This window comes from Phyllobates terribilis, unplaced genomic scaffold (genome assembly GCF_046119375.1).
Source record: "Phyllobates terribilis strain yellow unplaced genomic scaffold, ASM4611937v1 Scaffold_11__3_contigs__length_659146591, whole genome shotgun sequence".
In the NCBI taxonomy this organism is placed as follows: Eukaryota; Metazoa; Chordata; class Amphibia; order Anura; family Dendrobatidae; genus Phyllobates; species Phyllobates terribilis.
In genome coordinates this window covers 622,839,088-622,911,176 of record NW_027362771.1, presented here as the reverse complement: position 1 = coordinate 622,911,176, position 72,089 = coordinate 622,839,088, and the positions used below count along the sequence as shown (strand labels likewise).

General features: G+C 43.7%; 1 protein-coding gene across 1 annotated transcript; it reads left to right on the top strand.

Annotated features, from left to right (window-relative positions):
- Nucleotides 1-18,269: 18,269 nt before the first annotated feature.
- On the top strand, nt 18,270-47,834 carry LOC141167420 (extracellular calcium-sensing receptor-like). The gene is made up of 5 exons (XM_073654825.1): nt 18,270-18,548; nt 18,679-19,515; nt 43,824-44,051; nt 44,137-44,260; nt 46,918-47,834. The coding sequence occupies exons 1-5, from the start codon at nt 18,270-18,272 to the stop codon at nt 47,832-47,834; spliced, it is 2,385 nt and encodes a 794-aa protein (XP_073510926.1).
- The last annotated feature ends 24,255 nt before the right edge of the window (nt 47,835-72,089 follow it).

Genomic DNA, 72,089 nt, shown 5'->3' with positions numbered 1-72,089 from the left:
ATATGGAGAAGACTATGATGAGACATTTGCTCCAGTTGTCAAACACACTACAATAAGAACTTTACTTACAGTTGCAGCAATAAAACAGATGGAACTGAGACATCTGGATGTAAAGACAGCTTTTTTGAATGGAGATTTAACAGAAGACATTTACATGGAACAACCTCCAGGATTCAAAGATGAAAGAAATCCAAACAAAGTTTGCAAACTACAGAAAAGCATATATGGTTTAAAGCAAGCAGCTAAAGAGTGGAATGACAAAATCACGGAAGTATTTAAAAATGAAAAATTTCAAAGACGCAAAGCTGATCCATGCTTGTACACAAAAAGGCTGAATAATAGATGGATTTATGTACTCATATATTTAGACGACATTTTGATTTGTTTTAAACAAGAAAGGGATAAAGAAAACATTCTAAAAATCCTGAAGCAACATTTCGAAATCATAGACTTAGGAAATGTGAAACAGTACCTAGGAATACAGGTAGAAAGAGAAGAAGACGGAAGTTTCCTACTGAATCAAATCACATGATTCAAGACATAACAGAAAAAATTGGATTAAAGGATGCAAAAACAGTAAAGTCTCCAATGGAAACTAATTATCTCAAAGAGATGAACAGTGAAAAAACTATTCTACCAAATAATGAAGAATACAGACCAGCAATAGGAAAACTACTGTATCTAGAGACCGTTACAAGACCATACATCGCAGCAGCAGTAGGAATCCTGAGTAGAAAGGTATCAAAACCAAATAAAGCTGATTGGAATGCTGTGAAGAGAGTAATGCGTTATTTGAAAGGAACTAGCAATGTTAAGCTGAAATTACCCACAAGTGATAATTGCATTTTAACTGGATATGTTGATGCAGATTGGGCTGGAGATCCAACGGACAGAAGATCTACCAGTGGACATTTTTTTTTTCTCTCAGGTGGACCAATAAGTTGGACAAGTAAGAAGCAGTCAATTGTGACACTGTCTTCAACAGAAGCAGAATATGTTGCCGCAGCACATGCGAGTCAAGAAATACTGTGGTTAAGACAATTGTTGACAGAATTAGGATAACCACAGTTGGAACCAACAAAACTGAAAGAGGACAATCAGCGATGTCTTGTTCTTGCTCAGATGGTAAGAGTCAATCCAAGAACCAAGCATATTGATGTGAAATATCATTTCTTGAGAGATCATCAGGAACAAGGAGTCTTGAAGTTAGAGTATTGTCCTACTGAATAAATGACAGCAGATATATTCACGAAGGCGTTGAATGCTGATAAACACCAGAGACTAATAAAAAAGTTGGGCTTGATTGAATAAGTCCTTACTGTTGAGAAAGGGTGTTGGCATATGCAACAGATCAGGACTTATTATAAGTGAAAGGAGGATTTTATACTAACCAGACAGCAGATGGCAATAGTATGTAACGTTATATGCTTGCTGTAATGGGGGAGGAAAGCTCTCATTTGTTGGTTGTTTTTACTTCCTGTGTGTTTTCTTTCTTTCCTGAATGTGTTATGTCAGCAGCACATGGACTGTGTGACACTGAATTGTATCTCATGTTTAACCAGCATGAAGTAAATACTGTTTACTCAAGATATCTTGCTGATTGAAGCTCTCGTAAGTACAGTGGTGACTATAAGAAGATGCACTCTGTGACAAAGGCAGCCAGAATGTGCCAGACAGTGTTTCTTATGACGGTTTCCAGCTACTGTTCACGGGATGCCAGCCAGCGTGAGAGTTGCCGCTTGATGCACATCAGCAACTCATCCAGTCTATGGCTTTTTCTCCCATGCTTTCAAGCTGTAAATCTACTCTTCAGCACTTTACCTTGCATAAATTAAAATAATGAGGTCGGTGCGTGGAATGAATACTCTGTCCTGTGGCTTTTGGGGATAAGGTCTTATCTGTCAAGACAAATCCAGAGGAGGTGTAGAAGGAGAAAGAAAATCACCACCTGGTGGTGAAAACAGAGATAGTTCCCAGTCGTGGAGACTTCACCACCTGTCCGGGTTGTGGTGGTGCATTGCTGCTGCTCAAAAAATTCACACAATTAGTCATGAAACTCGTGTATTGTTCCAGCTCATAGTTACTGCTCCAGGTGTCTATGGTGTAGTGTGTGGCACCCCAGGGGTCTGGTTTTCCACAGTAATGTAATGTTATGTCTGAGAGCAGGTGGGAGGTCCTTTGGTCAGGGATCCTGTGCATGCCACACCTCCTGCCCAGTCTTGGGAGGGGAAGGACTTCCCCTGTATAAACCCTGGGCTGAGGCAGGGTTAGTCAGTCAAGGAGAGTAGAGACAAGAAACAGCAGAAGCAATACTACTACGAGTCAGGGGCTGGCAGCTGCAGAGCTCGCCCTGACTGAGAAGCTTTCTTACCGGACCCGGCGTCCGAGGCTGTGGGGACTAACTCTTACCCAGCAGCAGAAGCCGACCGGCAGGGGATTTCAGGTCCTCAGGCCCAGAAACCCGAAGGCACGGTCACACGCGTGGGACCAGCACCGCCATCGTGGAGCGGAAGCCATTAGAAGGCCCCGAGTCACCGGCCATACGGGTGAGCACCACAAGGTACACTCAGGGACGTGGGCTACTTATATCCGCTTCTAGCAAGGTAGCCAGAAGAGTACAGTCAGTTTGGGAGGCCTACAACTCCGCCTGGCCAGGGGAGATCCCATCTGCTCAAGGACTGACCAGGCCCCGTTCACTAGCAAGTACTCCGGGAGGGTCTATCGTTGTTACCAGTAAAGACCCTGAATTACACCGCACCGTCTCTGAGTGGTTCCTGCTACCCCCATCATCCACATCTGCTGCCCTGAGGCCATACCCCTCCCGTTGGGGGTTATACCATCTATGCTGCACCATCCATCCACCGGCCTCAGCGGACTGTCCTGCAGCGGCAGCTCCATAGCTGCATTCAACGGGTGGCGTAGTCGTCCTACATCTACCGCTGTTACATCGCCGCTCAGTTTGACTCCCTGGGCACGGACCGGGTCACCGCCACGAGACTACAACCCTCAAGAGATCCGGCTCCGGGTAAGCTCCCGCGTGCGCAACGCAGCGCGACACAGGCCCAGGGGCGCGTCAAGTGTACTTTGTAGCTCAAAGAAAAGTTGAGTGAACGGCCTACGTGCCCCTGCATGTGAGAGAAATAATGGTGGCTGGATATTTTTGAGCTGAGCACATGCCATCAGTTCTCAAAAGGCTGCTGACTCCACAGGGTGGTATACAGGGACTGCACCATCATAAATTTGACTGTGAGAATTTAGTTGGCTAACCATATGATAACTGGGAGCCTATACCTGTTTCCTCAATACACTATTAGAGATAGATATTTGCCTTTGCCAGTGCATTGAGAAGGAAAAGAAAGGGTACTTGGAGCACGACAAGAAGTTGTGATGGATTATGATGATGGTGATGATGACAACAACCAGGTTCCACTTGAGGGTGCAGCCTGACTGACAGAAGGATAAGCGTGATGAAATTGGAGACAAATTGACAAAAGGGGGATGAGGATAACATGAGTCTTGCTCGGATTGCTAGCTGGCTTGATTTTCCAAAATGAGCTGGTGATGTTGTTTTATGTGTTGATGGAGAGCTGTAGTTCCTAGTCTATACAAGACGTCCATGTCTTATTTTCCTATTGCGGAGTCTGCGGACTGCCAAAGATTCATCTGGTTGTAACATGCAAAATAACTCTTACACATGAGATGCCCACACTTCGTTACCAGCACTGCAACCAGACTTTTCAGACAATGTTGAAACTCCTCCATCAACATAATGTGCGGCATCACATGCTTTAGAGCTGACCGTACAACAAGCAGATTTTGTCTCAGAGGATTTCTTTGCCACATGTTATCTACACTGGGTAAGGCTTAGGACAACACCCCCCTCCTTCATCACCTCTTCAGCACCCATGTCTGGGTCCCAGGTTTTTTCCACAACATTATCATCATCATAAACATCATGGTCATCTCTGTCTCGGCTGACAGTTGCCGCCATGGCCGGCATTACCAATGTGCAACCAGTGTGGTTGCACGGAGCGCCAGCCGGCAGACATCAGATAGATATAATATATCACACCCTATACATAATAAACAGACCTATTATCTACTCTATCTATCTATTATGTAAGAAAAGCAGGCAGCACTCCAAAAAATAGATGAAAAAAGAGGACTTTATTAGCCCATATGGCGTGGTAACTTTTCGGCTGTGAACAGCCCTTTTCACAGCCAAAATGTTGCCGCATGACATGGGATAATAAAGTCCTCTTTTATCATCTATTTTTTGGAGTGCTGCCTGCTTTTCTTACGCAATATATATATGACAACGGGATAGTTGTTTGGGAGGTCTTGCACCCATTTTTGCAGTTTGGTGCTGTTCCGATATCCATCCATCCATCCATCCCAAAGCCTCCCCGGTATAAACCAACTTTCAATATAAGGCCAGGGTCCCACTAGCGTATGACATCCGATTCAATATGATAATGACACTCGGCTCCAGCTCTGCTGCAAGCAGGAGCCGAATATCAGTGCTCCGTGCTCTGATCCTCTCGCATAGAGAGAATCGTAGCATAGCTGCGGAGGAGACCAGAGAAAGTAATTTTTCCATCTCCTCTGTTGCTGTCATCGGTGGGAATCGCACTGCCCTCGGGTGATATCTGAGTGCAGTGTGATGTTTCACATGCACCCATCGGCTTATATGGGTGCGTGTGATCCGAATCCAGCATGCAATCGCAGCATGCTGCGCTTTTTTTCCAGCCCAATCGTAATCCGATCAGAGCTGCAAGAAAAAAATGCCACTGAGCACAACATCATATTATTAAATTGGTCCGAATGCAATCCGATCTAAAATTGTGGTTGGGAAAAGACGCCTTCACATATGAAAGACCTGGAGCAGTTTGCAAAAGAAGAGTGGTCCGAAATTACAGATAAGTGGTGTTAGAAGCTTGTTGATGGTTATAAGCAGTGATTGATTCAAGTTTTTTATTCCAAAGGGTGTGCAACTAAATATTAAGTTTAGGGTACCAAAAATTTTGCCCAGCCAATTTTTGGGGTTTTCGTGTGAAATTATGAAATTATATCCAAGTTGCCTTTTTTCCTCTGTTTTTTTTTCTGCTGTTCCAATACACGCAAAGGAAATAAACATGTGCATAACAAAACATGTGTAATTGCAATAATCTTCTGGGAGAAATACTTCATTGTCTGAAACAATTTCAAGGGTACAAACACTTCTGGCCATGACAGTCTTTTGTGGAACTGTGAGGGATATACATATACAGTATATCCCACCTTCAGCCTGTTTGCTGCCTCATCTTTTACATGTTTTTACATTTCTTACATATGTTTCAATGAAGATTATTTGTTGTTGTCTACTTGGTGTTTGGTCAATTTTATTGGTGTCATGTTCGAAACGTGACCAGGCCTCAATTATATTGATGGTGGTTTTAGATGTGTTTTTATTATAGTAAAGATTAGTGTTGAGCCACCCCCGTAGTGTTTGAGTTCGGTTCGGTTCGTCGAACACCCGTGTGTTCGCCGAACTGTTCGTCGAACTGTTCGTCGAACACCTTCGAACACCGTTAAAACCAATGGCAGGCAAACAAAAACACATAGAAACACATAGAAAACACCTTCAAAGGTGTCCAAAAGCTGACAAACTGCTCAGAAGACACAACTAACACATGGAAAAGTGACAAGTACATATAGTCATGCGAAAATAAAAGAGGTGGAGGAGTAAAAGGAGGGGGAGACACAGATATAGGCATGTCATGCCCTTCTAAAATCCAAAAAGTGAGAAGCTGAGACGGCCAGTCCGCTCCTGCCCGTGCCACCTCCGTGTCGCCGGGTTTGTGCCAGAGCCGCGGTGAACCCTGACGGCCAGCCCCCCTCTCCCAATACTGGTGCCTGTCCGCTGGTGGGTCGAGAGAGCCCCCCTGTGGTGAAGGCAGCTCTAAGCTTTTTAATTTAAATTGTCCCTCTAATTTGAATGAATACACTTTAAATCCATTTACAAGGATCTATTGGAGGGCAAGTCTCATGCCAGCAGCCGCATAATTCCAGCTCCAGTAGCGTCCACTAAAGCTGCTGCAGTTAAAAAGCTTTTATAAGGATCGAGCTCGGCTGTCCACCGCAAGGCATCCTAGTGCCAGTCCCAGCCCCTATGCCTTGGGGTGCCTCCTGATGCTCTTCACTAAGTATCCCGTGGTCCCGAAGCATTTCCTTTGAAAAAATTAAGTGTCCAAACTACAGGTGGTGTAGCTTGCTTAACAGCCGGGATAATCCGCTGACTAGCAGACACTGCTACTAGGCACAAAGTATTTCCTGGGCTAGATGCAGTTAAAAATTTGTAAGTAGATACTCTCATTGGATGCTGAGAAAGCATTCCATAGAGTCTCCTGGCACGCCATATATGATTCTCTTAAAAAGCTTGGGGTAGGGGTCTAGGGGACCCTTTTATAGCCAAAATCACGGCCCTGTATCACAATACGTCACCTAGGCTGAAGATAAATGGAACTGTAGCACCGAGGGCTCGGTTGCTACAGACGTATTGCACCTCACCCAGAGGTGTGATATCTCACTCTCAGATAAGGATGGAGTGTGGATCAGGACTCGACACCTGCATGCATTACACCACATTGCCGTGGGGCAGGGTGACCAATATGCCCCTGAGATGGGCACGACAGTCCCTGTCCCTGGCTGGAGTGGGGGGAGGGAACACTGAGGAAGGGGAACCCTGCAGTGCAGGAGCAGGGAGGAAGCAGTTCCTGGGTGCATTGAGAAGGGAGTATAAAAGGTGGGCACCATCTTAGTTCAGTGCAGAGAAGTCTGAGCAGAAGTGGCAGGGAGCAGGGGCTCTGCATGAGCTCTGCTCCGGAGGCGGGCCTAGTAACAGAGGCCCAGGCCTGCAAGAGGGAGAAGGAAGGAAGAGGAGCGGAGAAGGCTCCAGGAACGAGGAATGAAGGGATCCCAGGGGTGCGGACGGGCGAGTCGCCACCGCACGCCCGAATCGACCTGCGTGGAGGGGTCAGGCCAAAGGGGGAGACAGGTCCCCGAACTAGTGGAGGCAGGAAACGACCCTCAGCTAGAAACCGGAGGCTCTGACATTTTATGTGGCGCAGCCCCTTGCTCCACCCGCTAGGAAGGCACCACATAGGGTCAGGGAAACTGGTGCCAAGTTTACCAAGAGGAGGCCCGAGGCAGCCGGACAGAAGTGTTGGTAAGAAAGGCCAGACAAAGGACACACAAAGGGGGTCCTGTGAAGCGCTCCAAAGTTATCTGGGAGTTGTCTGAGCCCCTCACCTGGTGAGCACAGTACGACGTGGGCAGCCGTTACCTGCAGACGTGGTCTGGATAATAAGAACTGTGAGTAAAGGCCCTGAACTGCATCACTGACTCCGTGTCGTTACTGCTGCTGCCCTGCACCATCACCCCCATCCTCCGCATACACTGCACTGAGGCTATACTCCTCCCGTGGGGAGTTATGCTACGCTCTGCTGCACCCACAACACCAGCCTTAGCGGTCTGCCCTGTAGCGGCGGTTCACTCTGACCGCAATCCACGGGTGGCGTAGTCGGACATTTAAACATCAAAACCACATAAATAGTTCCGCCACTGGTTTGACCGCCCTGAGCCACGGAACCGGATCGCCGCCACGAAGACTACAACCACCAGCATCCACCAAAAAGGGTCCGGCTCCGGGTGTCCCAAGGCCCAGGGGGTGCGTCAGAACATTTTCATCACCTTTCACAATCACCAATGGGACAAGGCAGGGATGTCCTCTGTCCCCTCTCTTATACATCCTAGTGACGGAGCACCTGCTCTCATCAATTCGCCATAACCCCAATATTAGGTGGATTGAGGTGGGAGGCACCGAGTACAAGTGCTCTCTATTTGCTGATGATGTCCTAGTATATATCACTCAATCACATATATCCATCCCTACTGTTATGGCTGAAATAGATCACTTTGTTACATGGTAAAATTTTAAAATCAATGCAGCGAAGTCTGAGGCCCTCGATGTCTCCCTCCCTAAATCCATATAGGATTCCATCCAGTCCAACTTTCCCTTTGCCTGGCCCTCACAGGGTATCAAATACTTAGGAATTCCTATTCATAGAGACCTCTCCCATCTATGTTATCTTAATTTTGGGCCCTTTATTGAACAATTCCATACAGACCACGGTTGGCAAGTTGGAACTGTGAGATTCACTACGTGCACCACTGGTATTTTGTGGAAAAGCACATGTAAGATTCTGCAACAGTCTCTGCTGATACTCCTGCATGCGTGCATCCCTTTCTATGGCAGGAATAATTTCTGCAAATTTACTTTTGTACCGGGGATCTAACAGTGTGGCAACCCAGTAGTCAGGATTATTTCTAATTCTCACAATTCGAGGGTCATGTTGCAGGTAGTGCAGCAAGAAGGCACTCATGTGTGTTGCGCATCCAGGAGCACCAAGTCCCTGTTGTGTTGGTGGCGAGGTAACAATCATGCTTCCTTCCTCTGTCCTCTCCCCCCAACCTCGCACAACAGAAATGTGATCAAGGTCTCCCTCATCTGATGAGTCTTCCATCAGTTCGTCCTCCACTTCTTCCTGGGCTCCTGTACCTTCCTCACTAGTTTGGCTGCTACCATGCGCCCTGGTAAAATCATCTCCCCCACCCTCACATGCCTGCCGCCCTGGTGCTGCCGACCGTCTGGACCTTGCAGATGTTAGCCCTTCCGCATACAACTCCTCCTCCTCTACTTCCTCCACCTCCTCTTGTGCCACCACCTGACTCCAAATTATGTTTAACATGTGCTCCAGCATGTAAATCACCGGAATAGTCATGCTGATAATGGCATCGTCAGCACTAAACATCTTCGTCGCCATTTCAAAACTGTGCAGAAGGGTGCATAGGTCCCTGATCTGAGACCACTCCTCCAGCGTGATTTGCCCCACCTCTGAATCTCGTTGGCCCAGGCTATACGTCAGAACGTATTGCACCAGGGCTTGTCGGTGCTGCCACAGTCGCTGCAACATGTGCAGAGTTGAATTCCACCGGGTAGGCACATCGCATTTTAGCCGGTGAAGTGGCAGGCCCAACGACTTCTGTAGAGATGTAAGTCGCTGAGCTGCGGGATGCGAATGGCGGAAGTGAGCACACAGCGACCGTGCCCTCTGCAGAAGGCCATCTAGTCTGGGATAGTGGGCTAAAAATTGCTGGACAACCAGGTTCAACACGTGAGCCATACAAGGCACGTGTGTGACATTGCCCCGGCGAAGGGCCGCACCCAGGTTTGCAGCATTGTCGCTCACGGCCTTCCCTGGTTTCAGGTCCAGTGGAGACAACCATTCATGAAATTGGTTCTCCAGAGCTGACCACAACTCCTCAGCTGTGTGACTCACATTTCCCAGACATTTCAATGTAAAAACCGCCTGATGACGTTGAGCCCTACTGCCAGCATAGTAAGGAGGTGTGCAGGATCCCTTCTGCGCAGTTAGAAAGCTTGTGGCATGACCAGACAGGCTTTGGGTGCAGGTGGAAGACCGAGAGGAGGTTGAGGAGGCAGAAGCAGTGGAGGAAAAATGACATAAAGAGGATTGACGCACAACTCGTGGGGACGGCAAGACTTGGACAGCAGCCCCTTGTCCTGCTGTCACCATAGTTACCCAGTGCCCAGTCAGCGACATGTAACGCCCCTGTCCATGCCTACTCGTCCAAGTGTCTGTGGTGAAATGCACCCTGTCACACACAGAGTTTCTCAAAGAAGCGGTGATGTTGTGTGCGACATGCTGGTGGAGCGCAGGCACACCTTTCTTTGAGAAGTAGTGCCGACTGGGCATCTGGTACTGGGGCACTGCGACGGACATAAGGTCTTGAAAATCCTCTGTGTCCACCAGGGGGAAAGGCAGCATTTCTGTAGCCAAGAGTACTACGTCTCTGTCCAGGAAGGCGCAACCTGACCTCGTCGTCACTAGCATCTTCCTCCACCTCCTCTGCTGACCTCATCTCTTGGCTGACTGTGGGTTGACAGTAAGTGGGATCTCCGACCTCATCATCATCACCCTGTGCGTTATCACACCCGTCGTACTCAGAGCCAACCTGTTCCTGCCCTGACAAAAAACTAAAGTTGTCGCTCCAATCAGGTATTTGAGTCTTATCATCGTCTTCCTCATTGTCTCCACCAACAGGAGTTACAGTTTGGGAATGAGGGTCTACATTATGGTCAGAACCTTCTGCGTCTGGTCCTGGATCCGACTCATAAAGATTCTGGGCATCAGTGCAGATCATTTCCTTGTCTGGATTCACAGAAGCGCTGGAGTCGACCTCTGATTCCCAGGCTATAGTATGAGTAAACAGCTCTGCAGACTCAACCATCTGTTCTACCTCATACTCAGACGGGCAGCTGGAGATTTGGGAGCTGTGAGGAAGCAAGTGCGATTTGGGTGACACCTTTGAGGACTGGAGTATTTGTGATGTTGAAGTTGATGTGGAGGAGAGCCCACTTAAAGGAGCACTTGATATCCGTTGGAGCACCTGCTGTTTTTGTGCCTCATCTGGAATTTGTAGCGATTGGCGTGGCCGTAAGAAAGGGATCTTATCACATTGTCCGCTAAAAGAAGTAGACATTTTAGTTTGGCTGGAAGATGGTCTTTCTTCTGCACCTACCCCACGGACACAACCTTTTTTCCCCTTCCCAACACGCCTATTCCCCTTTCCACCAGCAGCAGGCCTTTTTCCACTCATTTTGGTGGTTAACTAATTCACAACTCTGGAGTTGTTTGCACAAAAAAACAATGGATGGTAACCGAGCAGAGCTGAGTAGCCAAACTGTGTTATTAGGCCAAAACTATTGGCTGGGTTAGATGCAGAAAAAAATTATTTTTAATTTGCAACCTGATGGAGGTCAGTATAGATGGACTAATAGACCAAGTCCCACACACCGCTAGAAGCCCAAATATTTTTTCAGAGCTAGATGCAGAAAAAAATTATTTTTAATTTGCAACCTGATGGAGGTCAGTATAGATGGACTAATAGACCAAGTCCCACACACCGCTAGAAGCCCAAATATTTTTTCAGAGCTAGATGCAGAAAAAAATTATATTCAATTTGCAACCTGCTGGAGGTCAGTATAGAAGGACTAATAGAACAAGTCCCACACACTGCTAGAAGCCCAAATTTTTTTTCAGAGCTAAATGAAGAAAAAAATTATTTTTAATTTGCAACCTGATGGAGGTCAGTATAGATGGACTAATAGACCAAGTCCCACACACTGCTAGAAGCCCAAATATTTTTTCAGAGCTAGATGCAGAAAAAAATTATTTTTAATTTGCAACCTGATGGAGGTCAGTATAGATGGACTAATAGACCAAGTCCCACACACTGCTAGAAGCCCAAATATTTTTTCAGAGCTAGATGCAGAAAAAAATTATTTTTAATTTGCAACCTGATGGAGGTCAGTATAGATGGACTAATAGACCAAGTCCCACACACCGCTAGAAGCCCAAATATTTTTTCAGAGCTAGATGCAGAACATTTTTTTATTCAATTTGCAATCTGATGGAGGTCAGTATAGATGGACTAATAGACCAAGTCCCACACACTGCTAGAAGCCCAAATATTTTTTCAGAGCTAGATGCAGAAAAAAATTATTTTTAATTTGCAACCTGATGGAGGTCAGTATAGATGGACTAATAGACCAAGTCCCACACACTGCTAGAAGCCCAAATATTTTTTCAGAGCTAGATGCAGAAAAAAATTATTTTTAATTTGCAACCTGATGGAGGTCAGTATAGATGGACTAATAGAACAATTCCCACACGCTGCTAGAAGCCCAAATATTTTTTCAGAGATAAATGAAGAAAAAAATTATTTTTAATTTGCAACCTGATGGAGGTCAGTATAGATGGACTAATAGACCAAGTCCCACACACTGCTAGAAGCCCAAATATTTTTTCAGAGCTAGATGCAGAAAAAAATTATTTTTAATTTGCAACCTGATGGAGGTCAGTATAGATGGACTAATAGACCAAGTCCCACACACCGCTAGAAGCCCAAATATTTTTTCAGAGCTAGATGCAGAAAAAAATTATATTCAATTTGCAACCTGCTGGAGGTCAGTATAGAAGGACTAATAGAACAAGTCCCACACACTGCTAGAAGCCCAAATATTTTTTCAGAGCTAAATGAAGAAAAAAATTATTTTTAATTTGCAACCTGATGGAGGTCAGTATAGATGGACTAATAGACCAAGTCCCACACACTGCTAGAAGCCCAAATATTTTTTCAGAGCTAGATGCAGAAAAAAATAATATTCAGTTTGCAACCTGATGGAGGTCAGTATAGATGGACTAATAGAATGATGCTATGCCCAAAAGATTTTACTTCACTAGGTGCAGTAAAAAAATTGGTATTCTATACACAGGTGGTATATCTTGCAACACAGATAGGCTACTCCACTGACTAACACACTCTGCAATCGGCCAAAAAGGATTAGCTTTGCTAGATTCAGCCAAATGCTGTGAAAAAAACTTGCACAGCACTGGCACAGACCTGCCTGGCAAAAACTGATAGGAACTGATGTAACCTAGTCCTGAAAAGGACTCCAATTACAATTAGTCTTTACTCCCACAATCTATCTATTTAAGAGCACAGACCTGCCTGATAAAAGTCGTAGGAAATGCTGTAACCTAGTCCTTAAAAGGACTGCAATCACAACTATTCCCTACTCCCAAGCTATCTGTATATTTGTGCGAAAATTGGCTTGAAATTAACAAGGTATAGCGCACACAGCAACAGCGGTGCCGTCTAACACGCAGCTGCAGCAGTGAGAAAATGGTGGCAACGGGGAAAATGGCTTGGTCTTATAGGGCAAGGACATGTGACATACACTGCCAATCACACATGCCCTTGCTTGTGTGAAAAAAAGCACTTCGCTCCGTGTGTGCGCTGCTGATAGGCTGACAGATTGCACCTCCCCACTGCAAATGCGGGAAAGAGAAAAAAAAATGGAGATCTTCATTGTTCCTGCAGAGATCCATCCCCTGCCCCTCCCCCCGCCCCGCTGTACACTCAAACTGCGTATTAACATTAATTTTCATCATTACTGAGAAAAAATCCAGTTATGATTTTGGTGCACGAACAGTTATCGAACATAACCTCGAACAGCCGAATTTTTCTCAAATTGTTCGTGTTCGCCGACCGGCTCGAACACCGCCCAAAACAGCTCGAATTTGAGATTGGCGAACAGTTCGAGTAGAACAACGCTCATCTCTAGTAAAGATGCACTTCTGCCGCAAAATATACTCTTATCAATAATGCTACGTGTTTTTGGAAAAAAATGGTGACTGGAAATAAAAAAGAACTGATAAGACAGATGTTTATTCCCTCTAAGTGTTGCTAGTGTCACCTATTATCCAGATAATTACGCTTCCAGCTGTCATTTCCCAATGGGAAGATAAACCTTGGAATAATTAGAGAATTGGAACCTCTGATGCCATCCTCTCATTGATATATAAAATAAAGGGCTTACTGAAAGGCAGAGCAACAGATCTGCATGGAAAATGAGTCAACATGAGGTAAATCTAGTTAGAGAGTGTGCTATAGGGCAGTGGGCTGCGTAGAATGGGTAGGGTCATGATTTATGAGCCCCATTACATTAGGGGAAAACATATAGTGGGTGCAGACATAGTAGTTGCAACTGTTCTTTGGTATCTAAGGCTGGCCTAAAGACCACCTTGTTACATAAGTATTATTAATGGTACCAAAATGGTCAGTGGAAACGTTACATGAGTGTGACCCAGGAGCTTCTAGTATACTGTAAGGCTGTGTGCCCACAATGCGTTTTTTAAGAGTTTCCGCAGCGCGACAGAAATGCTTAAAAAACACTTGGTAGAAGGTCTGCAATGTTCCCCAATGATAATCCGCATGTGCTGTGCACACGCTGCGAAATATCTGCAGCGGATTATCATTGCGAAAAAATCCGCAGCACTACCAATTATTTTGCGGAATCACTGCGTTTTTGCCGCTATTGACTTGCATTGAATCGCTTAATATCCGCATGACTACATGTGCACATGCGGATATTAAGCGATTCAATGTGCGGATGGTACCCGGGTCTGGAGACGAGGAGACTCTCATCCAGACCCGGGTACCATAGTACCTGTAAAAAAAAAGAATTTAAAATAAAAAAAACATTATACTTACCTTCTGATGGCCCCCGGTCTTCTATCTCGTACGTCTTGGCTCCCCGGCGGCTCACGATGGAGTAAAAGGACCCTCCATGACATCATTCAGTCATGTGACAAGTCACGCGACTTTTTTTAACTAACTTGTCACACTATATAAAATCCATGCCAGTTGCATGGATTTATATAGTGTGACCAACTTGTCAAGCACTTTCCAAGTGTTGCTAAAATCGCTTGGAAAGCGCTTGACAACACGCATGTGAAATCGCATGTGCAAAACGCGTGATAAACGGTTGTCCATGGCTGAAAAAACGCACGTTCAATCCGCATGCGTTTTTTCTGCCAGGGAGATGCAGAAACACTCAGGAAAAATCCAGAGCATTTCTGCATCGTGGGCACATAGCCTAATTCTAGATTTATAGTACTGGTCAACCGGAATGATTTTCCTATGCTTGTAACCACCATTATATCAATGGACCCACTTTCTCCTTCTCTCAGGCTGATCATCCACATCTACTGGTGCCTTTGGCATCTCCTATTATCTTACCTCATTCCAGTCTCCTATGGAAGTGATATAGGATGTAGACTGAGCATTTCAAACCTCTCCGGAGTCTTCGGTGATGGAAATATTATGATTGGGGTCCTTCTACCTTTCCATATAGATAAAGTAGTGAAGAAATTTAAATTTACCGAGACCCCTGTAGAAGATGCATGCTCTATGTAAGACCTTATTGTTAAGCATAATGTTGTTAAGTTGATTGGTTACAGTGAAGTCTATTTGATCACCCTTATTCTTCCCATTTTGCACAAGATCCCATCTTTAGGGAGTTTTTGTTATATGTGGTTATGCTAAAAATTACAACCTTGGGGTTTGGGTCATCAGATGACTTCATATTGTGTCCATATCTTCTGTGGTTGTGGAACATGTTTGTGGTCGTACTTTTGGAGACATGAGGGTCAGCGGATGCTCTCGTCTGTTGGCCTAGCTGTCTTTAGAAACACCGCATGGGCCAGGTCTCATCCCACTGAATGCCCGTACTCCTTCTCCGTGGGTAAAACACTACCCAAACAACACAGGATGAGAGTACCACACTCCAGTAATACTTTATTTCATCCTAACAGTTATAGTACGTTCCCAGCAGGGACACAAGATTGTGCAAGTCTCACCCTACCACCGGCACACCAGGGATTAGAACCTCCACAAGTTCGGGGCATCCAGGGCCAACTACTGCAACCAGCAGCACTCCGCTTTTGGTGGGCACCCACTGAGAGGAGGTAGCAAGCTTAGGAAGCTGACCGAGCATGCAGGGTATGTGGCCAGGTGCCCGGACTGTCCCAACTTGGTTCATCCAAATGAATTTGTGTTACGCAGTGCAGCAGTTTTGAAATCCACCAGATGGAACCAAGGTCCCTAACCTGAAGTCCTGTAGAATCACACCAGTGACAGTAGCAGGCCCCTTTTTACAGTGGCACGCAAAATTTTGGCACTCCTGATCAAAACTATTGTTATTGTAAACAGTTAAGCAAGTTGAAGATGACACATTTCCTTTGAATTTTAGGCAAAAAAAAACCCAAGTTGTCATTTTTTACATTATTAAAATTACACAAAGGAAAATGGGCCGATGCAAACGTTTGGGCACCATTGGAGATTTGTGTGTGTGCTCAGATAACTTTATCCAAGGTTTCAGACCGTAATTCGCCTGTTAGGTTTATGGCCTGTTCACAATCATCGTTAGGAAAGGCCAGGTGATGCAAATTTCCCAGCTTTAGAAAAACCCATCCTCCTCTAACATTGTGACAAAAAACAATAGCCATGGGTTCTTCTAAGCAGCTGCCCAGTACTCTGTAAATGAAAATCGTGGAGACCTATAAAGCAGGAGAAGACTATAAGAAGAGAGGAAAGCGTTTTCAAGTTGCTCTTTCCTCAGTTTGAAATGTAATTAAGAAATGACACTACTAGGTATTAACCATGCAGGGTGTCCAAACATTTTCATCTGCCCATTTTCCTTTGTAATTTTTAAAATATAAAAGATGAAAACATACAGTGGTGGGAAAAAGTGTTTGCCCCCTTCCTGATATCTTATTTCTTTGCATGTTTGCCACACTTAAATGTTTTAGATCACAAAACAAATTTAAATATTAGACAAAGATGACACAAGTAATCACAAAATGCAGTTTGGAAATTAAGGTCTGTATTATTAAGGCAAAAAGAAATCCGAACCTAAAGAAATCCAAGCCTAAACGGTCCTGTGTCTAAAAGTGATTGCCCTCTAAACCTAATAACTGGTTGGGCCACTCTTAGCAGCAACAACTGCAATCAAGCATTTTCGATAGCTGGCAATGAGTCTTTTACAACGCTCTGGAAGAAATTTGGCCCACTCATCTTTGCAAAATTCTTTGTATTTTAGACACATTGGAGGGTTTTCTGAGCATGAACCGCCTTTTTAAGCTCATGCCACAGCACAGATAGCCGGACATTCTCCTTCAGGATTTTTTGGTAGATGGCAGAATTCATGGTTCCATTTACCGCAACAAGTCTTCCAGGTCCTGAAGCAGCAAAACAGCCCCAGATCATCACGCTACCAACACCATATTTTACTGTTGGTATGATGTTCTTTTCTGAAATGCTGTGTTACTTCTATGCCACATGTAATGGGACATATGGGACTGACGAGGCAAGAATTAAACTTTTGCCTCGTCAGTCCACAGAGTATTCTCCCAAAAGTCTTGGCGATCATCAAGATGTTTTCTGGCAAAATTAAGACGAGACTTTATGTACTTTTTGCTCAGCAGTGGTTTTCGTCTTGGAACTCTGCCATGCATGTCATTTTTGCCCAGTCTCTTTCTTATAGTGAAATAATGAACAATGACCTTAACTGAGGCAAGTGAGGCCTGCTGTTCTTTGGATGTTATTGTAGGTTCTTTTGTGACTGCTGGATCAGTAATCGCTGCGCTCTTGGTGTAATTTTGGTTGGCCGCCCACTCCTGGGAAGGTTCATCACTGTTAAATGTTTTTGCCATTTGTGGCTAATGGCTCTCACTGTGGTTCGCTGGAGTCCCAAAGCTTTAGAAATGGCTTTATAACCTGTTCCAGACTGATAGATCTCAGTTACTTTGTTTCTCATTTGTTCCTGAATTTTTTTGCATCGCAGCATGATGTCTAGCTTTTGAGGGGGGGAGCAATCACTTTTTCACACAGGGCCCTGTAGGTGTGGATTTCTTTTTCCCTTAATAATATAGACCTTAATTTAAAAACTGAATTTTGTGTTTACTTGTGCTATCTTTGTCAAATATTTAAATTTGTTTTGTGATCAGAAACATTTAAGTGTGACAAACATGCAAAATAATAAGAAATCAGGAAGGGGGAAAACTATTTTTCACAACACTGTATATATTTTTTGCCTAAAATACAAAGAAAATGTGTCATCTTTAACTTTAGGCCTTTTAGAGATCATTTAATCATCAACTTGCTTAACTGTTCACAATAACAGTAATTTTAATCTGGGGTGCCCCAACTATTACATGCCACATATATCCCTCAGATCCCATTTCAGGGCATTGTGCCCCAAAGGATTGGGGGAGGCGAATAATAATGGCTATTCCCTCATTCTTTGCTAGATCAAATAGACTGCATAATTGCCCTCCAAATTATGCAGACTACGCAGGTGGCTGATTCAATTGGCAATCAGCAGGCATTCCCCAAATTAGCATACCAAAAGGGGCACTGGACAGTCTCACATAAAATAATGGCTCATGTCCCTTGACTTACTGAACAAAGGAATAGTATGTCAGTCATAATTAAGAATAGTTCACCCCAGCACAGGGGGCCAGATATTCTTCATTGACCCTGAATCCTCACAGTACATTTCTATTTTCTTCAGCTATTGTAAATAGCTTCTACTGATATATCATGATGAAAAATCCTATACGCTTTAGAGGATAAGTTCAATAATTGGAGGAGATTTGAATATTACTAGCCAACATCTTATAAAGAACAGTTTATTTCAACTTGTAATAAGTTTTGGATTACAGATATGACTCATGTTTCCAATTTTTTGCCATCTTAACCAATGGTAGGATTTTTTTCTATCCAGTTTTTTACTAGAAATGTACCAGCAGTTCCAGGCCATGCGATTTTCCTTACAGGAGATCAATGATCGTTCAGATTTTCTTCCTAACATCACTTTGGATTTTGTTGCCTTTGACTCTTGTGCTGTTCTACGAAAAGAACTTGTGGGAACCTTATGGATGTTATCAGGTCAGATCCAGTCACTTCCAAACTTTTGCTGTCGTGAAAAACCACCACTGGCAGCAGTTCTTGGTCATGCCATGTCAACATCTTCTATTCTCATGGCGCACATATTGGGATTGTACAGATATCCACAGGTAGGGTGCTGTATTTGGGAATTACAGACAAGTCTATGGCAGATTCAATTTTCTGTGACATGTCAACAAATATAAATTAATGTCAAGTTAGGTACAAACATTTTGCAATATTGTTGTGCTTTTTTTCCAGATAAGTCATTTTTCTACTAGTTCTCTGCTGAGTGACCGGATGCAGTTTCCTTCTTTTTTTCGAACAGTTCCAAGTGATACATTTCAATCAAAGGGGTTGGCTCACTTGATATTGCACTTTGAATGGAAATGGGTTGGTGTTATTGCGTTGAGAAGTGATTATGGATATCAAGGAGCCAAACTATTTAAGGAGGAGATTGTCAAAGCTGGAGCTTGTGTGGCCTTTACTGAGTTTATTGATAGCAATATTGTGGATAGAAACATCCCTCATATGACAAGGGTCATTAAGGCGTCAACAGCAAAAGCTGTACTAGTTTTTGCCAATGACCTCTTTGTTGCCGAACTGATGGATGAGATGATCAAGCAGAGAGTTGCTGGGAAGACTTTTGTGGCCAGTGAGGCCTGGTCGACCACATCAATTTTAGAAGCAGAAAAATACTCCACGTTGCTCGTGGGATCTATTGGTTTTGCCTTCCACAGCTCGACCATTCCAGGATTTAAAGAATATTTGTACAAAATCCATCCTAATTTTTCAAAAAATTCTGAAAAAATTTGGAATAAAATATTTTGGGAAAAAACTTTTGCATGCAGATTCCTAAATGTGATAGAAGATTCTCAATCTTTGATTAATTCTACCAAGATCTGTACAGGATTTGAAGATCTTCGTAAAGTTGATAACGCTTACACTGATGTGTCCAGTTTAAGAGGCTCCTTAAGTATCTATACCTCTGTTCAGGTCATAGCAAAGTCTCTTCATAATATAATAACTTGTGTGGAAGGTAAAGGTCCTTTTCGCAATGGGAGCTGTGCAAACATATACCACATAAAACCTTGGCAGGTAAGAAAAAAAATATATTCATTCCACTAATATTCAAGATTTTATCCCTGCAAGCCAAAATGTATTACCTTGGATGGAACAATTTGCCACAAAGTCCATAATGACTTTCAACTTACTTTCAGACTTATAGTAGAAGCTACATTCTATTATAATACCAGTTACCCTGAATATGTGTCTATTAAGGAAGATATCCAATTTTTTCTTACATCTATTAAAACTTTCCGTTATTATGGCACAACTTGTTGGAGAAAGTTTCTTGAACCTTACAGCTCAGATTAAATTAATTTTGAAAATGTTTAATTCTGAAATGAAATTGCACTTTCCTCGAATACAAGCAGGGACTGGTGTTTTTTGTGAGGTCCACACACAAAAAACCCATAATATTTTCTCATCGCCGAGTATGATCATCATGGGCAGAAAGCCCTGCACTTCCAGCCTCGGCTGCTATCAGTGAGGCTATTAATGGTCATCTGATGAAGGTTCTGTCACTGAATGCACTTGGGCAAATCATCAACATCCACCTCTGGCAGCTCCTGTGTAATCACCGTGATGTGCTCAATGGGAGACAAGTACAGAGGCACTGCAGCCATGGGAGCAGGTTTAGGCCTCACAGGATGCTCACAATATCACAAATAACATTTGGTCTCGAGTTGTATTGAAAAATGGCTCCTGGGAAATATTGTAGAAATGCCAAACCACTGGTTCCCCGATCAAATCAGTGTAACACTGAGCTGTTATTGTATCTGGAATGATGACAGGAGGGGTCTGGCTACAATATATTATGCCCCACACCATAATCCGAGGAGAATGCAGCATTTGTACAACATTGGATTATGAGCCAGATGTCTACAAGTGTTAAATTGACCTCAAGCCATGAGTATCATAGTGCTGAGCAAAGCGGTAATGGAGGCTGGATTGGAGGTCTCTCCTCTTCATCTATGGGTCTCACAGTGTCTTAAATGCAAAGATTGGTCTGGAGACTATGAGGGCAAAACCATGAAGAGGCCTTCATGTGGGAACATCACGTTGATTTATGATGAGGAGTCGCATAATGTACAGTAGTCAGAGCCCTCTAGTGTAGGTGCACTAACTGGTCAGTGTTACATTGCTTTGGTTGTGGAACCAGCGATACGGAAATTTCTCCAAAGTGTCCCAGGAGTCAATTTCTATCATGACAATGCTATTCTGAAATTTGCTCCTGCTTCTATGAGTAGCTTGGGACATAATTGGTCGATGATTACACAGGAGCTGCCAGCAGTGGATCTTGATGATTTGCCCAAGTGCATTCAGCGGCAGAGCCATCCTCAGGCATCCATTAACATTCTCAATGATAGTTTCCATGCCATGTAAATTCATGTATTTCTTTTTGTGGCAATCAAAGTCAGTAAATCGAGATGTTCTGAAAATTTTGTTTCAATTTTGTCATCATTTACAGATCAGTAAGATGTCCATCCATTGATTTTGATCACTCCATGACTTTTTCCATCTTAGTGCTGCAATTTCAATGTTGAGGAGTGTATATTTTTCAATATATTGATAGCCTCTTTTTTTTTACTTTTGCTCTCTGAAATCTAAAAACGTATGCTCAAAATAGGATTGCATCTTCAGGATGTGGCCACACCAGTGTCTATAACCCCATAATAACCTAAGAAGTACATTTTCGTCACAGGTCACTGAAGGCAGTATGAGATATGTTACATAGCTGGTGTCAGCCTGTAATAGAAATGACTGGAGTTAGCTCTGATTGCTGCTGTTAACCATTTAGTTACTGCTGTCAATCACTGATAGTGGTAATTTAATTGCTTGCTTACAAACCAGTTACCCTGTGGCTGTTATCAGTCAGAGCTCAGAGTGAAGGAAGTACATAGTACAAGTAAACAATTTCTAACTGGTCTAAAAAAAATATTTATATAAAAATAAAAATATATATAAAAGTTTTATTCTCTCCCCTAATCCTTATTCCATATGAAGAAATTAAAAAATAAAACAAATAAGATCATTTGGGGTCTGTAAAAGTCCAATCTATTAAAATATAAAATATTTAAACAGTATGTTAAACTCTGAAAATAGAGAAAATCGAAATGCCAGAATTGCTGTTTTTAGGTCAACACAGTTTGCTAAAAAAAATTCGAATAAGAAGCTATGAAAGCATTGTATGGTGCCAATAAAATAAACAGCTCTGCAAGCAAAAAAAACAAGCAAGGAAACATCTCCATGGTTGGAAAAATAAAAAAGTTATGCATCTCAGAAAATGTTAACACAGACAACATTTTTTATACAATTCCTAAGTTTTTAACCACTAAAATATAAAAAAGTGTATACATTTGACATCACTGTATTCATATAGATCACTGTACTCTTATAGATCTGAGAAATCATATTGCCAGATGAAAATGTAAAAACAAATCCCCAAAAAACATTGATGGAATTGCATTTTCTTTCATCATCTTTCACCTCACTTGGAATTTTTTCCCCATCTTTCAGAACATTATATAGTAAAATAAATGATACAATTCAAAACTACAACTCGCAGAAAACAATCCCTCATATGGTGATGTCGACAGAAAAATTTAATCGACAGAAAAATTACTCTTCAAAGAAAGGGTGTAATTTTTTTTAAAACATTTCTGGGTCTTTAAATGGGTTAACAAGGACTTTTATTAGTGTTTAGCCCCATACATAAAAATAACAGGCAGATAGTTGCTAACTATCTGCCTGTCCTGCACTGTGGCAATCTCTGCCGATTTAGCTGGCAATTCCCATACTTCATTAAACCTCTCATCAGCAGAGCAGCACTTCCTCTTCTGGTCTTCCCTGTTGATGGGGCATCACTGCAGATAACGTGCTGATTAACAACTGGCTCCCCGCATGTAGGCAGCGGGGAGCTGGCTGTCAATCAGCATGACATAGGCAAAGATACCCTGTCAACAGAAGAGAGCAGAAGAGAAGACGCTGCTCTAGCAACATGAAGTTAGAGGAAGCTGCAGAATCACTGGCAGGAGGGGCCCGTGACTGCTCTGAGCTGACAGAGAACAGTGCCGGGCAGGAAGTTAGCAACTACCTGAATGTTAGTTCTTAGCCCCTTGCACAAAAATAAGACAAGCTCGGTATAATCATTTAACCCCTGCCTAATTTATAACATAATAATTAGTGATGAGCGAGCACTAAAATGCTCGGGTACTCGTTGCTCGGGTCGAGCGCATTGGAATACTCGGGTGATCGACCCAAGCAACGAGCCCAATGTAAGTCTATGGGAAACTCAAGCATTTTTCAGGCGGCTCCCCCGCGGCGCTCTGCAGAGGGCCTAAAAATTGCCTAAATCGATGGGAACAGTGCTCAAATGACATGGGAACAGCATGGGGAAGACCCCTGGAAGCATCTCTGACTCCCCGATCACTGCTGTCAACAACGTTGTCAGAGTATTACGCCATTTTTACGGACTCACAATAAAGCATACAAAAACAAAACCAAAATGGATTTTCCTGGGAAATATGTTAAGGAACATCCTTTCCAGGGTAATGACTTGTATATATGGCAAAATAAATAACCAAAACCAAAACTTCTCCTCCACACCTTGGGCTATGTTCACACGTAGCGCTTTTGATGCGTTTTTGCATTTTTGCATTGCTTTCAACCATGACAAATGCATTCACTGGGAAATGTCATTTTAACATTTTACAACCTTATCTCGCCATGTGGTGTGTGACACATCATCAGACACAAGAATATAGCGCTGAAAAGACATGGCAACAGCATGGGGAAGACCCCTTGAAGTATCTCTGACTCCCAGGTCACTGCTTAAAAGTCTGCCCATCATAAGTGATCCTTAGCGCATGCGAAGATGCCTCCCGCCATGCACCTGTCGTTGCAGACTTGCAACAATCACCGTCCACATCCTTGTCCCAGTGCATCGTTCAGTTGTCCCTACCCCATTCCTTAGAATGCAAGCGCAAGTATGCAGCCAGCCACCCATCCACCCACAGGCTGCAATACTATACTGCAAATTTTTGACAGCTGCTTGCACTTGAAATGTGGCCTTTTAGGCTCGTGGAGGTGGAAGCTGTCCACAATCTTATGGCGGCGGCGACCGGATGTCGATACTCGGTTCCCAGCTGCCACTATTTGTCCCGGTGTCATCTCCCCCTTCCACAAGCACGGGTCCCAGAGCCTAACCACAAACACATGGACAGGTGAATGTGGCCAGGGACGGTACGGAGCCAGTCCACAGCTTTTTTTGCTGAGTTGTATTTCACCACAGCTATATCTTTAGCTTGGTGAAAGGACTTGGGAAACCATATCAACCCAGCTATCATTTCTCCCAGGAAGTCCTCTAAAGCTGCTTTCACTTGAAATGTGGCCTTTTAGGCTCGTGGAGGTGGAAGCTTTTCATAACCTCATGCCGGCAGCGGCCGGGTGTCCATACTCGGTCCCCAGCTGCCACTATTTCTCCCGGTATCGTTTCCGCCTTCCACAAGCACGGGTCCCACAACATTACCCGTGTCCTCCCCAGTGCACTTACTGGGAAGGACCGCCTAACCACAAACACATGGACAGGTGAATGTTGCCAGGGATGGTATGAAGCCAGTCCACAGCTTTTTTTTGCTGAGAGTTGTATTTCACCACAGACATATTCTTTAGCTCCGTGAATGGACTGGCATAGAGGGAAACCATATCTACTCTGTGTGTCATTTCTCCCAGGAAGTACTCTAATGCAGCTTGTTGCACAAGCAGTGGCAGCCCGTCCAACATCAACTCGCACTTGTCGGTGGTGCTTTTACACATCGGTGGTGCTTTTACACACAAACATCTTTATTTGCGTATTTAGTTTCATGACTACAGAGTTGGGCAATGGCCTGATCTGCAATGCGGTTTGAGAAATAACATGCATAAGCATGTCCGATCCACATTAAAAAAGCAGCCATAGAGTGTCTGGGAACCTTCCCCCTCACTTTTCTTAGCCAGGGCTGCTTCTCGGCAGGGATGGACGGACCCAAATGGGAGAAAACCGGAGACTCCTCCTGTGGGCCCTGGCTTCTCTTTCCGGAGAGTTCATAGTGCCGAGGTGAGGCCATAATGATGATAGAGACCACCATCTGCTTAGTTTTCTGTTACTTGGAATGCAAGCGCAAGTAAGCAGCCAGCCACACAGGCCACAATACTAAAATGCCAGATTTCTGGGCATCTGCTTGCACTTGAAATGTGGCCTTTTAGGCTCATGGAGGCGGAAGCTTTTAACAACCTCATGCCTCATGCCTCGTGTCCATACTCGGTCCCCAGCTGTCACTATTTCTCCCGGTGTTGTCTCCGCCTTCTAAAAGCGCGGGTCCCTGAGCATTAGTTCTGTTACTTTTCTGTGGGAATTTGCTTGCCTCCTACCAGCCTGGAATATTTCCAGTAAACTATGGTACGACGCCATGGTATTAGCACTGCCCCCAGTACCAGTAGCAAAGCCATCCCCAATTTCCTTCTCAGGAATTTTATTTGGTAAACTGAGTGGCTTCCCAAATACATTAGTTTCTCACAAAGGAGCTGAAGATAGAGTGGCAGTAGGTGCAAGTTTCTCTGGCCTGTTAGATGTTAGAGGGTGAACGGCAGCACATTGGATCAGTGATTAGCACTGAAGCCTTGCAGCCCTGGGATCATGGGTTCAAATCCCAGCAAGGACAACATCTTCAAGGACTTTGTATGTTCTCCCCGTGTTTGCGTGGGTTTGGACCTCAGTCAAAAAGCAGTCACAGAGTGTCCGGGAACCTTCCCACACACTTTTCTTAGCCAGGACTGCTTCTTGGCAGGGTTGGGCTGTCCCACCAGAAAATCCTCTGGTGTGCCCTGGCTTCTACATCAGGAGAGTTCATGATAGCGCTAACTTTGCAGATGCTATGGGGCTCTTGAGCGGGGGAGAAAGGTGAGCCCTCAGAATCAAATCCTCTGGTGGGCCCAATCTTTTTCAATCTGAAACAGCTTCTCAGTGGGAGTTGTATTTCACCACAGCAATATTCTTTAGCTCGGTGAAAGGACTGGCATAGAGGGAAACTGTATCTACTCCGGCTGTCATTTCTCCGTTACCAGGTTCCACCCATTGTCATACACGACCATGCCTGGCTGTATGTTCAGCGGTGAGAGCCACAGATCATGCTGCTGTGTTACTGCTTTCAACAACTCTGCAGCGCTGGGTGGCTTGTCACCTAAGCATTAAGCATGTTATCTTCAGCACAGCCTGTTGCCGTTTGGCTAAGGCAGTGCTGCAGTGCTTTCAGCTTGTGAATGATGTGGTCATTTCGGAGATGGAGGCGGAGGTGCAGGAGCTGAACAATGTGATTACATTGAGGTTACATTGGCAACTCTGTTTTTTATACTAAAGAAAGATCCTACTGTTTTTTTTTTTACGTTACAAATGCATTCACCAGGAAATGTCATTTTAACATTTTACAACCTTATCTGGCAATGTTGTGTGTGGCACATCATCAGACACATCCTGTTTCATTTATGATGGAGGGATTCTGAAAGTCACAAAGCCTTTTTTTATAGGGCCATCAGGCAGCCCTTACTATTCTTAAAAGGCCAGCAGTCGGCCCTCGCTATTGTTAGAGAGCCATCAGCTGGCTATTAGAGATGAGCGTTGTTCTACTCGAACTGTTCGCCAATCTCAAATTCGAGCTGTTTTGGGCGGTGTTCGAGCCGTTCGGCGAACACGAACAATTTGAGAAAAATTCGGCTGTTCGAGGTTATGTTCGATAACTGTTCGTGCACCAAAATCATAACTGGATTTTTTCTCAGTAATGATGAAAATTAATGTTAAAACGCAGTTTGAGTGTACAGCGGGGTGGAGGGAGGGGCAGGGGATGGATCTCTGCAGGAACAATGAAGATCTCCATTTTTTTTTCTCTTTCCCGCATTTGCAGTGGGGAGGTGCAATCTGTCAACCTATCAGCAGCGCACACACGGAGCGAAGTGCTTTTTTTCACACAAGCAAGGGCATGTGTCATTGGCAGTGTATGTCACATGTCCTTGCCCTATAAGACCAAGCCATTTTCCCCGTCGCCACCATTTTCTCACTGCTGCAGCTGCGTGTTAGACGGCACCGCTGTTGCTGTGTGCGCTATACCTTGTTAATTTCAAGCCAATTTTCGCACAAATATACAGATAGCTTGGGAGTAGGGAATAGTTGTGATTGCAGTCCTTTTAAGGACTAGGTTACAGCATTTCCTACGACTTTTATCAGGGAGGTCTGTGCTCTTAAATAGATAGATTGTGGGAGTAAAGACTAATTGTAATTGGAGTCCTTTTCAGGACTAGGTTACATCAGTTCCTATCAGTTTTTGCCAGGCAGGTCTGTGCCAGTGCTGTGCAAGTTTTTTTCACAGCATTTGGCTGAATCTAGCAAAGCTAATCCTTTTTGGCCTATTGCAGAGTGTGTTAGTCAGTGGAGTAGCCTATCTGTGTTGCAAGATATACCACCTGTGTATAGAATACCAATTTTTTTACTGCACCTAGTGAAGTAAAATCTTTTGGGCATAGCATCATTCTATTAGTCCATCTATACTGACCTCCATCAGGTTGCAAACTGAATATAATTTTTTTCTGCATCTAGCTCTGAAAAAATATTTGGCCTTCTAGCAGTGTGTCGGACTTTCTCTATTAGTCCATCTATACTGACCTCCATCAGGTTGCAAATTAAAAATAATTTTTATCTGCATCTACAGTACCTCTGAAAAAATATTTGGCCTTCTAGCAGTGTGTGGGACTTGTTCTATTAATCCATCTATACAGACCTCCATCAGGTTGCAAACTGAATATATTTTTTTCTGCATCTACCTCTGAAAAAATATTGGGCTTCTAGCTGTGTGTGGGACTTGTTGTATTAGTCCATCTGTACTGACCTCCATCAGGTTGCAAACTGAATATATTTTTTTCTGCATCTACCTCTGAAAAAATATTTGGGCTTCTAGCTGTGTGTGGGACTTGTTGTATTAGTCCATCTATACTGACCTCCATCAGGTTGCAAACTGAATATATTTTTTTCTGCATCTACCTCTGAAAAAATATTGGGCTTCTAGCTGTGTGTGGGACTTGTTGTATTAGTCCATCTATACTGACCTCCATCAGGTTGCAAACTGAATATATTTTTTTCTGCATCTACCTCTGAAAAAATATTGGGCTTCTAGCTGTGTGTGGGTCTTGTTCTATTAATCCATCTATACTGACCTCCATCAGGTTGCAAACTGAATATAATTTTTTTCTGCATCTAGCTCTGAAAAAATATTTGGCCTTCTAGCAGTGTGTGGGACTTTCTCTGTTAGTCCATCTATACTGACCTCCATCAGGTTGCAAACTGAATATAATTTTTTTCTGCATCTAGCTCTGAAAAAATATTTGGCCTTCTAGCAGTGTGTCGGACTTTCTCTATTAGTCCATCTATACTGACCTCCATCAGGTTGCAAATTAAAAATAATTTTTATCTGCATCTACAGTACCTCTCAAAAAATATTTGGGCTTCTAGCTGTGTGTGGGACTTGTTGTATTAGTCCATCTATACTGACCTCCATCAGGTTGCAAACTGAATATATTTTTTTCTGCATCTACCTCTGAAAAAATATTGGGCTTCTAGCTGTGTGTGGGACTTGTTGTATTAGTCCATCTATACTGACCTCCATCAGGTTGCAAACTGAATATATTTTTTTCTGCATCTACCTCTGAAAAAATATTGGGCTTCTAGCTGTGTGTGGGTCTTGTTCTATTAATCCATCTATACAGACCTCCATCAGGTTGCAAACTGAATATAATTTTTTTCTGCATCAAGCTCTGAAAAAATATTTGGCCTTCTAGCAGTGTGTGGGACTTTCTCTGTTAGTCCATCTATACTGACCTCCATCAGGTTGCAAACTGAATATAATTTTTTTCTGCATCTAGCTCTGAAAAAATATTTGGCCTTCTAGAAGTGTGTCGGACTTTCTCTATTAGTCCATCTATACTGACCTCCATCAGGTTGCAAATTAAAAATAATTTTTATCTGCATCTACAGTACCTCTGAAAAAATATTTGGGCTTCTAGCTGTGTGTGGGACTTGTTGTATTAGTCCATCTATACTGACCTCCATCAGGTTGCAAACTGAATATATTTTTTTCTGCATCTACCTCTGAAAAAATATTGGGCTTCTAGCTGTGTGTGGGACTTGTTGTATTAGTCCATCTATACTGACCTCCATCAGGTTGCAAACTGAATATATTTTTTTCTGCATCTACCTCTGAAAAAATATTGGGCTTCTAGCTGTGTGTGGGACTTGTTGTATTAGTCCATCTATACTGACCTCCATCAGGTTGCAAACTGAATATATTTTTTTCTGCATCTACCTCTGAAAAAATATTGGGCTTCTAGCTGTGTGTGGGACTTGTTGTATTAGTCCATCTATACTGACCTCCATCAGGTTGCAAACTGAATATATTTTTTTCTGCATCTACCTCTGAAAAAATATTGGGCTTCTAGCTGTGTGTGGGACTTGTTGTATTAGTCCATCTATACTGACCTCCATCAGGTTGCAAATTGAAAATAATTTTTTTCTGCATCTAACCCAGCCAATAGTTTTGGCCTAATACCACAGTTTGGCCACTCAGCTCTGCTCGGTTACCATCCATTGTTTTATTGTGCAAACAACTGCAGAGTTGTGAATTAGTTAACCACCAAAATGAGTGGAAAAAGGCCTGCTGCTGGTGGAAAGGGGAATAGGCGTGTTGGGAAGGGGAAAAAAGGTTGTGTCCGTGGGGTAGGTGTTAAAGCAACAGTAACATCTGCATAAGAAAGACCATCTTCCAGCCAAACTAAAATGTCTACTTCTTTTAGCAGACAATGTGATAAGATCCCTTTCTTACGGCCACGCCAATCTCTGCAAATTCCAGATGAGGCACAAAAACAGCAGGTGCTTCAACGGATATCAAGTGCTCCTTTAAGTGGGCTCTCCTCCACATCAACTTCAACATCACAAATACTCCAGTCCTCAAAGGTGTCACCCCAATCGCACTTGCTTCCTCACAGCTCCCAAATCTCCAGCTGCCCGTCTGAGTATGAGGTAGAACAGATGGTTGAGTCTGCAGAGCTGTTTACTCATACTATAGCCTGGGAATCAGAGGTCGACTTCAGCGCTTCTGTGAATCCAGACGAGGAAATGATCTGCACTGATGCCCAGAATCTTTATGAGTCGGATCCAGGACCAGACGCAGAAGGTTCTGACCATAATGTAGACCCTCATTCCCAAACTGTAACTCCTGTTGGTGGAGACAATGAGGAAGACGATGATAAGACTCAAATACCTGATTGGAGCGACAACTTTAGTTTTTTGTCAGGGCAGGAACAGGTTGGCTCTGAGGACGACGGGTGTGATAACACACAGGGTGATGATGATGAGGTTGGAGATCCCACTTACTGTCAACCCACAGTCAGCCAAGAGATGAGGTCAGCAGAGGAGGTGGAGGAAGATGCTTGTGACGACGAGGTCAGGTTGCGCCTTCCTGGACAGAGACGTAGTACTGGAAGCACGTCAACAACTGCATCCTCAAACACAACTCTGCCTCTCACCACAAGTCGTGGTGGCTCTTCAGGTCGCATGGGTGCTAAGCCTTGCATAGCCTGGGCATTTTTTCAGATCGATAAAGATGACCCAACTCATGTTATCTGTAACATTTGTCAGCAAAAGCTAAGTAGAGGCCAAAAAATACATAGTTTGAGTACTTCATGCATGAACCGGCACATGGACATGAAGCATAAGTTGCAGTGGGAAGCTCAGTGTGCTACAATGCGGCCTAGCCGGCCGGGCCAACCACCGTCTGCCATATCTTGTGCATCCGCGGCCTCTTCATCCTCTGTGACTGGGGGGACAGCAGTCACACCTGTTTTGGGGCGCAGACCTGCCACCTCTTTACCCGCAACAGCCAGCGTGATTGGCAGGTCATCATTTTCTTTGGAGGTGGTAACACCAGCTGGTGTTGAGCGCTGTCCGACATCGATAGCACCACCTTTAGATCAAGGCAACCTAACATGTCCGCCTGCATCTTCCTCACAGACCGGCAGTTTGCCGGGGACACCCTTATCAACCCCGTCTAAGCACAATAGCCAGCCCTCGGTCCCTCAGATGTGGACAAGTAAAAGACCATTTCCTCCTAGCCATGAGAAAGCTAAGAGGTTGAATTTCACCATCTGCAAGCTCTTGGCTACAGAAATGCTGCCTTTCCGCCTGGTGGACACAGAGGATTTTCGAGACCTTTTGTCCATTGCAGTGCCCCAGTAACAGATGCCCAGTCGGCACTACTTCTCAAAGAAAGGTGTGCCTGCGCTCCACCAGCATGTCGCACACAACATCACCGCTTCTTTGAGAAACTCTGTGTGTGACAGGGTGCATTTCACCACAGACACTTGGACGAGTAGGCATGGACAGGGGCGTTACATGTCGCTGACTGGGCACTGGGTAACTATTGTGACAGCAGGACAAGGGGCTGCTGTCCAAGTCTTGCCGTCCCCACGAGTTGTGCGTCAATCCTCTTTATGTCAAAGTTCCTCCACTGCTTCTGCCTCCTCAACCTCCTCTCGGTCTTCCACCTGCACCCAAAGCCTGTCTGGTCATGCCACAAGCTTTCTAACTGCGCAGAAGAGATCCTGCACACCTCCTTACTATGCTGGCAGTAGGGCTCAATGTCATCAGGCGGTTTTTACATTGAAATGTCTGGGAAATGTGAGTCACACAGCTGAGGAGTTGTGGTCAGCTCTGGAGAGCCAATTTCATGAATGGTTGTCTCCACTGGACCTGAAACCAGGGAAGGCCGTGTGCGACAATGCTGCAAACCTGGGTGCGGCCCTTCGCCGGGGCAATGTCACACACGTGCCTTGTATGGCTCACGTGTTGAACCTGGTTGTCCAGCAATTTTTAGCCCACTATCCCAGACTAGATGGCCTTCTGCAGAGGGCACGGTCGCTGTGTGCTCACTTCCGCCGTTCGCATCCCGCAGCTCAGCGACTTACATCTCTACAGAAGTCGTTGGGCCTGCCACTTCACCGGCTAAAATGCGATGTGCCTACCCGGTGGAATTCAACTCTGCACATGTTGCAGCGACTGTGGCAGCACCGACAAGCCCTGGTGCAATACGTTCTGACGTATAGCCTGGGTCAACGAGATTCAGAGGTGGGGCAAATCACGCTGGAGGAGTGGTCTCAGATCAGGGACCTATGCACCCTTCTGCACAGTTTTGAAATGGCGACGAAGATGTTTAGTGCTGACGATGCCATTATCAGCATGACTATTCCGGTGATTTACATGCTGGAGCACATGTTAAACAGAATTCGGAGTCAGGTGGTGGCACAAGAGGAGGTGGAGGAAGTAGAGGAGGAGGAGTTGTATGCGGAAGGGCTAACATCTGCAAGGTCCAGACGGTCGGCAGCACCAAGGCGGCAGGCATGTGAGGGTGGGGGAGATGGTTTTACCAGGGCGCATGGTAGCAGCCAAACTAGTGAGGAAGGTGCAGGAGCCCAGGAAGAAGTGGAGGACGAACTGATGGAAGACTCATCAGATGAGGGAGACCTTGATCACATTTCTGTTGTGCGAGGTTGGGGGGAGAGGACAGAGGAAGGAAGCATGATTGTTACCTCGCCACCAACACAACAGGGACTTGGTGCTCCTGGATGCGCAACACACATGAGTGCCTTCTTGCTGCACTACCTGCAACATGACCCTCGAATTGTGAGAATTAGAAATAATCCTGACTACTGGGTTGCCACACTGTTAGATCCCCGGTACAAAAGTAAATTTGCAGAAATTATTCCTGCCATAGAAAGGGATGCACGCATGCAGTATCAGCAGAGACTGTTGCAGAATCTTACATGTGCTTTTCCACAAAATACCAGTGGTGCACGTAGTGAATCTCACAGTTCCAACTTGCCAACCGTGGGACCGTCAAGTGTTCAGCACTCAATCTGTAACAGAACCACAGTATCTGCTGGTAACATCAATTTTGCGGAATCATTTCACCACTTTTTTAGCCCATCCTTTGCAAGGCCACAGGAGACAAGAAGTCTGACACATAGTCAACGCCTAGAGACGATGGTACAGGAGTATCTCCAAGTAAACATTGAAGCCACGACTGTGTCACTGGACCCTTGCTCTTTTTGGGCTTCCAATCTGGATAAATGGCCGGAGCTAGCCACTTACGCCTTGGAGATCTTGTCATGCCCCGCAGCCAGCGTTCTGTCTGAACGTGTGTTCAGCGCTGCTGGTGGTGTGCTGACAGATAAGCGCACGCGGCTCTCCACTGATAATGTAGACAGACTTACGTTCATAAAGATGAACAAATCATGGATCCGAAATGACTTTTCTACCCCTGTGTCATCCTGGGGAGAGTAAAAGCTTGATGATTGGTTAAAATCACCCTACCAACCGTTTTAAGCTTTCAAATTACTAATCATGTTTATCTGTATCTTGACTGGAAAATAATTTGGGCTTTGTAGCAGTGTGCAGCACTGATCCTATTAGGCCATCTATACTAAAGCTTCACCAGATTTAAAATTAAAAATAATTTTTAGCTGCATCTAGCCCGGAAAATAATTTTGGGGCTCCGAGATGCGCAAGACACATAAGTGCCTTCTTGCTGCACTACCTGCAGCATGACCCTCATATTGTCAGAATTCGAAGTAATCATGACTACTGGGTTGCCACACTCTTAGATCCCCCAAACTTTTCGATCAACCTTTTCATTTTAATAAAGACCAAAAAAATGGTCATTTTTGAAATTATAAGCATTAGCAGGTTGTTAGAAACTGAAATCAAACAGTTTTCAACTCAAAACTTTATTCTAGGTGATGTTACATTTTCACATAGGACCCCTTGTTCGAAAGGAGCTTCTGAACTCTCTCGTCCATTGAATTTGTCAGGTTTTGGATGGTTTCTGCTTCAATTGTTTTGCATGAGGACAGAATACCCTCCCAGAGCTGTTGCTTAGATGTGAACTGCCTCCCGCCATCATAGACACTCCTTTTAGACACTCCTTTTAATGATGCTCCAAAGGTTCTGAATGGGGTAGAGGTCAGGGGAGCATGGGGGTCACACCATAAGTTTGTCCCCTTTTATGCCCATATCAGCCAGAGATGCAGATGTTTTATGTGCAGCATGAGATGGTGCATTATCATGCAGAAAAATGATCTTGCTGTGAAATACACGGTTCTTCTTCTTGAACCATGGCAGGAAGTGCTGTTTGAGAAAATCCACATACATTATGGAGTTCATCTTTAGCGCCTTCAGGGATCCTAAAGGGGCCGACAATCTCTCTCCCCATGATTCCAGCCCAAAACATTACTCCACCTCCTCCTTGTTGGCGCTGTAGCCGTGTTTGCGTGGGGTGTCCATCAACCAGCCATCCTCCACTCCATCCATCTGGACCATCGAGCGCTGCACGGCACTCATCCGTGAACAAAACTGTTTTGAAATCAGTCTTCATGTAATGTTTGGCCCACTGGAGCCGTTTCTGCTTGTGTGAAGTGGATAGAGGAGGTCGACAGGATGGCGTATGCACAGCTGCAAACCTCTGAAGGACCCTGCATCTTGTTGTTCGGGGGACGTTGGAGGCACAAGCAGCTTCAAAAACTTGTCTGCTGCTATGACAAGGCTTTTTTGCCGCTGCTCTTTCAACCTGACGTAATTGCCTGTAGGAAAGAGTCCTCAATTTGCCCTTATCAGCACGCACACGTGTGTACTGTGAATCAGCTACATACTTCTTGATTGCCAAGACACTTCATCCTGATCATCGCACAATGTTGATTGTAGTCATGCCTTGACCTAAACACTCCACAATTTGTTGCTTCTCAGCAGCCAACACATTTCCCATTTTGGCAGAAAATGTAGGCTGCTTAATAATGTGAGAGAGCCTTCTTAAGTAGTCTTGCCTTTCATTGGACACACCTGCCAAACTAATTAGCTCAGGTGTCTGCAATTGCTTACAGTGATATAAAGAGCCCTGACACACATCACCATCAATGAGTTTAACTGACAAACAAACAAATTCTTCCCTTATCACTCCTAAACACTTTTTGCATAATAATTTGGAACGCAGTGTACATGTGCTTTTCCACAAAACACCAGCGGTTCACGTAGTGAATCTTACAGTTCTAACTTGCCAACCGTGGTCTGTATGGAGTTGTTCAATAAAGGGCCCAAAATTAAGATAACATAGATGGGAGAGGTCTCTATGAATAGGAATTCCTAAGTATTTGATACCCTGTGAGGGCCAGGCAAAGGGAAAGTTGGACTGGATGGAATCCTATATGGATTTGGGGAGGGAGACATCGAGGGCCTCAGACTTCGCTGCATTGATTTTAAAATTTGACCATGTAACAAAGTGATCTATTTCAGCCATAACAGCATGGATGGATATATGTGATTGAGTGATATATACTAGGACATCATCAGCAAATAGAGAGCACTTGTACTCGGTGCCTCCCACCTCAATCCACCTAATATTGGGGTTATGGCGAATTGATGAGAGCAGGTGCTCCGTCACTAGGATGTATAAGAGAGGGGACAGAGGACATCCCTGCCTTGTCCCATTGGTGATTGTGAAAGGTGATGAAAATGTTCTGACGCACCCCCTGGGCCTTGGGACACCCGGAGCCGGACCCTTTTTGGTGGATGCTGGTGGTTGTAGTCTTCGTGGCGGCGACCCGGTTCCGTGGCTCAGGGCGGTCAAACCAGTGGCGGAACTATTTATGTGGTTTTGATGTTTAAATGTACGACTACGCCACCCGTGGATTGCGGTCAGAGTGAACCGCTGCTACAGGGCAGACCGCTGAGGCTGGTGTTGTGGGTGCAGCAGAGCGTAGCATAACTCCCCACGGGAGGAGTATAGCCTCAGGGCAGTGTATGCGGAGGATGGGGGTGATGGTGCAGGGCAGCAGCAGTAACGACACGGAGTCAGTGATGCAGTTCAGGGCCTTTACTCACAGTTCTTATTATCCAGACCACGTCTGCAGGTAAAGGCTGCCCACGTCGTACTGTGCTCACCAGGTGAGGGGCTCAGACAACTCCCAGATAACTTTGGAGCACTTCACAGGACCCCCTTTGTGTGTCCTTTGTCTGGCCTTTCTTACCAACACTTCTGTCCGGCTTCCTCAGGCCTCCTCTTGGTAAACTTGGCGCCACTTTCCCTGACCCTATGTGGTGCCTTCCTAGCGGGTGTAGCGAGGGGCTGCGCCACATAAAATGTCAGAGCCTCCGGTTTCTAGCTGAGGGTCGTTTCCTGCCTCCACTAGTTCGGGGACCGGTCTCCCCCTTTGGCCTGACCCCTCCACGCAGGTGGATTCGGGCGTGCGGTGGCGACTCGCCCGTCCGCACCCCTGGGATCCCTTCATTCCTCGTTCCTGGAGCCTTCTCCGCTCCTCTTCCTTCCTTCTCCCTCTTCCAGGCCTGGGCCTCTGTTACTAGGCCCACCTCCGGAGCAGAGCTCATGCAGAGCCCCTGCTCCCTGCCACTTCTGCTCAGACTTCTCTGCACTGAACTAAGATGGTGCCCACCTTTTATACTCCCTTCTCAATGCACCCAGGAACTGCTTCCTCCCTGCTCCTGCACTGCAGGGTTCCCCTTCCTCAGTGTTCCCTCCCCCCACTCCAGCCAGGGACAGGGACTGTCGTGCCCATCTCAGGGGCATATTGGTCGCCCTGCCCCACGGCAATGTGGTGTAATGCATGCAGGTGTCGGGTCCTGATCCACACTCCATCCTTACCTGAGAGTGAGATATCACACCTCTGGGTGAGGTGCAATACGTCTGTAGCAACCGAGCCCTCAGGGTGCTACAGTCCCATTTATCTTCAGCCTAGGTGACGTATTGTGATACAGGGCCGTGATTTTGGCTATAAAAGGGTCCCCTAGACCCCTACCCCAAGCTTTTTAAGAGAATCATATATGGCGTGCCAGGAGACTTTATGGAATGCTTTCTCAGCATCCAACGAGAGTATCTAATTACAAATTTTTAACTGCATCTAGCCCAGGAAATACTTTGTGCCTAGTAGCAGTGTCTGCTAGTCAGCGGATTATCCCGGCTGTTAAGCAAGCTACACCACCTGTAGTTTAGACACTTAATTTTTTCAAAGGAAATGCTTTGGGACCATGGGATACTTAGTGAAGAGCATCAGGAGGCACCCCAAGGCATAGGGGCTGGGACTGGCAGTAGGATGCCTTGCGGTGGACAGCCGAGCTCGATCCTTATAAAAGCTTTTTAACTGCAGCAGCTTTAGTGGACGCTACTGGAGCTGGAATTACGCGGCTGCTGGCATGAGACTTGCCCTCCAATAGATCCTTGTAAATGGATTTAAAGTGTATTCATTCAAATTAGAGAGACAATTTAAATTAAAAAGCTTAGAGCTGCCTCCACCACAGGGGGGCTCGCTCGACCCACCAGCGGACAGGCACCAGTATTGGGAGAGGGGGGCTGGCCATCAGGGTTCACCGCGGCTCTGGCACAAACCCGGCGACACGGAGGTGGCACGGGCAGGAGCGGACTGGCCGTGTCGGCTTCTCACTTTTTGGATTTTAGAAGGACATGACATGCCTATATCTGTGTCTCCCCCTCCTTTTACTCCTCCACCTCTTTTATTTTCGCATGACTATATGTACTTGTCACTTTTCCATGTGTTAGTTATGTCTTCTGAGCAGTTTGTCAGCTTTTGGACACCTTTGAAGGTGTTTTCTATGTGTTTCTATGTGTTTTTGTTTGCCTGCCATTGGTTTTAACGGTGTTCGAAGGTGTTCGACGAACAGTTCGGCGAACACACGGGTGTTCGACGTACCGAACCGAACTCGAACACTACGGGGGTGGCTCAACACTACTGGCTATGCTTTGCTGTTCCCATTATTAACGAGTGGGTCTCCTATACTGTTATTGCATATGCAGTGACTGCAAGGGCTGCCATAAATTTGGATGCAACCCAATACCCATTTGAAGAGACATAGAGGAGAGTCTCAGTGAAAAAATGTTCCCATTATAATGGAGCGGGTCTCTTATAGTGGTAATGCCCATGCTGTGAATGCAAGGGCTGCCAAAATTTTGGAAAAACCCCACTAAAAATGTAAAGACACATAGACCAGGGCCACAGTAATGACATATTCCCATTAGGAAGGAGAGAGTCTGCTATACAGTTATAGGGCATGCAGTGAGTCCAATGGCTGACCAAATTTAGGAAAAACCCCACTAAAAATTTAAAGACACATAGAGCAGGGCCACAGTAAGGACAAATTCCCTTTAGAAAGAAGACAGTCTGCTATACAGTTATCAGGTATGCAGTGAGTCCAACGGCTGACCAAACTTATGAAAAAACCCACAAAGAATTTAAAGACACATAGAGCAGAGCCACAGTAACGACAAATTCACATTAGAAAGAAGAGGGTCTCCCATAGTGTTGGCCAATGCAGTGAATGCAAGAGCTGCCAAAAATTGGGAGGCACTCCAATGCCCCTTGGAAGAGACTTAGAGGGCCTCATAAAAAAATGTTCCCATTAAAAAGGAGTGCGTCTCCTATACTTGTAATACCCATGCACTAAGTGTATGGGCTGACAAACATTTACCCCTGGGGAGTATACATGAACATACTGTATACATTTTTTTTTACAGGCATCATAAAAACCTTTCAAAAAAATTATGTGAGTGTTGCATCACAGACCATGGCAACCCTGGTGAAATGGTGGTGGAGGATGAGGATGAGGAGAAGGAGGAGGACAAGAGCAAATAGCCAAAATCAGGAAGCATATACCCATGTGTGGGTGTGAAAAGGTGCATGGGAATACACCTCCCAAAACAAAGACACTGGATTTGAGTGTATGTTCCACTGCTATCATTAAGTGGTGTTGAGAAGTCTGGCCCAATCCAGCCCTTTTTCATTTTTATAAGAGTCAGCCTGTCAGCATTTTCAGTTGACAGGCGGATGCGCTTATCAGTTATAATTCCACCAGCGGCAATAAAAACCCGCTCTGATAAAATGCTAGCAGCAGGGCAGCCCAGGACCTCCAAGCCATAGAGAGCCAGTTCATGCAATGTATCCAGCATGGATACCCAATAATTATAAGGCACAGAGGAATCACGGAGGATGTTGGTTTGGTCGGCAAGGAACTCTCTCAGCATCTTCCCAAACTTTGCACCTCTTGTGAGAGTACCGCGCGCCTCAGGGCCTGTGCGAAGGGAGGGTCTGAGAAAACTGTCCCAGAACTTTGACAGTGTTCCCCTGCCTCAGCTGGATTGCATTTGTATCTCTCTCGCCTGTACTCCTTGTTTGTCCAAAGAACTGTGACCTTTGCCGCCAGCGTTTTCAGATGGGAATTTTTTTAATAGTTCCACAGCAAGGGCCTTCTGGTACTGCCCCATTTTTGTATACCTGTCCGCCTCAGGAATAAGAGATATAAATTTCTCCTTGTAGCGTGGATCTAGAAGTGTCACCAACCAGTAATGACTATCACCCAAAATTTTGAGAACGCGAGGGTCATGCGAAAGGCAGCGTAACATATACTCAGCCATGCGTGCTAGATTGCTAACAGGAAAGACTTCCGTATCTTCACCAAGAGGATGACTGACCATGCTCTCCTTCTCCTCCTCTCTGTCCTCTGGCTATCCATGCTGAACAGAGGGTATGACATTTGTGCAGGTAGTACCGTCTATAGTGCATGAAACTAGCTCCTGTTCTTCCTCCTCCTCCTCCTCTTCCTCATTGTCACCCAATCCACTTTGGGATGAGATGAGGCTTGGCTGTGTGTAATCACCCTGTATGGTTCCTTGCTCCATCTCATCGTGCTCCGCCTGCAATGCATCCTCTTTGATTGTGAGCAGAGAGCGTTTCAGAAGACAGAGAATCGGGATGGTGATGCTAATTATGGCGTCATCGCCGCTCACAATCTTGGTGGTGTCCTCAAAGTTTTGGAGGATGGTACATATGTCTGACATCCGTGTCCACTCCTGAGGTCTTATGTGTGGAGTCTGAACTGAATACCGATGGCCTTGTTGATGCTGGTACTCAACAACTGCCCTCTTCTGCTCACAAATCCTTCCCAACATCTGCAGTGTAGAGTTCCAACGTGTGGGGACATCACACACCAGTCTGTGAGCCAGAAGATGCAAATGCTGCTGAAACACGGCAAGGACCACGGAAACTGTAGGTGACTTTCTAAAATGGGCACACTGGCGGCATACTTTAACAAGCAGATCCGGCAGCTCTGGGTAGGATTTGAGAAACCGCTGAACCATGAGGTTAAGCACATGGGCCAGGCATGGTACGTGTGTGAGCTCGCCTCGCCTCAGAGCTGCCGCCAGGTTCCCGCCATTGTCACACACGACCATGCCTGGCTGTAAGTTCAGCGGTGTTAGCCACTAATCTGCCAGCTCTTTTAGAGCTGTCCACAACTTTTCAGCATTGTGCGGTTTGTCACCTAAGCATACTAGCTTCAGCACAGCCTGTTGCTGCTTGGCTGAGGCAGTGCTGCAGTGCTTCCAGCTTGTGACTGATGTGGTAATTTCGTAGATGGATGCTGAAGAGGAGGCGGAGGCTGAGGAGGATGAGGTGCAGGAGCTGTATACTGTGGGGGCAACCCTGATTGACCTTGGGCTTGCAATCCTTGGCATCGGGGGGACGTGTTCCGTCCCAAGGTCCGACTGGGTCCCGGCTTCCACTATGTTAACCCAGTGTGCCGTCAGCGAGATGTACCATCCCTGCCTACAAGCACTTGTACACGTGTCCGTGGTTAGGTGGACTTTCCCAGTAACTGCGTTGTTGAGGGCACGGCTGATATTTTGGGACACATGCTTGTGTAATGCGGGGACAGCACACCGGGAGAAATAATGGCGGCTGGGGACCGTGTACCGAGGGAAGGCCGCCGCCATCAGGTTGCGGAATGCTTCCGTCTCCACGAGCCTTAAAGGTAACATTTCGAGCGCAAGCCGTCGTGAAATGTGGGAATTTAGTAGTGTGGACTGTGGGGCGTTGGCTGCGTATTTGTGCTTGCGTTCCAAGGACTGGGGTATGGACAACTGAATGCTGCACTGGGACAAGGATGTGCTAGTTGAGAGTGTGCAATGACAGGTGCAGGGCAGGAGGCATCTTCGCATGCACTATGGACAGGGGATTGGCTTGCATGCACAACAGCGGAAGAAGCAGTAGTGTCACCTGCAGACACTGTTCCTGGACCCTGGGGTTTGGCCAACAAAGTCGGGTGCTTTGATGCATGTACTTGATCATGCTGGTGGTGGTCAAGCTTTTAGTTTTGCTTCCCCTGCTTCTGCTGGCCTGGCAGGTGGTGCAAATAGCCTTTTTAGGGTTATCGGCAGAGTCTTTAATAAACAACCAGACTCGGGAAGACCTAACAGTTGTACTGGCAGCTTCCTTCGTGTTGCAGTTATGGGGACCGATTGCCTGCCTTCTTTCTGCGGCCACCACACTACTTCTTCCTGCCTGTTGGGATGATCTGCCTCCCTCCCCCTGTGTGCTGCTGTCCTTACTATATCATCCACCACCTCGTCTCCCACTTCTGCCCTCTGGTCCTCCTCCTGACTTTCTGGCAATTGTGTCTCATCAACGTCCACCTCTTGTGACACTTTCCCACTGTCACCTTCGTGTGACTGTGGCTGTGCAAATATTTGGGCATCGCTACATGTGATCTCCTCTTGCCCCGCTTCAAGTGGACCGGGCAAGAGGCCCGAATCTATAAATGGAAAGGTGAACAGCTCTTCGGAGTGTCCAAGTGTGGGATCAGTTGTCTCTGGGCACTCAGCATGGTGGGAGGAAGGAGGTTCAGAGTGAGGAATATGCGGTCCAGACTCACAGCTGCTGAGACTTGACCGTGTGGAAGACAAGATGGTGGTGGTGGTGGCTAAGTGACTGGAAGCATTATCTGCTATCCAATCAATAACCTTTTCACACTGCACTTTGTTCAATAGTGGTGTTCTACTGTCCCCTATTAATTGGGACAGGAAGGTTGAGCGAGAAAATGTGGGTGTTTGTTGTGGCACAATTTCAGCTTGCCCACGGCCTCGGCCCCTGCATGCACCATCATCACCATCATGTCCAGTTCCCCGTCCCTTGCCACGTGTCTTGCCCATTTTAAATGGAGGACAATATCTTCCATGCTCACAACAAATGACTGAATTTGGAGCGAACTTATATGTGATCCGTGTGGCGGAGAAAACAGAGTTTTGAATACCTAGCCTGTAGATTACTATTTTGAACAGCAAATCAGTGTCAAAAACTTTGCTGACACACTGAAAAAAAATTTGAATGGAGGCCAAAAATGGCAGTAATTTCAGCGCAATTATATGTGATCCGTGTGACGCACAAACCATAGTTTTAAATAGCTGGATTTTTAGCGCTGTAATATGGAAAGGACCTGGCTGTATTCTGCAGAGCCAACAAGCAAATGGCGCAGAACAACAGTGTTCTCTGTATTGCTTTTTAAGCAAATAATGAGGATTAAGATCCAAAAAAAAATTATTCCTGGCCCCTGAGACCTGGGCCTATTTCTAGAAATATCTAACAGCAGCAGCAGACAAAACTGGAATGGAGCCTCTTGTGCTATGTGCACTGCAGTCTGCTATATACACTGCCTGCCTGCCTATATACACTGCGTGACTGATATCTCTGCAGATGGATTAGTCCTCAGAAGGACTGTTTGTTGAGATGTATATGTGTCTCTAATATATTTTGGTACTAGTCTCTACCTAGCTCAGCAGCACCTCTCACTACTCTGCCTGATTCCGGAGTGACTGTGACGAGCATGGCGGCGCCAGGTCTGATATAGACCTGATGACGCTGTGCGGCCAACCAATCACTGTAATGCCACAACCAACATGACTACGGGTTTACAGTGAGTGGACGGCAATCCCTGCATGTTGATTAGCAATCTAAAGAGCGCCAAACATGCAGGGAGGAGACCCGAGCTCCCGCCGAGCATCCCCGGAAATAGTGAGCAGTGAGATGCTCGGGCAAGCACCGAGCAGTACCGAACATGCTCGCTCATCACTAATAATAATACATCATGCATAAGGTAACCTTCTTTGATGCGGGCTCACGACTTGAGCCTACATCATATCTGGCAGATGGGGACTGTGTTATACTATATTTGTCACCAGCAGGCCACTACAGTTAACCCTTAAAATGCTGCTCTCTATTTCCAATAGTGGCATTTTATTTTGAGTGGTCAGAGTAGGCGCTTCAACAATGTGGTCACAAAATGCCAGTGGGCTGCTATGATTTTGCTACTGTGAAGAAAAAGTATAAGCTATTGGACGATCAAAGGTTAAAATTCCCGAAGAAGACTTAAAAAATTAAAAAATATCTTAATCACCATCCTTTCCTTTATATAACAAAAAGAAATATCAAAAAAATAAAATAACATACGTTGTATTGCTGCGTCTGTAAACGTTTGATCTATCAAAATATAAAATTAATTACCTCGAATAGGCCAGAAACTTGTTTTTTCGTTGACCACAATGCTGCAAAAAATGCAATAGGAATGTATTTTCACCAACATAATATCAATAAAAACATCGAATTTAGAATCCAAGGATGTATCAGCCGTTAATAAATCAAGGTGGTGCTCGTGGAAAGATTAATGTATGGATTACAATAAAGTCCCAGCACTCATGTTCTGATTAATTCAATCAACAAGGACGCGTTTCAGCCAATCCCAGGCTTTCATTAACAATGACATTGTTGATGAAACGTATCCTTGTTGATTGAATTAAATGGTTAATTCATCAGAACGTGAGTGCCAGGACTTTATTATAATCCATATCAATAAAAAACATCAGCTCGCCATACAAAAAGCAAGGTTCACACAGCTCAACACAAAAACAAAAATGTTACACGTCTCGGAAAATGGCGACACAAGCAAACTATTGTTTTAAATTAATTTCAGATTTTTTTAACCACTTAATTGAAAAAAAAAACACTCTAGAAGTTTGGTATCTTAATAATCATACTAACCGGGAGAATCATATTTCCAGGTTTTAATGCAAAATGAACGCCATACAAATAAAACCCAAAAAAACAATGAAGGAATCAAGAGTCTTTTTGCAATTGTGTTTTGCTTAGAATATTTTTTCTCGTACATCGAATGGTAAAATGAATGATGTCTTTCAAAACTAAATTTCATTCTGCGAAATCAAGCTATTTTTTGGCAGAACATTTAATGCGTCATATCTCTGGGCAGAAGGGGAGGAACAAACAGGAGCAAAAAAATGGAAAAACGCCAAGTTTTTTTTTTCCAGTTAATGGATATCTTACTTGTTATTTATTTCTTTTTGCGATAGTTGAAACACTATATTCAAAACGTTAATGTAAAACTGAGTGATGGGAGAGAAGTCTTCTTTGATGAGAACGGAGACCTCCCGGCGGTATATGACATTGTCAACTGGCAACTCAGAGGTAATGGTGGCATGAAAAAAGTCAAAGTTGGAAGCTACGATGCAGCAGCCACTGATGGAAATATCTTCACCATTAATGTTAGTGCTGTCATGTGGCCTTCTGGCATTGAGCAGGTATGTTATGGAAAACCTGTAGGCATCACCAACATGATGAGTGGTACGTAAACTGATTAATCTTTCCATTCTTGTTATTTTTCAGGCTCCGATATCTGTCTGTAGTGAGAGTTGTCCTCTGGGTTTCAGAAGGGTAGTGAGACGAGGGGAACCTACCTGTTGTTTTCAGTGTGTCCCATGTCCTCATGGAGAAATCTCTAATAAGACTGGTGAGTAATATCTAAACCCATAGTAACCGAACAGACCACCTGGGCATCCTGTTCCCTTGAAAGCATATCTGTAGTTTTCTGTGACTTTTCAAAATAGCCACAATGTGTATTTACGAGGATTAACACTATTTTTGCCCATTACCCTCCATTTTCCCCCGTTTTACTACTCTGCAAGGTTTGTGTAATTTTCAGTTGTCCTTTAGCTAGTGGGTGGAGACTAGCTGCTATGATTTCTCATATTCACAACACACATAGACATGAGGGAGTAATGCTTTCCTGTCTATATGTACTATATGTTCAGCAGTAGCAGAGCAGCAGCATGGAGAACATTATAAACCTGTACTCAGCAGTGTAGCTGTGAATCTAGCTCAAGGGGATATGAGTCACTTAGTAGAGAACTGTAGCATGATCGGTCTGTCTCTCACTCTGGTCTTCCCTTCTTCTACCTCTACACTCTCCATAGATTTTAATCAACAGCTGTAATCTAATCCCTCAATAAGATGGCATTTCATCTTGTTTTTGGCTAAGACAAATTTTCAAAGCTAATGATTAGTTAAAGAGGTTGTCGTGTTAAAATAGGTTATCACCTATCCATGAGACAGGTGATAGAATGCTGATCGATGGATGTCCCACTTCTGGGTCCTAAAACCAAGTGCTGCTCTCGGCAGCCCTGTAGGGAATGAGTAGAGAACAGGCTGCATTTGTGTACTGCCACTCCATTCCATCAAGGTACACATTTGCCTGTTCAGTCTAGTTCCCAGCAGCCAATTAACAATTTATCGCCTATCCTGTCGATAGGTGATTAATTGTTTTAACCAGGCGACAATGCTTTTAATAAAGCAGCACAGTGGGGGGAGAGAAGAAGTTTTCTTGTATTATTGAATTTGCAAAGTTTGTTGAAACTACAGTGACCATTTAAATTTACAAACTAAGGCTGAGTTCACACGATGTGGTTTTAATGCGTTTCTGCGGCGGTTTTTCCGCCTTGGAAACGCATTAAAACCACTTGTTAATAGGTCTGCCATGTAGAGTAATGTTTATCTGCACATGATGCGGAAATTTCTGCTGCGGATTATCATTACGGCACAAACCGCAGCACAACCAATTCAGGTGCTTTTTCGCAGCGAAATCGAACCCATTGACTTGCATTGAATCGCAGCAAACCCGCATGTATAATATCTATACATGCGGATTTGCTGCTTTTCAATGTAATCAATAGGCACAAAATTGCACAAGAATCGCACCACGGCTAGTACCCGGGTCAGGAGAGGAGGCTGTAACTCCTCTCATCTGACCGCTGCTCTGGTTGATAACAGCGAGAGCAGCGTGGATGGGAGAAGCAGCAGCCTGCTTCTCCCAGCCCTCGTGCCAGCGCCAGTAAAAAAAATAATAAAAGAGTGAAAATAAAATAAAAAATCCATGGCCCCTTCCATGGCTATTAATATCAGCCCGCAGCTGTCTAGTTTAGCCTTTGCTGGCTAGATTTTATAGGGGGACCCCACGTCATTTTTTTTCTGGGGTCCCCCTGTAATCTAGCTAGTAAAGGCTAAACACACAGCTGTGGGCTGATATTAATAGCCAGGGAACATTGTTGGCTAATGACCCCTTTCGCAGCTACTAATATCAGCCCCCAGCGGTCGGCTTTCCTTCTGTTGGTTATAAAAATGACGCGGGAGCCCACCCCATTATTTTTTTTTATTTTAGGCTCTGTGCCCATAAGTCAGACGTGCAGTGCTTTGGACTCAAATTTTTTCTGCATCCAAAATGTTGCATTCTACTGAACGCAGGTAAATCCACCTGTGTTCACTGAACCATGCGTATTTACTGCATTCAATACATTCTAGTGGTAAAACTGTTGTGGAGACTAGCAGCCTCAGATGCACGCATAGCGGACATGGGATTTCTAGAGATCCCATGCACTATGCTGTAACATCTGGACACTGCGGGTTTGAAGCTGTATATACACGCAGCGTCAAAACTGCACCGGCTCCTGACCATAGCCACGTACCCAAACTCACCTGCAGCGTATCAATTTCTGTACCGGACACACCAGTCTCCGCTGCAAATTTTGACCGATTGCAATGTCATTATATGCGGTGGATTCACATGTACCGACAACAAACGTGTGTTATTAAAACACCACGTTTTGGACGCAACATAAATACGTTGTGCCTAAAGCGCTGCTTAGTGCTGATCAGGGGAATGTAGTGGCTAACAAACCAGTTGTGAGATGTTATTTTATGGCCAGGGAAATGTTTGCCCAGTGGCACCTTCCCAGGCTAAAAAAACCCATCTCACAGCTGTCGCATAAATTACATGAATAGAAATGCTAATGAAGATTGGGTGAATGGCCAATATTTATTTAGGTCTCTGGGGTATTTATTCAGGGGATGTATTTTATATGGGTAAATCTTGTCTGTTCTTGAGTGTTTTGATATTTCATTAGATGGTCAGATCTAAAGTCTGTAATTATTTTAGTTTATGATCAAGGGGGACATATGGACTATTTTGAATTCAGTATACTGTTCAATGTACTTGGGGCCATTGTGAAAGCCATTTTTAAAAATCTCCTTAATGTCACTTCTGAGTAGTTGCCAAGTATTAATCAAATATTTAAAAAAATAGCTTCCTAAACTGCTTTGCCATTTCTTTCTCAGATTCAGACGATTGTTACAAATGTCCATGGAACTTGTGGCCCAATACTGAAAAAAACAAGTGTATCCTGAAGACCATCGAGGTCCTTTCTTATGCAGGTCCGTTAGGCTCATCCTTGACTGCTGCAGCTGCCTTCTCATCAGTATTTACACTTTTCATATTGTGTCTTTTCTTTCGATACAGAAGCACCCCTATTGTTCGGGCAAATAACTACTCTCTAAGCTCTCTTCTACTTTTTTCGATACTTTTTTGCTTCTTGTGCTCTTTAAATTTCATTGGCTACCCTGAAGCTGTGAAATGTCTTCTGAGACAGGTGATATTTGGCATGGTCTTTGCAATTTGCATTTCTAGTATTTTGGCCAAAACCATCATGGTTGTGTTTGCCTTTATGGCTACAAAGCCTAATAGTAAGCTCAGAAGGTGGACAAGCCCCAGGGTGTCCTACATGATAATCCTTGTGTGCTCACTTGTACAATTGTCTCTCTGTGTTGTTTGGTTGTCCCTTTCTCCTCCGTTTCCAGAATACAACATCAAATCCCAACCTGGTGTAATTATAGTTGAGTGTAATGAAGGTTCTTCTACTGCCTTCTGGTGCATGTTGGGATATCTTGGTTTGCTGTCATCGATAAGTTTCGTTGTAGCCTTCTTGGCCAGGAGACTTCCTAACAGCTTCAACGAAGCCAAATTTATCACTTTTAGTATGTTGGCTTTCCTCAGTGTCTGGATATCTTTCATCCCAGCCACTCTTAGTGCTAGGGGCCAATATGTTGTGGCCATGGAGATTTTTGCAATCTTATCTTCCAGTTGGGCTCTTGTGATTTGTATGTTTCTCCCAAAATGTGTCATCATATTGCTCCGACCCGATATTAACTCTAAGGAATACCTAAGGGGCAAAGACAAAGCAGGACCAAAATCATAATAGCTGCCAACTCTTGAACATCGATTTACTTCTTTAATTCAAATTCGGTTACAGATTTCCAAGCTTTCTGCTATGTTATTTTGATACAGAGCTCTTAAGTAACTCGGGTGAAAAAATCCCCAAAAATATTACACTCAACTTTTCGGTTGCTGCACTTTTCCATGTCGTCTTTTGCTGGCTCACTCCCTCCTTCAGGCTTTGATCTTCTCTTCCATCTTCACTCTTTGGTACCTCCATTACTGACTTTTATTTGACCTCAAGCCGCATCAACAGGTCAGGACATCACACAAGGTCATTGATGGAGCCTTACACGATTTTATGACAAGTGTTGTCCCGCTTCTCATGGCATCAAAATGTAGCTAGGCTTGAAGCCTAATCAGTGCTGAAGTCATCAAAAAGTGAAGATGGAAGAGTAGAACAGTGCTTGGGGAACTAGCAGAGGACTGGGAGAGAAACTGTGATGCCATGATAAGTGAAAGGCAAGGTGAGGATAATGTTTTGGTTTTCGATATTTTTTAACATCTCGATTTTTTATTGTTTGGGATCCAGAGAGACCTCAGAGCCAATAAACTGTTTTTTCTGTTCTGTTTTTTTGTGATTTTTTTTACCAGCAATTTGATTAGATGCGAATTGAATTTCTGAGAGAATCTAGTGAATTTGAATTTCTACAGTTCATCTTATTTTTTAACTCATTGGACGAGCTTGTAATGCACTTACATTTTAGAAAGTGCCGCCATTCTCTAGAATCTGGTTCTATGTCACATGATTCACAATGCTCACTTTTTTCCCAACTCAGATAATGTCTTCTTTGCAAATCTTATGTTCTATTGAGCCTAGTACTATCCATGTCTCTAGAGATATTGTGTTTCGAAGGCATGCATTTGTGTAATCTCATTCTTTGTAAAAGTGTATGAGCCATACACCTTTTATGAGCAATCAATCAATGTAGGGAAAAACAACAGGAATTGATCCAGCATCCAGAAGTCTTCTTTAAAATCAATAATCCTTTATTGGAAAAGTATATTAAAAATCATATGCAGAAAAGTCACAGCCCTCATGGGAGGAGGTGATATAGAGACGCGTTTCAGACCTTATGGTCCTTAATCATTGGATCATTGTAATCCAATGATTAAGGACCATAAGGTCCGAAACGAGTCTGTACATCACCTCCTCTCGTGGGGGTTGTAACTTTTCTGCATATGATTTTTAAAATACTTTTCCAATAAAGGATTATTGATTTTAAAGAAGACATCTGGATGCTGGATCACTCCTTGTTGTTTTTTCCTGTTAATCTCCCGGGGCAATGCCGGCTGTTCAGTGCACCTGATGTCTGAGTAAGTTGACCTGAATTTTTCCTCTCTTGGATCAATCAATGTAGTATACAAGGTTTCAGGAGAACTAATTTGAAAGTAAAATTCTACATGTCTGAAACCACCACCATGGGGAGCTCAAGGAGCTTACTGCATACTGATCATATATTGAACTAAATAATAGAACAGTATTCATTAGGCTCTTAAGCTGTCTTTAGCACTGTCCACCTTCCCCTTTGTGGCATCTGAGTGGATGTGGAGGTCTCTGCCCATTACTGATTCAGCCTTGGGCCCATCCATCTGCTCCATCCAGAGTCGCTCTCATCTTGTCAGTCCGTAAAACCTGTGAACCATCTGTCTACAGATAATTTCTGTCTTGCTCACTGGTGGACGGGTTAAGTCTCCTCGCCTTGACTTTGCCTCTGAACACCTTGTACCTCTGTGTATTGCTCAGTGGTGGTCGGGCTCGGCCTCCTCATCTTGGCCGTGTTTCTTGGCACTGAACACCTTGTACTTAGGTGTCTTGCTCAGTAGTGGTCGGGCTCAGCTTTCTCACCTTGGCCATGTCTCTGGGCACTGAACACCTTGTACTTCTGTGTCTTCCTCAGTGGTGTTCGGACTCAAACTCCTCACCTTGGCCATGTCTCTGAGCACTGAACACCTTGTACTTCTGCGTCTTGCTCAGTGGTGGTTGGGCTTGGCCGTCTCACCTCAATCATGTCTCTGGGCATTGAACACCTTGTACTTCTGTGTCTTGCTCAGTGGTGGTCGGGCTCAACCTCTTCACCTTGGCCATGTCTCTGGGCACTGAGCACCTTGTACTTCTGTGTCTTGCTCAGTGGCTGTTGGGTTCAGCCACCTCACCTCAGCCAAGTCTTTGGGCACTGAACACCTTTAACTCCTGGCTTCCTGGGAGGCTGCGGATCTGGAATATGACAGCGCAGGAGGATAATGGTTTTCAAGTCGCTTCACATCTCATTCTTCTCGTACTTTTGGCAATTAATGCTATCTCTTTTTCTCTCAAGTTATTGCCCCCTCGTGACCATTTGCAACAAAGATCCATTCACCAATTTATCAGGATGCACCTATTACATATTCCATCCAAAACATCACGTGTACCCTTTGTTTGACACTCTTCATTTTAACAGACACCCATGGCTGTTAAAGGCACATGTTAGCTGATCAGATCAACTGTAATGTGCAGGGAAAGATACGTGCTCAGCACCGGAGCCCGCATCAAAGGCAGGGACACGGCCTTGGATATACCTTTCTGTCCAAAGTCGTTAAGGGGTTACACAAATAGACAATTTTCCCATAATAATAACAATAATAATCTTTTTATTTATATAGTGCCAACATATTCTGCAGCACTTTACAATTCAGACAATTTATAACATTACTGGCACTGTCCCCATTGGGGCTCACAATTTACATTCCCTATCAGTATGTCTTTGGAGTGTGGGAGGAAACTGGAGAACCTGGAGGAAACCCACGCAAACCCGGGGAGAACATACAGATGTCTGGCTTGCAGATGTTGTCCTTGGTGGGATTTGAACCCAGGACCCCAGCGCTGCAAGGCTGCAGTGCTAACCATTGGACTACCGTGCTACCCCTAGCCCCCATAACTTCTTTAAATAGCTTACCTTCTACCACTGTACCCAGAAAACATTTTAACTTCCAAACCTCATACTTTCCAATAGTCCTGATTTTGCTGGGAAAATTCTATAAACCATACAGCAAGTTGGCAAAGTTAGAATTAACACACCCAAAAATGGCTGTTTTATTGGTATTCCAGTGGCAATGGTTATACAGTTGCAAATTTTTGCACTTTTCACATTGAAAGTATGTTGGCGGATTATGACTACATACATCATAGATTACAGTATGGACAATATGCATTAATTATTATTATCATTATTATTTATTATTATTACAGTGCCATTTATTCCATGGTGCTTTACATGTGAAAAAGGGGTGTACATACAAGAACAATTACAATAGTCTTGAACAAAACGTGACGGCGACTGGTACAGGAGAGAGGACCCTGCCCGCGAGGGCTCACAGTCTACAACGGATGGGTGAGGATACAGTAGGTGAGGGTAGGGCTGGTCATGCAGCGGTATGGTGGAGCGAGGACCCTGCCCGCGAGGGCTCACTGTCTACAGGGGATGGGTGAGGATACAGTAGGTGTGGGTAGGGCTGGTCGTGCAGCGGTATGGTGGAGCGAGGATCCTGCCCGCGAGGGCTCACAGTCTACAGGGGATGGGTGAGGATACAGTAGATGAGGGTAGAGCTGGTCGTGCAGCGGTATGGTGGAGCGAGGACCCTGCCCGCGAGGGCTCACAGTCTACAGGGGATGGGTGAGGATACAGTAGGTGAGGGTAGGGCTGGTCATGCAGCGGTATGGTGGAGCGAGGACCCTGCCCGCGAGGGCTCACAGTCTACAAGGGATGGGTGAGGATACAGTAGGTGAGGGTAGGGCTGGTCGTGCAGTGGTATGGTGGAGCGAGGACCCTGCCCGCGAAGGCTCACAGTCTACAAGGGATGGGTGAGGATACAGTAGGTGAGGGTAGAGCTGGTCGTGCAGCGGTATGGTGGAGCGAGGGTTACTGCAGGTTGTATGCATGTCGGAAGAGGTGGGTCTTCAGGTTCCTTTTGAAGTTTTCCACGGTAGGCGAGAGCCTAATATGTTGGGGTAGAGAGTAGAGGGCATGCATGGGAGAAATCTTGTATGCGATTGTGGGAAGAGGAGATAAGAGGGGAGTAGAGCAGGAGATCTTGTGAGGATCGGAGGTTGTGTGCAGGTATGTACCGGGAGACTAGGTCACAGATATATGGAGGAGACAGGTTGTGGATGGCTTTGTATGCCAGGGTTAGGGTTTTGAACTGGAGTCTCTGGGCAATGGGGAGCCAGTGAAGAGATTGACAGAGAGGAGAGGCCAGGAAATAGAGGGGGGACAGGTGGATTATCCTTATTTTTATATGAATTGTTTATGTAAAAAGTACTCTACCTAAAAGTACAGCTTCCAGGTTTTTCCATTATAGAATCCCACTCTCTCACTTATTCATTTTCTTGATGTTCTTATCTGTACATTTTACACTGGGATAGTTGCCTAGTATCAGTGTGAATCAGGCTTTGTTGACTTTTCTTTTTTGGTCTATGTAGATCTATGTATGTCTGATTTATGAAGGACTGTACAACAAAGAATCTTCACAGAGGAAGGAAATGGAAACACCTATCATATGTACTGATAATCATTAGACAGCTCCTGTCTATAATGAAAAGTATGACAATCCAGCCTCTATGACTTTATACTTGTAGCCTTTTAGGTTATATACAGTGAAGAATTGGAATCACATTTAAGGATTATGCAAACGATGCATCAGCACTGAGTTCCCTCGGAGTTGGTCACATGGTCAGTAGTGGAAGTGTCACCCACGTGTGATATACACTGTTAGTCTGAATGCCTTTCTGGCTTTGCACATTGAATATGTCTGACTCCTTCTGCTACTGTCTCCATTTTGCTAGCCTGTACTGCTTACGCTTTTAATAAGTGTATTATACATTAAATCTGCAAGGATTCCTTACAAGTTTTATTGAAATCTCCAACATCCTTTACACACCTCATTTTCTTAGGAGTCTCCCTTTACCCGAAGATAGTGTTCATGTGGATGAAGAATAAGAGATAGAAATAAATGGTGGCTACTGTTTATCATACTAAAAATCATAAAATATTTGCACAGTGTTCACCATTGTGCTCGCATGATGGCTCAAGGGCACGAAAGCCAGGGTCACATAGTATCAAACCATGTAAATAGACACACATCTGACTACATAGAATGCTATTGTTGTCAGACCATTACCCAATGATGGAGACCTTGGGGGCACATTTTGAAACTTACAATAATAAAAAAAATAAATCAATAGTCTTGATCAAGAATTTCATTTTATTTTGTGTATATGGCTTCAAAGCAGACGTATGTGTCACAATATTTAGAGACTAGAAGCCATACACAGACCTTGGAGCTCAAGGAACCTCAAATGCTCCTCTGATACAAGTATACAAGATGACACAAGTATTATAGTATTAAAGTATGGTAGATGAGGGTCTTGTTACAACTTTTATATTTGGTCCCAGGAGCTTCAAGTTACTTCAAGTTAGTACCAAAAAACCCCCACATATTATGAATGATGCAAAAAAGTGAAGATTTTTATTGCATAGCCTCAGTGTCATTCATAAATATGTTTCCATACCTTCAAATTACCAACTATTTTGTGAGATTGATTTTCAAAGTTTATGGAAACATGTACCAAATTGGTCGCCTCTGGGCAGATGAAGGGGAAGGCTTAAAATTTACTGTCAATTTTGATCCAAATATTGGGCACCATGCTTTTCAAAGGCAACAGCTCTTCATCAACCTTATAAACCAGAGGATTTAGGACCAATGGATGTAGCTGGACCTGGTGATCACCAAAATAACAATGACCAAATGTTCATAACATCAAAACATCAGGTGCTTTTCATACAGGCCAGGACCTGTCAAATAAATAAATTACTGTGGTGACATAAGTGAAGTAAGCCAAGAATTTTTTTTTTCTAGTTTATTTCGCAGAGAATGCCTAGAAGTAAAGCTCTCGGGTGATTTAAGTGAAAGAGGACATAGCCATCTTCTTCTTTATCTTGGACATTTTCCACTTCTGTACCATGATTAGTCAATTTTTTCCAAAATAGAAATTCATCCCTTCCCATTTGAAGTTACGTTCTTTTTCTCAACTTTCCCAGAAGATGTACCTTGGAGTTCATATCTGGTCTAAACAATATCAGGAAACACTTGGGTAGAAACATACAGATAACAAGGGCCCAAGTAGAGAATATTATGGCGAACACCTCCATGGCCACGGTGTATTTGCCTCTTGCACTAATAGAAGCTGGAATAAAAGAGATCCATACACTGAGGAAGGCCAACATACTGAAAGTTATGAATTTGGTCTCATTGAAGCTGTCCGGAAGTCTTCTGGCCAAGAAGGCAACAATAAAACTAATGAAAGCCAAGAGGCTAAGATAACCAACCATGCACCAGAAGGCAGTCCGCGAACCCTCATTACACTCAGCAATGATAGTCCCAGGGTGCGTTTGGATGTCATTTTCTGGAAATGGAGGTGAAATGGACATCCATGAGGCACATAGGATGAACTGTAACAGAGAGCAGAAGAGGATAATCCCATAAGAAGCCTGGGGTGTAGCCCACTTTTTTAAGCTGCTTCCTGGTTTTGTGGCCATGAAAGCAAAAACCACCATCATAGTTTTGGCTAAGACACATGAGATACATAAAGCAAATACCATGCCAAATGTAGCTTGGCGCAGCAGACATTTAAGAGATTCAGGATAGCCAATGAATGTCAATGAAGAGAGAAAACAAAAGGAAAGACATACCAGGAGAAGACAACTCAAAGAGTAGTTGTTGGCTTTGACAATTGGTGTTTCCTTCTTTTTAAGATAGAGACCCAGTATGGTAAGCGGTATGGTAAAGGAAGAGAGTCCAGAACCAGCAAGCGTAGCACCAAGAGGCTCTTCAAAGGAGAGAAACTCTACAGTCTTTGGATAACAACAGTTTCTCTGCATGTTTGGCCACTTATCCCATGGACATCTGAAGCAGTCCAATGAGTCTAAACAGAGGAGATTTGCTATTAAACAGTTATTCAAAGAAATTAAGGTTATCCTCTAATAAGAGATAACTTACAGCTTGCTGTGAATTCAACCACTGAGACCCCCAGTAATACTGAGAATGTGGCACTGAACCTGAGAACATGGCTCTTTCGAAACCTATCTTCAACGGATTGGAGATGTACATGCTTAATCTCTATTGTCTTTTATTGTTGACAATATTGCAGGAGAACGTCATGTACAGTGCTTAGCTATTTCTGCCATTTCCATAGACAAGGAATGGAGCGGAGATCAAGTATGTGCACTTCTGCTCACCATTCTCAATCTTGAGAGTACCCCTTTATGATCATTAAAGTATTGACAATGAGATTCCCAAATATTTAATGATTGTCATACCAGTTTGGTTTGATATTTCCCCTTGTGGACAAGGAATGCAATGATAACAACAGACAGGTTCTCCTCTTATGGTGGCTTTCCGGAAACCTGGAGCACAGCTCTTGCTGCAGACTGAGGTAGGAATCTATAGGCAAAATATAGTTATATTATCTCACATTATTTCTAGAGTTGTACTGTAGATGGACTGACCTTTTATCCTTTTTGCATGCTTTCCACAGTAGCTTTGCTTGGCCAAGTGTTGTGGCTAAGCACAGGTTCGGCAGGAAATCAGTGCTCAAAGAACTAATTTCCATTGCGAAACAGACATTTCAACCAACTAAACTTTCAATGAAAGAATAAATAATATCAGAACTGATCCCTATACATAGTAGAAGAAAATGATTTGGAGATCCATCTTAAAAGGGATGTATAAAAAAAAAGTCTTCTTAACTTTATGATATTCAAATTAAAAAAAGACAAAATAAAACAAATGCTGTGTCATGTCTCTTGGAATTCCACCTTTGCTAAAATGAAGGCAAAGCCATCTGTAACTTATTTTGGGGTGCAGCCTCTGTTCAATGCCCCCATACTGTAGTCCAAATAAAGTAATTTGTTTGTCCCCCCCCCCTGGTGACAAGAACTTTGAGAACATGCCCTGTTAGCTGCACCCATGAATCAACAGGTCCCGAAACAAAATTTTCAGCTGGAGACTAGGATTAGGTTGCCTCATTCTCATCTCCATATAGGCAAATAGGACCAAGACACAATCAGTCATGGATTTCAGCAGTGGCATACCTAAAGTGCAGTGCAAGATTTGGACCGAGCTCCCACCCAGTAAATATATGTCCTCCATTCTGGCATATATGTCCCCCATCGTAACCCCATCCTGGTATACAGTATATATCCCCCATCATGGTATATATTGGTATATCCTGGCATATATATCACCCATCCTGGTATATGTCCCTTATCTTGGGCACATCCTGGTATATATGTCTTTAATGCATAGAAAAAGATGAACAATTTCACTCCCCTTCCCTCCGTTTCTCTGTCGCATGGCACCCTCTTCTGAAGCCGGCAGCTGACTTGAACGTGCAAGCGTCAGGAGCGCATGACGTCACTGCCTTCCTCTCCCATTCATGCGCATGCCGATGTCACCTGCTCGCCTCTGATTGGCTGCGCACAGGCCCGACGGGGTCTCTGCACCACAATACACTTCAACTGAATGTGCATTAGATTACGTACATCCGGTTGAAGTTTGTATTGACGTCGGCGGGCCCCTCACCTACACGGGCCCCACCCGCATGAGTTCGGTCATAACTTCTACGACCGTGGTCTTTACGCCTCTGGTTTTTACAAAGTTCCTAATGGCTCCAATCATCTCTGTTAAGAGGCATACCACAAGCCCGTATTGGACTCCAGCTAATGATGGGGATTGGAAGCTCCTTGATCTCGGGAGCAGATGATATCTCAGATACCACACTATTTTCTCACAATTTATAAGGGTTTTGTCATGGGACTATCCCCTTTAAGTGCCTTGTAGATATTTCGGTTGGCTTTTGGCGGTTTTGCATCACCCTGTACTGGTGATAATTTTTTCTTAAATTCTCTATGTTATATCTTCTCTTTCATACATACCTGTTCTTGCCTATCTATCCATTGGATGGCACTGCTGTTGAGGGTGAGGATGTCTGGACTTTTGATTGCCGAATCGTACTGTCCAACCTTGACTTGCTTCGTGACCCCGATGTCATCCTGCTGCCAGTTAACGATGTCATATACTGCGGGGGGATCTCCATTTTTATCAAAGAAAACCTCTCTTCCATTTTTTAACTTCATTCTGACATTCTGGACGTAATGTGTTAGCTGAAAATATAAAAAGACAAAAAAAAACATCCCAAATCTTCTTGGTCTTAACTAGAGATGAGCGTTGTTCTACTCGAACTGTTTGCCAATCTCAAATTCGAGCTGTTTTGGGCGGTGTTCGAGCCGTTCGGCGAACACGAACAATTTGAGAAAAATTCGGCTGTTCGAGGTTATGTTCGATAACTTTTCGTGCACCAAAATCATAACTGGATTTTTTCTCAGTAATGATGAAAATTAATAATAATACGCAGTTTGAGTGTACAGCGGGGTGGGGGAGGGGCAGGGGATGGATCTCTGCAGGAACAATGAAGATCTCCATTTTTTTTTTCTCTTTCCCGCATTTGCAGTGGGGAGGTGCAATCTGTCACCCTATCACTAGCGCACACACGGAGCGAAGTGCTTTTTTTCACACAAGCAAGGGCATGTGTCATTGGCAGTGTATGTCACATGTCCTTGCCCTATAAGACCAAGCCATTTTCCCCGTCGCCACCATTTTCTCACTGCTGCAGCTGCGTGTTAGACGGCACCGGTGTTGCTGTGTGCGCTATACCTTGTTAATTTCAAGTCAATTTTCGCACAAATCTACAGATAGCTTGGGAGTAGGGAATAGTTGTGATTGCAGTCATTTAAGGACTAGGTTACAGCATTTCCTATGACTTTTATCAGGCAGGTCTGTGCTCTTAAATAGATAGGTTGTGGGAGTAAAGACTAATTGTAATTGGAGTCCTTTTCAGGACTAGGTTACATCAGTTCCTATCAGTTTTTGCCAGGCAGGTCTGTGCCAGTGCTGTGCAAGTTTTTTTCACAGCATTTGGCTGAATCTAGCAAAGCTAATCCTTTTTGGCCTATTGCAGAGTGTGTTAGTCAGTGGACTATCCTATCTGTGTTGCAAGATATACCACCTGTGTATAGAATACCAATTTTTTTACTGCACCTAGTGAAGTAAAATCTTTTGGGCATAGCATCATTCTATTAGTCCATCTATACTGACCTCCATCAGGTTGCAAATTGAATATAATTTTTTTCTGCATCTAGCTCTGAAAAAATATTGGGCTTCTAGCTGTGCGTGGGACTTGTTGTATTAGTCCATCTATACTGACCTCCATCAGGTTGCAAACTGAATATATTTTTTTCTGCATCTACCTCTGAAAAAATATTGGGCTTCTAGCTGTGTGTGGGACTTTCTCTATTAGTCCATCTATACTGACCTCCATCAGGTTGCAAATTGAATATAATTTTTATCTGCATCTAGCTCTGAAAAAATATTTGGCCTTCTAGCAGTGTGTGGGACTTGTTCTATTAATCCATCTATACAGACCTCCATCAGGTTGCAAACTGAATATATTTTTTTCTGCATCTACCTCTGAAAAAATATTGGGCTTCTAGCTGTGTGTGGGACTTGTTGTATTAGTCCATCTATACTGACCTCCATCAGGTTTCAAACTGAATATATTTTTTTCTGCATCTACCTCTGAAAAAACATTGGGCTTCTAGCTGTGTGTGGGACTTGTTCTATTAATCCATCTATACAGACCTCCATCAGGTTGCAAACTGAATATATTTTTTTCTGCATCTACCTCTGAAAAAATATGTGGCCTTCTAGCAGTGTGTGGGACTTTCTCTATTAGTCCATCTATACTGACCTCCATCAGGTTGCAAACTGAATATAATTTTTTTCTGCATCTAGCTCTGAAAAAATATTTGGCCTTCTAGCAGTGTGTGGGACTTTCTCTATTAGTCCATCTATACTGACCTCCATCAGGTTGCAAATTCAAAATAATTTTTTGTCTGCATCTAGCTCTGAAAAAATATTGGGCTTCTAGCTGTGTGTGGGACTTGTTGTATTAGTCCATCTATACTGACCTCCATCAGGTTGCAAATTAAAAATAATTTTTATCTGCATCTACCTCTGAAAAAATATTTGGGCTTCTAGCTGTGTGTGGGACTTGTTCTATTAATCCATCTATACAGACCTCCATCAGGTTGCAAACTGAATATATTTTTTTCTGCATCTACCTCTGAAAAAATATTGGGCTTCTAGCTGTGTGTGGGACTTGTTGTATTAGTCCATCTATACTGACCTCCATCAGGTTGCAAACTGAATATATTTTTTTCTGCATCTACATCTGAAAAAATATTGGGCTTCTAGCTGTGTGTGGGACTTGTTCTATTAATCCATCTATACAGACCTCCATCAGGTTGCAAACTGAATATATTTTTTTCTGCATCTACCTCTGAAAAAATATGTGGCCTTCTAGCAGTGTGTGGGACTTTCTCTATTAGTCCATCTATACTGACCTCCATCAGGTTGCAAATTCAAAATCATTTTTTGTCTGCATCTAGCTCTGAAAAAATATTGGGCTTCTAGCTGTGTGTGGGACTTGCTGTATTAGTCCATCTATACTGACCTCCATCAGGTTGCAAACTGAATATATTTTTTTCTGCATCTACCTCTGAAAAAATATTGGGCTTCTAGCTGTGTGTGGGACTTGTTCTATTAATCCATCTATACAGACCTCCATCAGGTTGCAAACTGAATATATTTTTTTCTGCATCTACCTCTGAAAAAATATTGGGCTTCTAGCAGTGTGTGGGACTTGTTCTATTAATCCATCTATACAGACCTCCATCGGGTTGCAAACTGAATATATTTTTTTCTGCAGCAACCTCTGAAAAAATATTGGGCTTCTAGCTGTGTGTGGGACTTGTTCTATTAATCCATCTATACAGACCTCCATCAGGTTGCAAACTGAATATATTTTTTTCTGCATCTACCTCTGAAAAAATATTGGGCTTCTAGCTGTGTGTGGGACTTGTTCTATTAATCCATCTATACAGACCTCCATCGGGTTGCAAACTGAATATATTTTTTTCTGCATCTACCTCTGAAAAAATATTGGGCTTCTAGCTGTGTGTGGGACTTGTTCTATTAATCCATCTATACTGACCTCCATCAGGTTGCAAACTGAATATATTTTTTTCTGCATCTACCTCTGAAAAAATATTGGGCTTCTAGCTGTGTGTAGGACTTGTTGTATTAGTCCATCTATACTGACCTCCATCAGGTTGCAAACTGAATATATTTTTTTCTACATCTACCTCTGAAAAAATATTGGGCTTCTAGCTGTGTGTGGGACTTGTTCTATTAATCCATCTATACAGACCTCCATCAGGTTGCAAACTGAATATATTTTTTTCTGCATCTACCTCTGAAAAAATATGTGGCCTTCTAGCAATGTGTGGGACTTTCTCTATTAGTCCATCTATATTGACCTCCATCAGGTTGCAAATTCAAAATAATTTTTTGTCTGCATCTAGCTCTGAAAAAATATTGGGCTTCTAGCTGTGTGTGGGACTTGCTGTATTAGTCCATCTATACTGACCTCCATCAGGTTGCAAACTGAATATATTTTTTTCTGCATCTACCTCTGAAAAAATATTGGGCTTCTAGCTGTGTGTGGGACTTGTTCTATTAATCCATCTATACAGACCTCCATCAGGTTGCAAACTGAATATATTTTTTTCTGCATCTACCTCTGAAAAAATATTGGGCTTCTAGCTGTGTGTGGGACTTGTTCTATTAATCCATCTATACAGACCTCCATCAGGTTGCAAACTGAATATATTTTTTTCTGCATCTACCTCTGAAAAAATATTGGGCTTCTAGCTGTTTGTGGGACTTGTTCTATTAATCCATGTATACAGACCTCCATCGGGTTGCAAACTGAATATATTTTTTTCTGCATCTAGCTCTGAAAAAATATTGGGCTTCTAGCTGTGCGTGGGACTTGTTGTATTAGTCCATCTATACTGACCTCCATCAGGTTGCAAACTGAATATATTTTTTTCTGCATCTACCTCTGAAAAAATATTGGGCTTCTAGCTGTGTGTGGGACTTTCTCTATTAGTCCATCTATACTGACCTCCATCAGGTTGCAAATTGAATATAATTTTTATCTGCATCTAGCTCTGAAAAAATATTTGGCCTTCTAGCAGTTTGTGGGACTTGTTCTATTAATCCATCTATACAGACCTCCATCAGGTTGCAAACTGAATATATTTTTTTCTGCATCTACCTCTGAAAAAATATTGGGCTTCTAGCTGTGTGTGGGACTTGTTGTATTAGTCCATCTATACTGACCTCCATCAGGTTTCAAACTGAATATATTTTTTTCTGCATCTACCTCTGAAAAAATATTGGGCTTCTAGCAGTGTGTGGGACTTGTTCTATTAATCCATCTATACAGACCTCCATCGGGTTGCAAACTGAATATATTTTTTTCTGCAGCAACCTCTGAAAAAATATTGGGCTTCTAGCTGTGTGTGGGACTTGTTCTATTAATCCATCTATACAGACCTCCATCAGGTTGCAAACTGAATATATTTTTTTCTGCATCTACCTCTGAAAAAATATTGGGCTTCTAGCTGTGTGTGGGACTTGTTCTATTAATCCATCTATACAGACCTCCATCGGGTTGCAAACTGAATATATTTTTTTCTGCATCTACCTCTGAAAAAATATTGGGCTTCTAGCTGTGTGTGGGACTTGTTCTATTAATCCATCTATACTGACCTCCATCAGGTTGCAAACTGAATATATTTTTTTCTGCATCTACCTCTGAAAAAATATTGGGCTTCTAGCTGTGTGTAGGACTTGTTGTATTAGTCCATCTATACTGACCTCCATCAGGTTGCAAACTGAATATATTTTTTTCTACATCTACCTCTGAAAAAATATTGGGCTTCTAGCTGTGTGTGGGACTTGTTCTATTAATCCATCTATACAGACCTCCATCAGGTTGCAAACTGAATATATTTTTTTCTGCATCTACCTCTGAAAAAATATGTGGCCTTCTAGCAATGTGTGGGACTTTCTCTATTAGTCCATCTATATTGACCTCCATCAGGTTGCAAATTCAAAATAATTTTTTGTCTGCATCTAGCTCTGAAAAAATATTGGGCTTCTAGCTGTGTGTGGGACTTGCTGTATTAGTCCATCTATACTGACCTCCATCAGGTTGCAAACTGAATATATTTTTTTCTGCATCTACCTCTGAAAAAATATTGGGCTTCTAGCTGTGTGTGGGACTTGTTCTATTAATCCATCTATACAGACCTCCATCAGGTTGCAAACTGAATATATTTTTTTCTGCATCTACCTCTGAAAAAATATTGGGCTTCTAGCTGTGTGTGGGACTTGTTCTATTAATCCATCTATACAGACCTCCATCAGGTTGCAAACTGAATATATTTTTTTCTGCATCTACCTCTGAAAAAATATTGGGCTTCTAGCTGTTTGTGGGACTTGTTCTATTAATCCATGTATACAGACCTCCATCGGGTTGCAAACTGAATATATTTTTTTCTGCATCTAGCTCTGAAAAAATATTGGGCTTCTAGCTGTGCGTGGGACTTGTTGTATTAGTCCATCTATACTGACCTCCATCAGGTTGCAAACTGAATATATTTTTTTCTGCATCTACCTCTGAAAAAATATTGGGCTTCTAGCTGTGTGTGGGACTTTCTCTATTAGTCCATCTATACTGACCTCCATCAGGTTGCAAATTGAATATAATTTTTATCTGCATCTAGCTCTGAAAAAATATTTGGCCTTCTAGCAGTTTGTGGGACTTGTTCTATTAATCCATCTATACAGACCTCCATCAGGTTGCAAACTGAATATATTTTTTTCTGCATCTACCTCTGAAAAAATATTGGGCTTCTAGCTGTGTGTGGGACTTGTTGTATTAGTCCATCTATACTGACCTCCATCAGGTTTCAAACTGAATATATTTTTTTCTGCATCTACCTCTGAAAAAACATTGGGCTTCTAGCTGTGTGTGGGACTTGTTCTATTAATCCATCTATACAGACCTCCATCAGGTTGCAAACTGAATATATTTTTTTCTGCATCTACCTCTGAAAAAATATGTGGCCTTCTAGCAGTGTGTGGGCCTTTCTCTATTAGTCCATCTATACTGACCTCCATCAGGTTGCAAACTGAATATAATTTTTTTCTGCATCTAGCTCTGAAAAAATATTTGGCCTTCTAGCAGTGTGTGGGACTTTCTCTATTAGTCCATCTATACTGACCTCCATCAGGTTGCAAATTCAAAATAATTTTTTGTCTGCATCTAGCTCTGAAAAAATATTGGGCTTCTAGCTGTGTGTGGGACTTGTTGTATTAGTCCATCTATACTGACCTCCATCAGGTTGCAAATTAAAAATAATTTTTATCTGCATCTACCTCTGAAAAAATATTTGGGCTTCTAGCTGTGTGTGGGACTTGTTCTATTAATCCATCTATACAGACCTCCATCAGGTTGCAAACTGAATATATTTTTTTCTGCATCTACCTCTGAAAAAATATTGGGCTTCTAGCTGTGTGTGGGACTTGTTGTATTAGTCCATCTATACTGACCTCCATCAGGTTGCAAACTGAATATATTTTTTTCTGCATCTACATCTGAAAAAATATTGGGCTTCTAGCTGTGTGTGGGACTTGTTCTATTAATCCATCTATACAGACCTCCATCAGGTTGCAAACTGAATATATTTTTTTCTGCATCTACATCTGAAAAAATATTGGGCTTCTAGCTGTGTGTGGGACTTGTTCTATTAATCCATCTATACAGACCTCCATCAGGTTGCAAACTGAATATATTTTTTTCTGCATCTACCTCTGAAAAAATATGTGGCCTTCTAGCAGTGTGTGGGACTTTCTCTATTAGTCCATCTATACTGACCTCCATCAGGTTGCAAACTGAATATAATTTTTTTCTGCATCTAGCTCTGAAAAAATATTTGGCCTTCTAGCAGTGTGTGGGACTTTCTCTATTAGTCCATCTATACTGACCTCCATCAGGTTGCAAATTCAAAATAATTTTTTGTCTGCATCTAGCTCTGAAAAAATATTGGGCTTCTAGCTGTGTGTGGGACTTGTTGTATTAGTCCATCTATACTGACCTCCATCAGGTTGCAAATTAAAAATAATTTTTATCTGCATCTACCTCTGAAAAAATATTTTTGCTTCTAGCTGTGTGTGGGACTTGTTCTATTAATCCATCTATACAGACCTCCATCAGGTTGCAAACTGAATATATTTTTTTCTGCATCTACCTCTGAAAAAATATTGGGCTTCTAGCTGTGTGTGGGACTTGTTGTATTAGTCCATCTATACTGACCTCCATCAGGTTGCAAACTGAATATATTTTTTTCTGCATCTACATCTGAAAAAATATTGGGCTTCTAGCTGTGTGTGGGACTTGTTCTATTAATCCATCTATACAGACCTCCATCAGGTTGCAAACTGAATATATTTTTTTCTGCATCTACCTCTGAAAAAATATGTGGCCTTCTAGCAGTGTGTGGGACTTTCTCTATTAGTCCATCTATACTGACCTCCATCAGGTTGCAAATTCAAAATCATTTTTTGTCTGCATCTAGCTCTGAAAAAATATTGGGCTTCTAGCTGTGTGTGGGACTTGCTGTATTAGTCCATCTATACTGACCTCCATCAGGTTGCAAACTGAATATATTTTTTTCTGCATCTACCTCTGAAAAAATATTGGGCTTCTAGCTGTGTGTGGGACTTGTTCTATTAATCCATCTATACAGACCTCCATCAGGTTGCAAACTGAATATATTTTTTTCTGCATCTACCTCTGAAAAAATATTGGGCTTCTAGCTGTGTGTGGGACTTGTTCTATTAATCCATCTATACAGACCTCCATCAGGTTGCAAACTGAATATATTTTTTTCTGCATCTACCTCTGAAAAAATATTGGGCTTCTAGCAGTGTGTGGGACTTGTTCTATTAATCCATCTATACAGACCTCCATCGGGTTGCAAACTGAATATATTTTTTTCTGCAGCAACCTCTGAAAAAATATTGGGCTTCTAGCTGTGTGTGGGACTTGTTCTATTAATCCATCTATACAGACCTCCATCAGGTTGCAAACTGAATATATTTTTTTCTGCATCTACCTCTGAAAAAATATTGGGCTTCTAGCTGTGTGTGGGACTTGTTCTATTAATCCATCTATACAGACCTCCATCGGGTTGCAAACTGAATATATTTTTTTCTGCATCTACCTCTGAAAAAATATTGGGCTTCTAGCTGTGTGTGGGACTTGTTCTATTAATCCATCTATACTGACCTCCATCAGGTTGCAAACTGAATATATTTTTTTCTGCATCTACCTCTGAAAAAATATTGGGCTTCTAGCTGTGTGTAGGACTTGTTGTATTAGTCCATCTATACTGACCTCCATCAGGTTGCAAACTGAATATATTTTTTTCTGCATCTACCTCTGAAAAAATATTGGGCTTCTAGCTGTGTGTGGGACTTGTTCTATTAATCCATCTATACAGACCTCCATCAGGTTGCAAACTGAATATATTTTTTTCTGCATCTACCTCTGAAAAAATATGTGGCCTTCTAGCAGTGTGTGGGACTTTCTCTATTAGTCCATCTATATTGACCTCCATCAGGTTGCAAATTCAAAATAATTTTTTGTCTGCATCTAGCTCTGAAAAAATATTGGGCTTCTAGCTGTGTGTGGGACTTGCTGTATTAGTCCATCTATACTGACCTCCATCAGGTTGCAAACTGAATATATTTTTTTCTGCATCTACCTCTGAAAAAATATTGGGCTTCTAGCTGTGTGTGGGACTTGTTCTATTAATCCATCTATACAGACCTCCATCAGGTTGCAAACTGAATATATTTTTTTCTGCATCTACCTCTGAAAAAATATTGGGCTTCTAGCTGTGTGTGGGACTTGTTCTATTAATCCATCTATACAGACCTCCATCAGGTTGCAAACTGAATATATTTTTTTCTGCATCTACCTCTGAAAAAATATTGGGCTTCTAGCTGTTTGTGGGACTTGTTCTATTAATCCATGTATACAGACCTCCATCGGGTTGCAAACTGAATATATTTTTTTCTGCATCTACCTCTGAAAAAATATTGGGCTTCTAGCTGTATGTGGGACTTGTTCTATTAATCCATCTATACAGACCTCCATCAGGTTGCAAACTGAATATATTTTTTTCTGCATCTACCTCTGAAAAAATATTGGGCTTCTAGCTGTGTGTGGGACTTGTTGTATTAGTCCATCTATACTGACCTCCATCAGGTTGCAAACTGAATATATTTTTTTCTGCTTCTACCTCTGAAAAAATATTGGGCCTTCTAGCAGTGTGTGGGACTTTCTCTATTAGTCCATCTATACTGACCTCCATCAGGTTGCAAATTCAAAATAATTTTTTGTCTGCATCTAGCTCTGAAAAAATATTGGGCTTCTAGCTGTGTGTGGGACTTGTTGTATTAGTCCATCTATACTGACCTCCATCAGGTTGCAAATTAAAAATAATTTTTATCTGCATCTACAGTACCTCTGAAAAAATATTTGGGCTTCTAGCTGTGTGTGGGACTTGTTCTATTAGTCCATCTATACTGACCTCCATCAGGTTGAAAATTGAATATAATTTTTATCTGCATCTAGCTCTGAAAAAATATTTGGACTTCTAGCAGTGTGTGGGACTTTCTCTATTAGTCCATCTATACTGACCTCCATCAGGTTGCAAATTGAATATAATTTTTATCTGCATCTAGCTCTGAAAAAATATTTGGCCTTCTAGCAGTTTGTGGGACTTTCTCTATTAGTCCATCTATACTGACCTCCATCAGGTTGCAAATTAAAAATAATTTTTATCTGCATCTACCTCTGAAAAAATATTTGGGCTTCTAGCAGTGTGTGGGACTTGTTCTATTAGTCCATCTATACTGACCTCCATCAGGTTGCAAATTGAATATAATTTTTATCTGCATCTAGCTCTGAAAAAATATTTGGACTTCTAGCAGTGTGTGGGACTTTCTCTATTAGTCCATCTATACTGACCTCCATCAGGTTGCAAATTGAATATAATTTTTATCTGCATCTAGCTCTGAAAAAATATTTGGCCTTCTAGCAGTGTGTGGGACTTTCTCTATTAGTCCATCTATACTGACCTCCATCAGGTTGCAAATTAAAACTAATTTTTATCTGCATCTACCTCTGAAAAAATATTTGGGCTTCTAGCAGTGTGTGGGATTCATTGTATTAGGCGATCTATACCAAGCTCCACCAGCTTTGAAATTAATAATAATTTTTAGCTGCATCTAGCCCTGAAAATAATTTTTCCCAATAGTGGTAGCAATAGAAATATGGGGCGCGCGCCTGGCTAACAAAAATATACGCTTCATAACACAAAACAGCAGCCTAGCGCACTGCATTAATAAGATGGCATCATCGTCTCTCCCAGTGCTAGGCCTACTACGCAGGCTAGTATTCCTGTGCCTAAAACACAATGCATGGGTCCGCGCTAGCCACTATGCTGAGGGGTATAAAGCTGCTGCTAACGCTTTATAACAATTCAATTGGCAGATTTTCACAGAGCTCTTCCACAATGCCCACCCATCGGGCAACAGTTGCCCACCCTCCCTATGGGATCTAGTGGCGAATAGTTGATGCCATTAATCAGAGCGTCAGTTGCCCCGTCAACGTGGCAAGCATACGGTAAGGCATGGGAAGAGTGTACACGACTAGTAGCATGCAGACGGGTTGACCAATGTGAACAAGCCAGATCACAAGTCACCATAGAATTTCTCCACCAGCTAATGATGAGGGGCATATCAGGGGCGTCAGCGCAGCGGTGTCTGACCGGAGTAGCATTTCACTTCCAACTACTGAATTGGGGAGATGTGACAAAAATTCATCATCAGACAATCCATAAAAGGGTGGAAAAGGGGTCAGCCAAGTCAGGAATGTAGACGTCCCGTCCCGTGTCACTAAAACTGATTTCTCACATCTTATCCCTAACACCATTAACATGACACTCACAATTTGAAGCAACACTAATGTCTACTGCATTTGTGATCGCCTTCTTCGGGGCGCTATGTATAAGCAAATTAGTCCCTCAATCCAAAATTACCACCAGTGGACGCTTATTACACCAGGAAGTAGTCATAGCCAATAATGCAATACGTGTACGCATACACCAATCGAAAACGGTTCCAGCGGGCAGGGGTACTTGGGTACTTCTACAACCCACAAACGGTACACTGAGTCGGGTAACAATAGTAAAAACATATCTAACCATCAGATCACAAAGTAATTTCTTCGTATCACACATTGATGGAACGCCATTATCAAGATACCTGTTCCAAGCTATATTTAATAAATGCATAACATCGGCAGGGAACCACCCCAAAGATTACGGGACACACTCATTCCGCATAGGTGCGGCCACGGAAGCAGCAAGAGCAGGACTGTCAGAAACGGAAGTTCAGAGGATAGGGAGATGGCGATCCACGTGTTTGGCGAGATACATAAGACTGGACTTGTTATCCTAACATGGTTTGTTTCTTTTACAGGTGACGCTAAGCCAACAGTGTGAGTGATAGGCCACTCGTATATATATTGGGCACAAAAAAGGGCGAAAGTCCGCCCAGGCGGGAGGAAATTAGAGTTTCATAACACATATTTCAACTGGAGAGGTATTAGAGGCCTGCTATGGCCACAGCTACTAATGGAGGTAATCAAGGTAGGGAGAGAGGCAAGAGGTCCGGTCATCTTAGTTATACAGGCCGGGGGAAACAACCTAGGTCATCACAAGAGCGCATAACTAATGGCAACAATGAAACTAGACACTGAGCGCTTCAGAGAATTTTTCACAAAATTAGCTATAGTATGGTCAGAGATTGTGCCGATAGCGGTATGGCAAGGTGCGCGAGACATCACGGCCATCGAATGGACAAGGCAGGTAATAAATATTCGGATGGCAAAATTTAGAAGAGACAGAGGCGGTGTAGTGATACGACACCGACAACTGGAAGGAGATAAAGCAGGCCTCATACGGCCCGACGGTGTTCACTTAATAGATATTGGACTGGACATATTCCTGTCAGGACTCCAGGACGGAGTGGAACAAGCGTTAAGAGTGATGGGTGGGGGTCAGAGTCCTGCATACGAGTACGCTGGATCCTCCGTGGCCTGGAAATAGAAAGGACATGTTGGAGAGTTACACTTGTTGGCCAACTTGCCGGAGTGGGGACCCAGGGCATGCTGCAACAAGCTGAATTATTTTAGAAATAAAATGCCTTTCTAATGGAATGAGTATAAAGAGTTAATAAAGCTGTGACCGATCCTCACCCATCCAGTTGTAAGAGTTACATTATTGGGTTGTCCATGAAAGGGGGGCGGTAGGGGGGCTGAGCATCTGGGTTTGGTTGGGGGTCCCCACAGTCTGCCTAGGCTAGATTAATTTAAAAATTCTTATTAGATACACAGGCGGTGCAGCTTGCTTCGCAGCTGGGCTACTACGCCCAAAGTATTGCCTAGGCTAGATGCAGTTAAAAATTCTACGCTGACTAGCAGACACTGAAGATTTGGAGCAGACCTCTGAGTAAACAGCTCTTCAGACTCAACCATCTGTGTTACCCCAAGCCATAGTGTATGTAGTTTCTTACAGTTAAAAGGGGGGGGTGCGACCCAACCCACCTGGAATTGACGATGCCAACGTCACGTAAGACACAGCAAGGGGACTCCCAAAATTGTGGCACAGACACCACTTAACCCTAGAACGCATATCTGTGGCCTTGCAGGCCCGCCCAGTTAATTGTTTTCTATTTTCTGCAAGATTGCTTTAGTTAGCATTTTGAAACTCTAGGTATTCTTCATGTATATAGTTGTTTGTCATTTGAGTTTGAGTTATTCCATGTTATTTGCACACGGGCCTAAAGGGCCCCAGGTATGTGAAAGTGTAGATTTTTATGGTTATGCGTTCTAGGGTTAAGTGGCATCAATTGCCCCACTGTTGCTTAAAACGGTTGGTGAGGTGATTTTACCAAATCCCCAAGCTTTTAGTCTCCCAAGGATGACACAGGGGTAGAAATGTCCTTGCGAATCCATGATTTGATCATCTTTATGAACATGAGTCTGTCTACATTCTCAGTGGACAGCCGCGTGCGCTTATCTGTCAGCACACCACCACCAGCGCTGAACACACGTTCAGAGAGAACGCTGGCTGCATGGCATGACAAGATCTCCAAGGCGTGAGTGGCGAGCTCCGGCGATTTTTCAAGATTGGAATACCAAAATGAGCAAGGGTCCAGTGACACAGTCATGGCTTCGATGTTCACTTGGAGATTCTCCTGTACCATCCTCTCTAGGCATTGACTATGTGTCAGACTTCTTGTCTCCTGTGGCCTTGCAAAGGATGGTCTAAAAAAGTGGTGAAACGATTCCACAAAATTGCTGTTACCAGCAGATACTGTGTTACTGTTACTGTTTGAGTGATGAAGACTCGACAGTCCCACCGTTGGCAAGTTAGAACTGTGAGATTCACTACGTGCACCACTGGTGTTTTGTGGAAAAGCACATGTAAGATTCTGCAACAGATACTCCTGCATTCGTCAATACCTTTTTATGGCAGGAATTATTTCGGCAAATATACTTTTGTACCGGGGATCTAAGAGTGTGGCAACCCAGTTGTCGGGATTACTTCGAATTCTGACAATCCGGGGGTCATGTTGCAGGTAGTGCAGCAAGAAGGCACTCATGTGTCTTGCGCATCCAGAAGGACCAAGTCCTTGTTGTGTTGGTAGCGAGGTAAGAATCATGCTTCCTTCCTCTGCCCTCTCCCTCCAACCTCGTACAACAGAAATGTGATCAAGGTCTCCCTCATCTGATGAGTCTTCCATGCCCATTGCCAGTTCGTCCTCCACTTCTTCCTCGGCTCCTGCACCTTCCTCAACAGTTTGGCTGCTACCATGCGCCCTGGTTAATCCCTCTCCCCCACCCTCCAATGCCTGCCGCCTTGGTGCTGCCAACCGTCTGGACCTTGGAGATGTTATCCCTTCCGCATACGACTCCTCCTCTACTTCCTCCACCTCCTCTTGTCCCACCACCTGACTCCGAATTCTGTTTAACAGGTCCTCCAGCATGTAAATCACCGTAATAGTCATGCTGATAATGGCATAATCAGCACTAAACATCTTCGTCGCCATTTCAAGACTGTGCAGAAGGGTGCATAGGTCCCTGATCTGAGACCACTCCTCCAGCGTGATTTGCCCCACCTCTGGATCTCGTTGGCCCAGGCTATACGTCAGAACGTATTGCACCAGGGCTTGTCGGTGCTGCCACAGTCGCTGCAACATGTGCAGAGTTGAATTCCACCGTGTCGGCACATCGCATTTCAGCCGGTGAACTGGCAGGCCCAACGACTTCTGTAGAGATGTAAGTCATTGAACTGCGGGATGCGAACGGCAGAAGTGAGCACACAGCGACCGTGCACTCTGCAGAAGGCCATCTAGTCCGGGATAGTGGGCTAAAAATTGCTGGACAACCAGGTTCAACACGTGAGCCATACAAGGCACGTGTGTGACATTGCCCCGGCGAAGTGCCGCACCCAGGTTTGCAGCATTGTCGCACATGGCCTTCCCTGGTTGCAGGTCCAGTGGAGACAACCTTTCATGAAACTGGGTCTCCAGAGCTGACCAAAACTCCTCAGCTGTGTGACTCACATTTCCCAGACATTTCAAAGTAAACACTGATGCGTTGAGCCCTGCTGCCAGCATAGTAAGGAGGTGTGCAGGATTCCTTCTGCGCAGTTAGAAAGCAGGTGGCATTACCAGACAGGCTTTGGGTGCAGGTGGAGGACCGAGAGGAGGTTGAGGAGGCAGAAGCAGTGGAGGAAGTTCGAGATAAAGAGGATTAACACACAACTCGTGGGGACGGTAAGACTTGGACAGCAGCCCCTTGTCCTGCTGTCACCATAGTTACCCAGTGCCCAGTCAGCGACATGTAACGCCCCTGTCCATGCCTTCTCGTCCAAGTGTCTGTGGTGAAGTGCACCCTGTCACACACAGAGTTTCTCAAAGAAGCGGTGATGTTGTGTGCGACATGCTAGTGGAGCGCAGGCACACCTTTCTTTGAGAAGTAGTGCCGACTGGGCATCTGGTACTGGGGCACTGTGACGGACATAAGGTC

Excerpts from the sequence above, each read along its gene's own strand:
- LOC141167420 (XM_073654825.1), top strand. The coding sequence starts at position 18,270 with ATGTACCAGCAGTTCCAGGCCATGCGATTTTCCTTACAGGAGATCAAT. Across the intron at positions 44,052-44,136 it reads GGCCTTCTGGCATTGAGCAG|GCTCCGATATCTGTCTGTAG; the intron begins GTATGTTATGGA and ends GTTATTTTTCAG. Across the intron at positions 44,261-46,917 it reads AGAAATCTCTAATAAGACTG|ATTCAGACGATTGTTACAAA; the intron begins GTGAGTAATATC and ends TTTCTTTCTCAG.